The sequence below is a fragment of the Cricetulus griseus genome, chromosome X (assembly GCF_003668045.3).
Source record: "Cricetulus griseus strain 17A/GY chromosome X, alternate assembly CriGri-PICRH-1.0, whole genome shotgun sequence".
NCBI lineage: Eukaryota > Metazoa > Chordata > Mammalia > Rodentia > Cricetidae > Cricetulus > Cricetulus griseus.
This window is the reverse complement of record NC_048604.1, coordinates 17,056,941-17,129,029: the sequence shown is the minus strand read 5'-3', so window position 1 is coordinate 17,129,029 and position 72,089 is coordinate 17,056,941. Positions and strand designations below refer to the sequence as shown.

General features: G+C 40.2%; 1 protein-coding gene and 1 pseudogene across 1 annotated transcript; one reads left to right on the top strand and one right to left on the bottom strand.

Moving 5' to 3' along the window:
• Positions 1-18,946: 18,946 nt before the first annotated feature.
• LOC100769483 lies at positions 18,947-19,679 on the bottom strand (annotated as a pseudogene).
• Positions 19,680-27,175: 7,496 nt separating this feature from the next.
• Phf6 (PHD finger protein 6) lies at positions 27,176-65,092 on the top strand. Its single transcript, XM_027432073.2, has 11 exons — positions 27,176-27,357; positions 31,351-31,531; positions 31,754-31,855; positions 45,388-45,521; positions 45,783-45,826; positions 50,288-50,454; positions 50,597-50,740; positions 52,630-52,734; positions 55,636-55,769; positions 61,601-61,727; positions 62,057-65,092. The coding sequence occupies exons 2-10, from the start codon at positions 31,394-31,396 to the stop codon at positions 61,725-61,727; spliced, it is 1,095 nt and encodes a 364-aa protein (XP_027287874.1). The 5' UTR covers positions 27,176-27,357; positions 31,351-31,393; the 3' UTR covers positions 62,057-65,092.
• The last annotated feature ends 6,997 nt before the right edge of the window (positions 65,093-72,089 follow it).

Below are 72,089 nucleotides of genomic sequence, written 5' to 3'. Positions count from 1 at the left end.
AATGCAAATAGATTAAACATGCCAATCAAACCATCCAAACTGTCAGAATAAAAATAAAACCCAACTACTACACACTGCACACAAAAGATCTACCTTAAATATAATATTGAAAGGCAAAGAATGGAGAGGGGTGTTTTCTGGTTACACTAAGCCTGAAAAAGTTAATGAAGCTGTCATACTATGAAAGCATTACTAGAGATACAGAAGAATATTTCATAATGATAGATGACTCAATCAACCAGGGAAACATCAATTTCTGGTTTTAAGTTATACCATAGAGCCACTGTGAGAACCAAAACTTTGAAAATACTAATGGAAAACACAAGAGAAACACTTCAAGATGCTCTTGTAGGAGGAGCTCAGTTGGTAGAGTACTTGACAAGCATGTGTAAAACCCTGAGTTCCATTCCCAGAACCACATAACATTAGCATGCTGCTGCACAGCTGTATTGTCAGAGCTAAGGAGTTAGAGGAAAAGGGATCAGGAATTGAAGGTCAGCCTTAGCTAGATAATGAGTTTGAAGCAACCCTGGGCTACATAAGACTGTCTCAATTAAAAACAAATGACGACTGCCTGAATAGGACACAAATAACTCAAAAAATAATGGCAAGAAGCAACTAATGGAATTGCAGCAAATGAAAAAGCATCTTCTCTGAGCCACTAAGATACCTCATTGGGTAAAGGCACTTGCTACCAAACCTACCTGCTTCAAACCCAAAGCTCACACTGTAGAATGAGAGAATCAGTTCCTGCAAGTTGTCCTCTGACCTTCACATGCTTGTTGATGTGATATGTGCACTTCCTCCAAAATAAATGAGTATTAAAGAGACAACTTACATAGGAGAGAATCTTTGTCAGGTATTTGTTGAATAGGTAAACAAATTAAAAATTAGGCGGGACAGCCGGGCGTTGGTGGCCCACGCCTTTAATCCCAGCACTCGAGAGGCAGAGGCAGGAGAATCTCTGTGAGTTCGAGGCCAGCCTGGTCTCCAGAGCGAGTGCCAGGATAGGTTCCAAAGCTACACAGAGAAACCCTGTCTCGAAAAATAAAAAAAAATAAAAAAAAATAGGCAGGACTAGAGAGATGGCTCAATGACTAAGAGCACATACTGTCAAATCATGAGGACCAGAGTTTAGATTCCAGCATCCACATAACAAACTGGGCATCTGACACACACCTGTAACCACAGATACTACAAAAATAGAAGACAGAAGGACCTCTGGGACTTGTTGGCTTCTGGCCTAGTTTAGAAAAGCCAAGCTTCAAATTCCAAAAGAGACCTTGTCCTCAAGAAATTGGTGGTAAGTGATAGAGAACTCCAGTACCCTCTTCTGCCCTCTGCATGCGCAGAGATACATACCTAGTGCATACACTCACTTGCAGATACACACATTTGCATACTAAAATAATAAATAAATAAATAAATAAAATATTTTTAAGATTAGACCAAAGAGCAAGAAATCCAATCAATAAATGAACAAATGAACTGAACAGACAATTCTCAAAAGTACAAATGGGCAATTAAGTGCATGAAAAAAATATTCAACGTCGTTAGCCTTGGTGCCCATCAACAAATGAGTAGATAAAAAAATGTGTTATGTGGCCGGGCAATGGTGGCACACTCCTTTAATCCCAGCACTAGGGAGGCAGAGGCAGGAGAATCTCTGTGAGTTCGAGGCCAGCCTGGTCTACATAGTGAGTTCTAGAATTTCGAGGGCTACTACACAGAGAAACCCTTTCTAGAAAAACCAAAAGAAAATGTGTTATATGTACACAATGAAGAATTACTCAGCCACTAAAAAAACATATTGTTTGCAGGAAAGTAGATAGAACTAGAGATCATAATGTTAAGTTAAATATAACACACTTAGAAAGGCAAAAATCATATATTTATTCTCATGTGGCATCTTGAATTTAAAAAACGACATGAAACCAGAAAAGGGATTATTGGGAATGTCAAAGGAAGTCAAGGAGGGGGAAATAAGTAAGAACATAAACCAAGTATGTATATTTATATGTGAAACTATGAAACTGTCATGATGAATCTCATTATTTTATGTATATAGTTAATAAATGCTAATTTCTAAAAAGACTGGCACATTGACTCTAATATTAATACAAAAATGAAAATTGCCAACATGATGTCAAAAAAGAACAATATTGGCAAGTGGATTTGAATCAGAGAGGTTCTAGGCAAGGCTGTGCAGGAGGTGGATGACCTAAAGGCACAAGACCCCTAGGTACCAATGCGAGGGACCATGCATTGCAGTGCTACCCTGAGGCAATTAAACTAGGTTCCCAGTTCAGCACTCACCCTGCAATCTATTCCAAGAAAGAGGACTACCAAGAGCATCATGGGAGTGTCAGCAAACTCAATGATCAGAAGCCTAACTGGGGCAAATGCCGCTTGCCAAAAGCAACAACTCCTGAGTTCTTTCTATCTTTTCCTATGATGTATGTGTGTATGTCTTATGGGTGCATGCTTGCGTTCATGCATGTCATGGTGCATATGTGGAGATCAAAGGACAAAGATGAGGTGTTTCCCTCACCTTCCACTTTGTTTAAGACAGAGTCTCTTGTTCGTAGTTGTGTGAGCCAGCTAAGTTGACATGCAAGCTTCTCAAGTCTCCTATCTCAAACGCGTATCTTGCTCCATTCCTGCATGCCTCTAGGGAGTCTTCTATCTCACACACTCATCTTGCTCTGTCCCTGAAAGCCTCTAGGCAGTCTCGTATCTCAGACTCCCATCTTGCTTTAGGCATACTGCAATTACAGATGTACATACTGCATCCAGTTTTACTCTCTTCTTTTTCTTCTTTGACACAGGGTCTCATTATGTAGCCCTAGCTGGCCTGAAACTCGATATATAGACCAGATTAATCTTGAATTCATGACAATCCAGAGATCTGCCTGCATCTGCCTCCCCAGTGCTGAAATTAAACACACAAACACCACCACAAGCAGTTCAACTGTTGAGTTCCTAACCTAATGTGAAGAAGCTGAGTGAACCTACAAGGAGAGTTCAAAGCATGATACAACCTTCAGGCACCAGCCTCAGGCTAAAAAGACTCTTTAGAATATGGAGGCCCGGTTGGCAGAGGGAAAATTCTTGAACCCTTTCTACATGCCTGATTTATATGACTGGGTAGAAGGTGACCCTTGGGATCAGGATGCTTCTTGCTAATCTACCTACCTGGAAATAACAGAGCTGTTACAAAACAGGCCATTGAGGCCCCACTCCTCACCACGGGCATGGGAGAGCTGGCACTGCCCTTGCCTGGTGGGGGTCACGGTGGCCCAGAAGGACCAGCTCAGCTACCGCCCAGACCCACATCCTGTGCCTTTGACTGACCCACCCTAACATTTACCCCATCTATGACCTTCTGGACTTTGTGAAGGGACTGGTCCTGCAAGATGATAACTGCAGGGTCTCCATGATTTGGGGGCAACAGCAGTAAGTATATCCTAGAAGAGTTTTGGTCAGGGTCCAGTGATGATGGTGTGTCAGAGGCCTTGAACCAGGTCAATGACTCATTGCAATGGACATTTTGTGGGTGGGGGGTGATTGGACAAAAGGGTATACTGCATGACACACTGCAACCCCCAATGCCATAGGATGAATGAAGCAGTGCTGGAAAGACAGAGGAGCTAGATTGCTTTTGTGTGTGTGTGTGTTGTTTTGTTTTTAATTGATTTTAGGGCGTGTCTTTTGGAGGGATGCTGTAGGGGTGAGGGGAGGATATGGGGGGACTTGGAGGTGAATAGGATGGAGGTGAAATCCCCAAAGAATCAGCAAAGATTTATGTAACAAAACAAAACAGGCCATCGAACTCAGGCATGAGAATACAAGGTCCTGGACTCGTGAGCATTCTTGGTGGCTTCCTCCAGATTGATTTGGACAGTAGAGATGCGGAGAAAGAAGCTGGACTATCACTGCTGCTTTCTCCTCCTCCCCAAGAAAGGAGACCAAAGTAGGGCTAAGAGACAATGTTCTACCAGAGAACAAGAAGCAGACAGGTATTGAAAGAGATTCAGGCTGAGTGGTCGTGGAGCACACCTTTAATCCCAGCACTCTGGAGGCAGGGGCAGGCAGATCTCTGTGAATTTGAGGCCAGCCTTGTCTAGAGAGATAGTTCCAAGACAGCTAGGGCTGTTACACAGAGAAACCCTGTCATGAAAAACAAAACAAAAAACAAAAGAAAGAGATTTGAGAGCTGATGCCTACCTGATGAAAGACTTGATAGCCAAGCCCTCTAGTAACTTAATTATAACGAAGGCCACTCACTGCCTTGAAACATTAGAACAGAGTTGAGAACTAGACTCAACCAAGATGGCTTGCATTACCAATGAAGCAGCACTGTGCTTTAGGAACGAAGACTCTAGTAAATGCCTAGCACTGTATGAGAAGGTCATTGGTGTGCAGAGAAGACTGTGGATAGATTGTCAAGGCTTATGCTCAGACTGGCAGTTCCTAGATCAAAGAAATACAAGGATGCCATTCACTTCTACCACGAGTCTCTGGCTCCAAATGTTTTCAAGAAATGGCCACAGGAATCTAAAAGATGGTCCAGAGGTTAAGAGCATTATTAGCTGCTCTTCCAGAAGACCTGGAATTAATTCCTATCACCCACAAGGTGTCTCACAACATCTTGTAACTCCAGTTCCAGGGGACCTGAACCCTCTTCTAGCCTCTGCAGGCATTGTATACACATGATGCACATGGAGGCAAAACACTCCTAAGCATAAGATAAAGATAAGTAAATTTAGCTGGGCGTTGGTGGTACACGCCTTTAATCACAGCACTTGGGAGGCAGAGGCAAGCAGATCTCTGTAAGTTCGATGCAAAGCCTGGTCTCCAGAGTGAGTGCCAGGACAGGCTCCAAAGCAATGCAGAGAAACCCTGTCTCGAAAAACCAAAACAAAAAAATTAAGTAAATTTAAAGAAATGGCATCAGGCAGGGAAAAAACTGAAGAAGCAAGAACTGGTGGTCTACATAAACTCCCACTTGCATTGGAAAAGAGCAGTGGTGGCCAATACTTTCAGAAAAAAAGGTTAACCCCAAGCCACAAAGTACTATATGGAAACCAGAACCTTGAGATGCCAAACTGCACATGGAGGTGTCTTCTCCAGCAATGGTTGTTTCATTGCACTCTGAAGAATGGATCCATCTGGAGATGACCTTCTTCTCAAGTTACACGTGGAAAACAAGCTGCCTTAGAAGATGTGGAAGAGCAGTGGGCAGAGGTGACACACTCTTAATCTCAGGACTAGAGAGGCAGAAGCAGGTATATCTCTGAGTTTGAGGTCAGCCTAGTCTACATATTGAGTTCAGGACAGCCAGGGCTGTTACATAGAGAAAACCAAAAAAAAAAAAAAAGACATGTAGGAGTGTCCGCCAGCCATGGGTATGTACCAGAAGGCACTGGACCCGAACTGCAGCTGTAAAGAGGAGGCAGACGGCTACCAGCACTGCATGCTGATACAGCATAAACCGATACGACAGCCCTAGAGATGTGAAAACAATGGCCAGGGCCAACCTAAGTTGTGGCTAATAATGAATTACTAGGTCATGCAGCTCTCACTCAAGTAGCTCTAGAAAGATATCTTCAGACACAGAGGCATTCAGAAAAGACTTAAAGAATCCCATGTTAGGGCTGGCAAGATGGCTCAGCAGTAAGAGTGCTTGCTAAGCCTGATGACTTGAGTTCAAACCCTGGAACTTACATGGCCAAAGGAGAGAGAAAACCTATACCTTTAATGTGGCATGCAATACCCGCTCCCCCGCCTACACACACATACAACAAATAAGTAGATGTTAAAAGTTAAAGTTAAATTTAAAAGGAATCCCAGAACAGCACAGGGGATCCAGAATTTGATGCCCATAGGCCTGATTGCAATTCAGGAAAGTAACTATTCCTTTCTCCCCTAAGGTGAAAGAAAGCAGGGATGGATACAAATGCTCTGGAATGGAGGAGAAAGAATGGCTTCTATCCTGGACTATATCTCCAGGGAAGAATGGCTCATCTCTAGAATTCATCGAGGCCCACGGGGAAGGCAAACTCATTCAGCCACTGTCCTGGGCACTTGCCACACATTGTTTCTTCACTGTTGCTCTGACTCTATCTTCTTCCTCTGTCCGGTCACTGTCTTGGCTGCTCCCTCACAGTTGGCTATTGTTTATTTGGAGACTTAGGCAGAGAGAAAGTGTCTCTCCCAACCCAGAGCCTCAGCTGTCCTCAAACTGTTAACTCTTTCTTCTTCAATCAAACAAATCTGCGTGACATCACAAAGTCATATTGAAGAGATCGCATTGTAATCCATTGAGGTTAATTATAAATCTGGAGCAATTAAACCAGGTAGCACAGAAAGATGAACAGATTAAGAGCGCAGGCAAAAGACATGCGCTTGCACATGCTTGCCTCACACAGACACTCTGCACACACATATACAGCCATTTGGTTTAAAATAAAGGTGTTGATAAAGTGAAATGTGGGGAAATCAGTTCCATAGATGGTACTCTGATAATTTTAAATAAACGGATATTTATCTCTTACCTTACATCACACACAAATATCAATTTCAAATGTATTGTGGATCTAAACAAGAATGGTAAATCAATAAAGCTTTTATAAGAAAGCCAAAGAGAATATCTTCATGGCCTCGGCAAATGAGATGCATTCCTTTTCCAGACAGCAGTTTCTGTGGTTTCATTTAAGCACAAATAAAACACACACATGCACCGTCTATTTTTGCCTCTACTGCACAGCCTGGCATTGGGATTGGTTAACCTAGGGGCTGACTCACCTGCTCATTCCCTGATGGCTTTGTAGTTCTTGGAGGAAACATGAGTAATCTCAGCATGGTAAGATCTGCTGTACAGCAGCAGCCTTTCAGCTCCTTGACACAAAGGACTGAGAGCTCCCAGAAGCCACTGGCCTGCATTCTTGTTGCTCCAGGAACTGGTGTTTGACACCAGGATCTGGCTTTTGAATCATCAATGCATCTTACTGCCAGTGCCTTTGGGTTTTCATGAATTGCACTTCATTTTGACATACCACTCTAGCTGGTGACGGATGATCCTCTTGGTCGTCTTTTTTTATTGTCCTCAGCTTCACGAAAGGTCTGAGAGTAGTGATGATTCCAAGCTGATGATGGCCACCTTTGTGGGCAGCACGGACAAAGGCCAGTTGCTTAGAAAAAAAAAAAAAAAAACAGAGGCATCAGAAAAAGCTGATAAATGAAACTCCATTAAATTGAAAAATTCCATTTATTAAAAGAGTCTATGGAGAGAATACAAAACAGCTCAGAAAGTGAAAAACTATACTGTCCCTGTGGAGCTGGCAAAGGGCCTGCTTGTATCTGAAATATAGAAAGAATTCCCACAGATAATTAAGAACATTGTGGATAACCATTTAGAATATGGTGTGGGATTTGTGCACAGAAAGGCAAATAGATTAACAAATCAGAACAGGGCCAGAAATGGATTCACATAAGTATGGATGGGAAAAGATGCATCCTGTACCTGGCAGCCAGAAGAAAGCTGTCTTGGAGATGCTAACATCAGATGAATAAGACACCATGGGAAACACAAGGGCTGGTGCTTGTGGTGCCAGCTAGGGAGGCTAAGGCAGCACCATTGCTGAGTGCAGGTATTTAGGACCAGGTTGGACAACAAAAGAAGACCCCCTCATCATCTCAAACAACAATATCAAAAGCCAAGAATATTGCATATTTTTAACCAGGCTGGCAGGAAGGAGGATGTTCTAAAGAGACACTTATGTACCTCCCTTTGGGTATCAAACTATTGAAACAATGGACCTCAAGAAATTGGAATTTCCTTAGGAGTCTCAAGCAGAGAGAAGGAAGGGGTTGGGAGCCTGGTGCCAGGCAGAGGAGGAACTTGTCTTCCAGTAAAAGTTGTCACACAGTTCTGATAACTTGTCAGACCACCCTGCAAGAGAGAAAGAACCAAGACAATGACGATTAATGATGGGTAGAACTAAACTATGCCCAAGAATTCCTAGTTGTGCAAAGCCGTGGCTCTCTACAGAAACCTCATTTCAGGTCCCCAGACATGGAAATGAGGAATTACTGGGTTTTTTTATTCCCCTTCCCAGTGTAACCACATCGAATAAATCTCCTTTTATTGCTTTTCACTATTAATTTGTCTCCTTAATAGACTTATTGAGGATGAATGGCTGAGTCTGGCTTGTTAGGGCTGCCAGGACCCAGGATGTGACCTTGTTAATTTCAGTAACATGTTAATTAAAAAAGTTAATCCACCAAAAACCTCTACTGAATATAAACATGTATACATCCACTACAAGGTACCAAAATATGTGAAGTAAAACCCAACATACATGATGCATTAACAACTTCGATAAGTATAACCAATGTATGCTAATTTAAAAATAAGATGAACTAGGTGGTGGTGGCGTATACCTTTTCAAAAAAAAATCCCTGCATTAAGGAAGCAGAGGAAATTCTGAGTTCAAGGACAGCCTGGTCTATAGAGTGGGTTCCGGACAGCCAGGATTACACAGAGAAACCATGTCTTGATAAAACAAAACAAAACAAAACAAAAGAGACGAGATATGTGCTGCAGAGATGGCTGAGCAGTTCCGAGCACTTGTTCCTGCAGCTGACCAAGGTTCTATTCCCAGCACCCACATGGCAGCTTACAAACACCCAGAACTCCTGTCCCAGGGGATCCAATGCCTCCTCTGACCTCAGAGGGCTTCTGCATGAACTTGGTGCACATACGTACACTCAGTCACACACACACACATAGACATAAAATTAAATAAACACTTTTAAAAGATTAAATACTTTTAAGGGGGGAAAGGGTTTATTTGGTTTACAATTCAGCACTGCTGTTCATCACTGAAGGAAGTCAGGACAGGAACTCAAACAGGGCAGCATCCCAGTGGGAGAAGCTGATGCAGGGGCCATGGAGGGGAGCTGCTTACTGGCTTGCTTCCAATGGCTTGCTCAACCCACCTTCTTATAGAACCCAAAACCAACAGAAAAAGGATAGCACCACCCATCATGGAATGGGCCCTGCTCCACTGATCACTAAATAAGAAAATGCCTTACTGCTGGATCTCATCAAGGCATTTAAAACAAAAACAAAAACAAAAACAAAACTAACAACAGCAATGGTAGAGATGCAAAAATTCAAGAGTTGGAGATTTTGGTGCATAACTTTCAATGATGTCTCCAATTAGAGAAAGGGTCAAGGAAATAAAAATCTTATTTTTTTTCAGTGTCTGGGACCAAATACAAGACCTTACACATCCCAGGCATGTACTTTAATATTAAGCTACATCTCTGTTGTGTTTTTTAAAAAAGATTTATTTTAAGCCGGACATTGGTGGCACATGCCTTTAACCCCAGCACTCAGGGGAGGCAGAGGCAGGTGGATCTCTGTGAGTTCGAGGCCAGCCTAGTTTCCAGAGTGAGTACCAGGATAGGCTCCAAAGCTACACAGAGAAATCCTGTCTCGAAAAACCAAAAAAAAAAAGACTTATTTTATATGTATGAACACTTTGCCTGCATTATACAAGCATTTATGTGTACCTGGTGCCCTCAGAGGCTAGAAGACATTGTCAAATCCCCTGGAATTGGAGTGACAGATGGCTGTAAACGTCCTGATATAGGTGTTGGGAATCCAGGTCAGGAGCTCTGCAAAAACAGCAAGTGCTCTTAACTACTGGATCATCTCTCCAGCCTTTAGCCCTTAGTTTTTCAAAACAGAGTCTTTCTCTGTAGCTATATAGATCAGGCTGGCCTTGAACTCACAATATTCCTGTCTCTGATTTGTAAGTGCTAGAAATCATAATTGTGCGCCACTATACCCAGATGAAATAGAATCCTAAATAATGCCGGGCGTTGGTGGCGCACGCCTTTAACCCCAGCACTCGAGAGGCAGAGGCAGGCGGATCTCTGTGAGTTCAAGGCCAGCTTGGTCTCCAGAGCGAGTGCCAGGATAGGCTCCAAAGCTACACAGAGAAACCCTGTCTTGAAAAACAAAAAAACCCTAAATAATGTAACAAATAAACTAGCAGTTATTGCAAAGAAGCAAAATACACATTTTTGAAGTACAGATGGAGTGTTCTCCAAGACATACCATATGTTAAGTCTTGAAATAAGCTGCACTTTAAATATGTTAAAGAGTCTTGAAACCATTCGGAGTATGTTCTTTGATCACAAGGGAATGAAGTTAGAAATTAATAACATAAGGAAATTGGAAAAGACACAAATATGTAGACATTAAACAACATATTTTTAAGTAAACAATGGGACAAAGAAGAAGCCACAAAGGAAATTGTAAAATACTTTCAGATGAATGGAAATGCAGACACAACCTATTAAAATTTAAAGGGATGTGGCTAAAGGAAGATTTACAGGCAACTTTATAGGTATAAACATTTGCATTTAAAACAAAACAAGATTCAGGGCTGGAGAGATGGCTCAGTGGTTAAGAGCACTTGTTGCTCTTGTAGAGGACCTGGGTTCAGTTCCTAGAAGCCATGTGGTGATTCACAACCATCTGTAACTCCAGGTCCAGGGGCTCTGACACCAGTTCTGACCTCAGTGGGCATCAGGTGCACACACATACAAGTAAAAGCAAAACACTTATACATATAAAATAAGTACATCTAAAATAAATTTAAAAAGAAACAAGATTCAGGGGCCAGATGTCTACCTTTAATTCCAGCACTCTGGAAGCAGAGATAGGTTGATCTCTATGTGTTTGAGGCCAGCCTAATCTACACAGTGAGTTCCAGAACAACTAGGGATATACATTGAGACTGTCTGCAAACAAAATAAAAACACAACAACAGGTTCTGGATAGATGAGTCAGCAGTTAAGAGCACTGACTGCTCTCCCAGAGGACCTGGGTTCAATTTCCAGCACCCACAGGGCAGCTCACAACTGTCTGTAAATCCAGTTCCAAGTTGTCTGACATCCTCACACAGACATACTTGCAAGCAAAACACCAATGCAAATAAAAATAAATAAAAAACCATTACAACAAGAAACAAGATACAGGGCTGGTGAGATGGCTCAGGGGATAAAGGTATTCACCTCCAAATCTTATGCTCTGTGTTTGATTCCCAGAAACACATTGTATATGGAAACCACTAACTCCCAAATGCTGTCTTCTGACCTCCATACAGTACTGCCTTGGTATATGTGCACTCATGTATACACACTAAAATGAAAAAAAGGTTGTATTTTTAAAAAAAGTTTCAAGTGGTGATACAACTCAATAATAGAGTGTTTTAACTAGCATCTGTGATGCCCTTGGTTTGAACTACAGCAAAAACTAAAACTAGTAAAAATAAAAATGAAAATTCAAAATAAATAATCTAGCCTTCAACTATTAACTTCAAGCACATAGCAAGAAAAAATGAGTAATGTAGACTAGACATAATGAAATCAAGAAAAGAAAAAGAGTAGAAACAAAATTGAGAATAGAAAAAGAACTGAGAAAAATCAGTGGAGACAAAAATGGTTTGTTGTTGGTTTACTTTTTGCAAAGTTCCAAAACAAATGAAAAAAGTGAGAAAACTCAATATACCCAAACAAAAACAAGAGAGATAAAGTCAGTATAAATCTTGCAGATATACAAAGAAATCTAAGGATGTAATTTGGACAACCAAAATGCCAACAAATTCGATGACTTAGATGAAATGTAAAAATTATTAGCAAGTCATGAACCATAATTGGTGGAAGAGAGAATAGAAACAAATCTAAATACACACAGTGACTAGAGATCAAATTCGTTCAAAAGTTACTTCAAAGAAAGGTGCATAGGTAAGCATTATCAACCATTAAGAAGGAACTTCACACATTCCTATAAAATCAGACAATGACATGTCAGGAAGTGCAGACTAAAGGCCAAGAACCCTAAGAAAATAGAGAAAATAACCTTCAACAAGATAATCTTCAAACTGAACCCAGGAACCTGTTGAATGGAATAAACATAACCAAGTGGAATTTGTCCCAGGATTACCAGGTTGTTTGACATCCAAATATCAATGAATAGGGAAACTTATAAACTAAAAAGGATTTCTAGACAAGTTTTTGAGTCAGAGTCTCACTATGTAGCCTTGGTGGACCTATAAGTAACTAGCTGTGGGACCAGGCTGAGCTGGCACGTTAAAGACACTTCCCTGCAAACTAAGGTGGATCCCCCAGAACCCACGTGATGGAAGGAGAGAATGGATCTACACATAAATAAATAAATAAATAAATAAATAAATAAATAAAGACTGTAAAAGAATTATCCCATTTATCATAGCCTCTGAAGAATAAATCTAAAACGCAAGTGTGTATACATGTTTGTAACCCAGCCCTGTGGAGGTAGAGGCAGAAGAAGTTCAAGGTCATCCTGGGCTACATAATTAGCTGAAAGCCATCGTGTGCTACATGAAAGCCTGCCTCAAAAATATACGCATTATATTTAATCATACTGGCATAAGTTCCATACATGAATCAATATAATAGCACTGGACGTCCAAAAATCAACTTCACATTTATGAACAATTGATTTTTACAAATGTTGCCAAATCAATTCAGTGAATAAAAAAAATGGTCTTTCCATGAAGTGGTGCTGGGACAACTGGAAGTGGCCCCCTACCTTCCCGTGTGTTCAGAAATTCACCCACAATTCACCAGGATTGCAAAAGTATTTGAATACGGAATAAAAAGATTTTACAAGGTAAAGCCATCAGAGGCTAGGGTGCTTAGGTGTAACTCAGTGATAATACATGTGCCTAGTATGTTCAGGGTCCCTGGGTTTGATGTCCAGCACTAAAAGTGTTACTTTTCCCACTGCTGTGACATAATAACCAACAAGGCAACTTAAGGAAGAGTATATTTTGGTTGAGTTTAAGACTACTGTTTATCCTAGCAGGGAATGAAAGACCCCCAACTCAATCCAGCCTGATACCCACCAGCATGGATTTAAAAATCACTCTGGCCACACACAGCTCTGGGACAAAGAACACATGAAATGGTCGGTCATGATGACCAGTCTCTGGAAATTGTTATTATTACTAGTTTCTATTATCTTCAACAACTGTCTGGTTTCTAAAAATTGTTATGGGTTACCCTGCTCCAGAGCACCCAAGTTTTGAAAATAAGTATAAGTCACTCAGTTCCCAGAAAAACCACTAGCTGTCCCATGGCCTTGCAGGTGTAAAAACCAAAATAACATTCCAAACCCCTCGTGGGCAAAATTGTAAGTTCAGTTCCCAACCAATCAGTAAATGACTCATGTATGTTATAGTCAATCAATATGTTGTCATACTCCTGCCTAGTGACCAAAAAGACATAAAAACTGCCTGCTTTGGAAACTCGGGCTGTTCACTTCCCAGGGAACGACCCCAACTCGTTGGAATAAAATCCTTTTGCTTTTGCATCGAACTTGTGTCTTGTGAGTGACTCTGTGGGGTGCATCTCCTGGAGTTGGACTTCACTTTTGCGTCCAACAGGAAGGCATCATGTCAGGACGCTCATACTGCTCCACAGTCAATGAGTAAGAGGAGGAAGATAGATACATTCATTCCCCCCCTCTCTGTGGAACTCACTATTGCAGACCAGGTTTGTAGTCACAGAGATCTGCCTGCCCCTGCCCCTGCCTCCCCAGGACTGGAATTAAAAGCATGTGGCATCAAACCCTACTTGCTTTCTTCTTTTAATGCAGTCCAGGACCTCCGCACTTGGAATAGAGCTGCCCACAGTTATGGAGGCCTTCCCACCTCCATTTGGAAACATCCTCATAGCTGGCCAAGATGTTCATGTCCTCAGTGGTTCTAGATCCTGTCAAGCTGACGGTCAGTATTGACCATCACAACAAACAGGTTTTCAGACCTATAGGAATTATTTTTCAGATCTTGAAAAAAATCTGTGCTTATTCTTGGCGGTGGTGGCGCACACCTTTAATCCCAGCACTTGAGAGGCAGAGGCAGTTGGGTCTCTGTGAGTTCAAGGCCAGCCTCTTCTGCAAAGCTAGAAAAGTCTATGTTTATGTACCTTCACATTACTTTTGATAGATCAGTTATTTTTTCAATAGCTCCTCTGCATCTATAAATTCATCATATTGGTTTTGTTTTTTTTAGTCTTTATTTTTTGGTTCTGCCTTCTGCCATTTCTCTTACCTCCATTGTTCATTTTTATTAATTTATTTTTTACATTCCAATCCCAGTTCCCCCTCCCTCCTCAACTTCCGATCCCCCCACTCCCACCCCACCTCCCATCTGCTCCTCGGAGAGGGTGAGGCCTCCCCTAGGAAGTCTACTAAGTCTGTCCCATCATCTCATTGAGGCAGGACCCATCATACTGTTTTATTCATGTATTGAATCCCATCATCTTTAAAGATCACAAATTTCTTTGGATGGAAACATAAGTGAACTTTCTCTTTCAATTAGAAAAACCATGTTAAAGTACAGAACTAACATGAAATTGTAAAGTTAAAAGTAGATTTCAATTAATTTACAGTTGTAAAGAACTTTTGAAAGTCCTGTTTAACTTGACTGCCCTTTTCTGGTGACATTTTATCTTCAGTTCTAAAGCTGTCTGATTTCCAAAATTTACATTTTCACTGTCTGCTGAATATGCAAATAGAGGAGCAAAGTTTAGTTTGTACTTGGACAAGATGTCAACAATCTTTTTTGCATTATATATTTGGCAGGTTCTTTGTGATCTTCATAGAAATCAGGATGATTTGGAACTCAAGTTTTCAAATTTTAAAAGTACCTAAAAGGTCAGAGAAACAGTAATATGACACATAACTTTTCATACAGCTAAAAGCCTGAGCTTCACTAAGATTTCACAGAACCACCTCTACACTGGAATACACCAACACATCTAATATCCCCTGACTTCCCTTTATTCACCCACGAGAAATTTTGGTTGTGAAGATTAAATCAGGAAATGTAACCTTATTCCATTTCATAAGTAACCAAGGGAACAGTACAACAATGCATGTTTGTTCATGTGGTGTGCCTTGGTTGAATTAGTGGACACCAATTTCCATTGAACATTAGTGGTTTTTGAAAATAACAGATATTTAATTGATTTGCAAGTATTTATGAAGCATCATAGAATTTTTATATATGTCCTCTCATCTGCTATTAAAATGTTGTGGTCATTTCAGTTTTTGTTTTGTTTTGTTTTGTTTTTCCAGACAGGGTTTCTCTGTGTAGCTTTGGAGCCTATCCTGGCACTCGCTCTGGAGACCAAGCTGGCCTTGAACTCACAGAGATCCACCTGCCTCTGCCTCCCAAGTGCTGGGATTAAATGTGTGCGCCATCACCACACAACTGGTCATTTCCTTTTCTAAATGAGTTCTCTGAGAGTCTAGGGCTAATATGGCAATTATATTCTTTTTCTTTATCTGATCACATGGACCACATGGTCCGGATATTCATATTGTTAAAAAAGTAAAAGAGCTTGACACAGTAAAGCACACACCTTTGTAGCTTTGCAGACCAGGTTGGCCTTAAACTCACAAAGATTTGCCTGCCTCTGCCTCCTGAGGCTGGGATTAAAGGTATGCGCCACCAGCGCCCAGCTAATGTGGGCATACCTTTAATCTACTACTAGAGAGCAGGGGCAGGTGGATCTCTGTGAGTTTGAGGCCAGCCTGATCTATATAGAGAGCTCCAGGTCAGGCAGGAGTAAATAGAGAAACGCCTTCCAAAAAAAAAAAAAAAACAAAAAAATCAAAGGTCTGGAAGGAGTTGTAGTTAGTTGTTTTTCACTTTTTACTCTTTATTCTTTGGGGGGCCCACCACCCAGCTCCCAAATAATCACATGAAAATGTATTCTTACTTATGAATGCCAGTCCTTAGCTCGTCTTGTTTCTAGCCAGCTTTTCTTTTTCTTTTTTTTAAACTTTTTAAAATTAATGTTTTACATTGCAATCCCAGTTCCTCTCCTACTTCTCCCCCAATTCCCCACCATCACCTCCTATCCGCTCCTCAGAATGGGTAAGTCCTCTCCTAGGAAGTCTACTAAGTCTGTCCCATCATATAGTTGAGGCAGGACCAAGGCCCCTCTCCACACTCCACACCCCTGTGTCTAGGCTGGGCAAGGTATCTCTCCATATAGAATGGGCTCCACTAAGTCAGTTTGTGCATTAGAGTTAGATCTTGGACCCACTGCCAATGGCCTCATATATGGTCCAAGCTGCACCATTGTCACCTATATTAATGGATTTTAGTTTGGTCATACACAGGTTCCCCATTTGTCAGACCTGAGTCAGTGATCTCTCATTAGCTCCGGTCAGTTGATTCTTTGGATTTCTGCTTCATGGTCTTGACTCTTTTGTTCATATTATCGCTCCTCCCTCACTTTGCTTGTACTCCAGGAGCTTGGCCCTTTGGTTAGTTGTGGATTTCTGCATCTGCTTCCATCTGTTACTGGAAAAGGGTTCAAGCTTCTCTGGGGTTGTGGATTGTAGGCTGGGTATCTTTTGGTTTATGTCTGCTATCCACTTATGAGTGAGTACATACTATATTTATCTTTCTGGGTCTGGGTTACCTCACTCAGGATGTTTTTTTTCCAGTTTTGTCCATTTGCCTGCAAATTTTAGGATGCCATTGTTTCTTACATTTGAGTAGTACTCCATTGTGTAAATGTACCACATTTTCTTTATTCTTCAGTTGAAGGGCATCTAGGCTGTTTCCAGGATCTGGCTATTATAAATAATGTTGCTATGAACATAGTTGAGCAAATGTCCTTGTGGTGTGAATGTGCCTCCTTTGGGTATATACACCAAAGAGGTATTGCAGAGTAGCCAGATTTTCTTAAATTGTCCCATTTACCTTTTGCATCTGTGCTTTTACCTTTCTGTTTCTGTATAGCTTTTCTTTTCTTCCTATTCCATGTCTGGCTGTATGGCTGGGTGGCTGGCTCCTAGCATCCTCCTCTCCTTCTCCTTTTCTTGCTCCTCGATCTTCTCTGTTTCTCCCCCTATTTATTCTGTCTGGCAGTCCTGTCTATTCCTCTCCTGCCTAGCTGTTGACTGTTCCGCTCTTTATTAGACCAACCAGGTGATTTAGACAGGCAAAGTAACACAGCTTCACACAGTTAAACAAATGCAACATAAAAGAATGCAACACATCTTTGCATCATTAAACAAATATTTCACAGCATAAATGAATGTAACACATCTTCAACCAATATTCCATAACAGAGGGCAGGTCAGTGGTAGAGCCTTTGCCTAGCATGTATGAAGTCCTGGTTTTATTCCCAGTACCACAAAATAAAATAAAACAAAACACAATCAAATAGCACCATCTTGACACAAAGCACAGTAGTTCATCTATAGGCAAAGTCAAAACCAGAAAGTTCATGATTGAGAGACACTAACTGAACACTTATGTTGGAACTGTGGGAGTGATGCAACAATGGATGCCTTAGTATTACACTTAACAAACCCTGAATGCCAACATTAGTAGTCAAGTCTGGATGACCAAATCATGTCTCCATTGCCCAATTAAGATTCTATTTAGGTGGACACAGTATGGATTTTCTCCCTTTCCTTTAAAATTTAAACACTTTTCGAAAAATGAGAAATTTTTGCACCTGAAAAGGGGTTTCCTGGGACACAAGACTTTTAGTTCTCAAAGTGGAACAGTACTACATTAGTACTTTTCATTGCTCTGCTGACTAGTAGTAGCATTCACAATGCCCTGGGTATTCATTCAGTAGGCAGAGTTGATTGGCAGCTGGGTGTGGCTTACATGTGGATCATCTACTTTCCATCTATAATCATTTCTTCTTTTAAGGCCTGAAGGAAGACAATATAAATGGTGGATTAACATATGAAGCAATTAGAAAATAACATGCAGTATGCATGCTGTATACAATTAAGTGCTAAATTGCTTTGCATGACTGTAAGTACAATAAGGAGGTACAGGACGCAAACGCTTTTCAAACATAATGGCTGTTATATATTTATTTGAGAACACTAGACATTTATCAGGCCAGCCGTGTGCTAGGATATATATATATATATATATATATATATATATATATATATATATATGTGGTCCCTTTTGTCAAACAGCCCACTGTCTAGTGAAAGTGGTGTAAAGAAACACATGTAAGTTCAGTAGAACAACGACAATTGTAAGAAAGAGACCTGGGATGGGAACAAACTGGAAGGAAACCTCACTTAGCCAGGGGATAAGGAAAGGCTCCAGGGACACACAGGACTGACAATTAAAATGAATCTTGAAGACTTCTAGGTGTTAATTAGTGCAAGAAAATTGTAGAAAGGAACTTTTGAAGTAAGAAGTGACGAAACAAAGACTTGTCTCTATTTTGCTGCCCAGAAAAGCTAGGGACACTGAGTTACTTGTATATAGAATAACAAAATGACTCCATATCAGCAGCTACCAAACTAACTTTTAAAAAATTGATTTAGTGTGTGTGCCAGCATTGTATAGGCATGTTTTCCCACATGAAAATTAAAGAACAATTGTGGGAATTAGTACTTGCCAGGGAGGTCTAAAGGAAACTTCAATTCCCCAAATATCTAAGTATCTAAATTTAAATATCCAGAAATAAGCTCAACCTGGACTATAGGAGAATTTCTGGAGGTTAGATAAAAGCCAGTATTCCTCAGGAACTTTTGGTTCCCATCTGCCAAAAGGAATTATTTACCTTATTTCTAGCAGAAGGGACATATGGCTACCTGTGGCAACTATTAGCATATCAAAGCTCATGCTGATATCACAAGTACTGTTACACATTTCAAAATCCACAATAGCATCCTAGTCCTTCTCACCTCCACCTCTACCCTAAATTCCCTCCAGCACACGGGCTTTCCCCCCTCCAGCTACTCATTCTCCTTATAGTCCTGCTATTCTCTTTTTATGGTGAAAAAGTGTCTATTTGGAATTAGCCAGTTGGACTCAGTTTAAATGATCCCAATTTTGCTGGCAACATCCAGAGCATCATCATCAGGAGCCAACCAGACATACGCCTTCTTTTCTTCTTTGCCAGGCCTTGTGAGGGTGCTGACTTTGGTCACATCAATGTCCCAGAGCTTCTTCACAGCCTGTTTGATCTGGTGCTTGTTGGCCTTGAAGTCCACAATGAACACAAGTGTGTTGTTGTCTTCTATCTTCTTCATGGCTGACTCAGCGGTGAGGGGGAGTTTGATGCTGGCATACTGGTCAAGCTTGTTTCTTCTGGGCATGCTCTTTTGAGGGTGTTTGGGCTGCCTCCAGAGCTGCAGGGTCTTGGGCGGCTGGAAAGTGGGTGATGTGCGGATCTTCTTTTTTGTACCTGCGGACTCCTTTCAGCACTGCCTTCTTGGCTTTCAAGGCCTTTGCTTTGGCTTCGGCTTTGGGAGGGGCAGGAGCTTCCTTCTTTGCTTTGGGCGCAATATTGGCGAAAAGAAAAGCTAACCCCGTTATTCTTGCTGTGTTCTCTCTCCTTGCTCTGTTGTTGTTCCTCTCGTGTTTTGTCCTTTCTCTATACCCTGATATTCTCTCCTCTCTTGCAGATAGCCTTGGCCATGTCAGTCTGCTGGCCACGTTAAGTCAATTTCTTTTCTCTGCTCTGGACTCTTACAGAAGCCTCTGGCTGTTCTCTCTCTCATATCTGCAATAAAAACCTTCCCCTTATTCATACCATGGAGTGGTCATGCCCTCAGTTTATACAGTACCCTCCTTTTACTGGTTGAGTCCTAGAAATTGAACTCAGTTCAACAGGCCTGGAGATAAGTGCATTTAAGCCATCTTGTTGGCTCCTAATAGTAACTGTTGTAGCTAGCATTTATGGAGTTTTATGGGACAGAAAATATGTCAAAGGTGTTTGTTGTTGTTGTTGTTAAGACTTTTTAAAAAAATTTTTGACACAGGATTTCTCTGTGTAACAGTCCTGGTTGTCCTGGAACTAGCTCTGTAGACCAGGCTGGCCTCGAACTCACAGGGATCCACCTGCCTCTGTCTCCCAAGTGCTGGGATTAAAGGCGTGCACCACCACTGCCCAGCCACTTAAATTTTAAGTGTGTGTGCGTGAGTGCATGCTCGTGCATGTGTATGTGAAAGCAGTGCTCTCGGAGATGGTAGAAGGGCACCAGGTCTCCCAAAGCTGGATTTATAGGCAACTGGGAACCACCTACCATGAGTGCTGGGAACTGAACGCAGGGACTGTGCAAGAGAAATATGCACTATTAACTGTTGAAGCGTCTCTCCAACCCCAAAGCTTTGATGAATATAATCTCCCTATCCTTTTCTTTTTTTTTTCTTTCTTTCTTTCTTTTTTTTTTTTTTTTTTTTTTTTTTTTTTGGTTTTTCGAGACACGGGTTTCTGTGTAGCTTTGGAGATTATCCTGGCACTCACTCTGGAGACCAGGCTGGCCTCAAACTCACAGAGATCCACCTGCCTCTGGCTTCTGAGTGCTGGGATTAAAGGTGTGCGCCACCAATGCTGGGCCACTATGAATATAATCTCACAAGACTCTTATAAAATGTGTCAAGAAAGCAATTCCCATAATCCTTAATTTATAGAGAAATGATAATCACTGTGAAATTGACCAGAAATCATTACTTGTGTTCAGTTCATTCTGTTCTTTGCCTTCAAGTCTTGATTATGATTCATTGGGAATATCAGATCCCTAGTAAATGTTATCCACATGCAGATTCTCAATATTCTACTTTTATCATTATTCAAGTAGTGTAGATCTGTCAGCCTGGTCATGTTATATAACCAACAATCAAAATAGGGCCCAAGCCAGTGACAGAAACACTAATTAGTGCATATCCTCACTAAAATATGTGTTTAGGGATGATGTTAATACTATTAAATTAAGTTCCTTGGGTCTTCCAATGTTACAAACATGAGATATCTGAGATTTTATATGTAAATGACTCTCAAACTTTTATGTTCTTTCTATATCACAGCCTTACTAGATACATGCATAGCCCCAGGGGCTGTAGAAATGGCTCAGGAGTTAAGAACATTGGCTAGTCTTCCAGAAGACCCAGGGTTGAGTCTCAGCACACACATGGCAGCTCACAAACAGCTGTAACTCCAGTTCCAGAGGAACCATTACCCACTTCTGGCCTCTTTGGGTACCAGAAATGGTTGTGGTGCACAGATCTGATCTGTACACAAAACACTCATATATGTAAAACAAAGCAATAACATTTTAAAAGAAAATTGTAAGAAGGAGCTTTAGGAAGCAAGAAATGGTGCATGTTGAAACCAAAGCTTCTGTCTCTTTCATTTATCAGAAAACCTGGAGACGGTTATTTGTACTTAAATTAATAACAACAAAACTTGTCGTAAATTAGCAACTGCAAAGAAAACTCGTGTATGTGTGCGTGCGTGCGTGCGTGCGTGCGTGCGTGCGTGCGTGCGTGCGTGTGTGTGTGTGTGTGTGTGTGTGTTTGGGTACATTGCAGGAGTCAGAGAACAACTTGTAGGAGCTAGATCCCTTCTACTAGAAGCTTGACCCTGAAGATAAATTTTGTAGACTTTGAAGCAGCTTCTTCCTTCTGTTGTCTATGTAACCTTGAGCTGAGCTATTTAGTTGCTCAGCAATCTCTTCCTCAGTAAAATGGGACAAACAACAATCCCTCAATATCCCCTCAGGGCTGTGGGAAAGAAGAAAGTAGATATGGGCAGAAACTTAGACGGTATCTGTTACATTGTCACTGGCAGTTAACCCATGATTTTGCTGACATCAGTACTGTGCTTTTCAGTGACTTCTGCAGTATCATTGTCAATATATTATATTAATTTCAGCTTCTGTGTTTATTCAACAGCACTTCAAGGGTGTCCATGAGTCTCTCAATCATTCCTCTGGCCATAGTCACTAATCTTCTGGGCAGTGGCTTTACCACACTAAGCCTCAAATTGCCAAGCAAGGAATGTGTATCAATAACGAGGTCAGTTAGAAAACCTAGCTCCCAGTCAGGTACCTGAAGGGCCCCATAGACAGGCAAGACTTAGGAATGTTGCACAGCCTTGATGATAAACTTGATGGAAGATTAAAAATGAACAAGAGAAGCTAAGGGAATCACTGAGTGCCTGGCGCTAGCTAACGCTAGTGGGGAGATGAACTAGATGCTGTGCCAGGGAAGCACTCGAAACTGTCTGTGATATTTGTTGGAGAAGGAACACCATCGAAATCACTTTCTGCCTTTGTACCCCCCCCTAGAAACCTTGAAACTGATATTTCTTTTTTGACCGATGTCAAAATCAAGCTCAGAATGGTCAAAACTTGTCCAGGCTTTCTTTGGCAATTAGCTTCACAGGCTCTTTTTTCTCTTATACCATATCTCATACAGAGAAATTGCATGTTTGCTCATAGGCACATCAACAGTATTTAACCCAGGCACTTTAAAAAATGAGGGCCGGACGTTGGTGGCACACACCTTTAATCCCAGCACTCGGGAGGCAGAGAACTGTGAGTTCGAGGCCAGTCTGGTCTCCAGAGCGAGTGCCAGGATAGACTCCAAAGCTACACAGAGAAACCCTGTCCCAAAAAAACAAAAAATCAAAATGTTTGATATAAAACCACAACTAGGACCAGGGAGTGTAGCTTGGTGGGAGAACAAACAACGCCATAGTTTCAATCCTTGGCACTGAAAGAAATGCAAGTAGATGTTAGTTTTACCTCAATTTTCAGTTTTATTTCAAGTTCTATTTAAATGAAACGTAATAAGAGACGTGACACTTCTGTCATGGATGAAAGTTCACATTTGTTTATGTGCTTCCTCAAGGTTGCCTCCCCCACTGCAAGAATATACCTTGCCAGCCCCTTTATAATCTAGCAAGTAGGAGGCAATTGGTGTGTCTTTGGTGAACAAATGAGCGATCCACCAGTGTTGATTATAGCCAGAAGCTCATAGGTACATGGACAAATGTAGATTACAGTCAAAACATTATACTAATTCTCCACCCTCCAAAAATGAAAAGGTTTCTTAACTGTGAGTTTCTTCCTTGTGAGCCTCAGCGCATGTAAGGCAGAAGAGCTGAGAGATTTAAGGAGGCATGTATCTAGACCCAGACTTTCGGTACCTGGAGGAGATGGCACAAAACACGAAAACAAACAAACAAAACCCACTGCATTTCAAGCAGGCTCCCAAGGTCTCATTTCCATGTCTTAATAACTGCTGGGCATGGAAGAACACAGCAGACCAGCACAGGATATTACTGTGTCTCCGGAAAATTCTGCCTTATGTCATAAAGTGGAAACCTTAGAAGAAACCAACACAGCAGTCCGAGTGACAGACCTAGGGAAATGTTGTTTTGAGCCAAGGAAGATAGACGATGATTCAGGGATGAGGAGATGGCTCAGTGGTTATGAGCGAGTGCTGCTCTTGCAGAGACAAGTGTTCAGATCTCAGCACCCAAATGGCAGCTCACAACCATCTGTAAGTCCAATTTCAGGGGGTCCAATACCCTTGACTGGCCTCTGTAGGCATCAAGAACACATCATGTGGTGCACAAAACATATAAGTAGACAAAACACCTATACTCATATAATAAAAATAAATGAATCTTGAAAAAAAGATGCAAACTTCAAGTCATGTAGATGGCCCAAAGTGTACAACGTAACCAATATGGAAAGAAAAACGAGTCAAAAAACAGGGAAAAGATGCATCATGGACTTTGATCACATTTTTAGGAAAGGCACGACAGCAGAATGCAGACTTTCGGGGATGCTTGACCTGTCTGTAAAGATCCAGATCAAAGCAATGATCAGGGGCGTACTTCCCAGCTTTTCCAGGCAGAGTCATGTGTGATTATGTTAAAGAAGTTTGCCTATCACACTGAAAGCCAGTGAGTGCACTAACTCCTTCTCTTAGATAGAGAATTCCTTGAGGGTGGAACCTGTGTCTTTTCCTCTATTTTCAGCTCTATTATTCCCTCAGTTTTATCGAGATATACCTAAAAATATTTTATACAAATTTGAATTGTAAAACTTGATGGGCTTGTGGGGTTTTTCTTTCATTTATTTTTTAAATGTATTCATTTTTATTTTATGTATATGAGTATTTAGCATGCATGTTTGTCCGTGCACCGTGTGCATGCCTAGGACCCTTGGAGGTGAGAAGAAGGCGTGGGACCCCCTAGATCTGCAGCTACAGGTAGTTGTGAGCCACCGTGTGTGTGTGCTAGGAATTGAACCCATGTCCTCTGACAGAGCAGCAAGTTCTCTTAACCTCTGAGCCCTCTCTCCAGCTGCAAATTATTTATTTTTGAGTCAGGGTCTTGCTGTGAAACCAAGGCTAGCTTGGGAATCTCGTGGTCCTCCTGCCTCAATCTCCTGAGAGCAGGGGTTGCAGGTGAATACCATCACACCCGGCCTCAGCTTGCTGTTTTAATCAGGAACTATGTTGTGTTCCCTTTCAAATCTCTAGCATCTGCCATCGGACTTGCCATTCAGAAGCGATCTGTAATGCCTGTTGAATAAATGACTGGAGAGTAAACTGGAGGCAAAGGGCAGTGAAAGTAGAAGGATCTGTCTCTCTTTTTGGGGGGCGGTTTTGGGGGATTTCAAGACAGGGTTTCTCTGTGTAGCTTTGGAGCCTATCCTGGCACTCGCTCTGGAGACCAGGCTGGCCTCAAACTCACAGAGATCTATCTGCCTCTGCCTCCAGAAGTGCTGGGATTAAAGGCGTGGGCCACCACCATCTGGCTAGAAGGATCTCTTAAGAGTTAAGGCAAGCTAAAATAAAGCAACTGGTTCTCCAGAACAGATCGAGGAGATTGGAGTTCCAGAGCACGGGAGAGGTGACATCCAGGACAGACAGCTCTGTCTTCATGGAAGCAGAAGAGAACGGGTGTACCAGATCTTAGCTTAGACAGTCCTTTTTTAAGTAAGTCATGAAGCTGTGCCCTTTGCTGAGTAGGAAGTACAAAAAGAAGGAGTAACTGGAGCCTGAAGGAGAGGACCAGAGGAGTATTGGTGGGAGTGCACTGCAGAATCAATATGAGATCAGTAGGGCCTACACTATCCCCAGGCACTAATAATGAACTAACAGGGTCCATCTGTCAGTCATGCTAAGTAGGACTGGCTACCTGGGCCTGAAAATAACTGAAATCACTGATAACTGTCTTTGGAAGTCTGCATTATCTCCTCACTGTCTAAGGTACTCACTGCTAACATCTCCTGTTGTAGCCATTTGTCTTTTCCTTACTAGACTATAATGAGTTGGAAGGAAAAGCTGTGTCTTATTCATTATTGTGCTGTACCTTACCACAGTGCTTTGTACACATCAGACAGTGCATGAACGCCGCCTCAGGCATGCACCTTTATCACATTGTACTGTATTGGTTTACTTGATGGTCTCAATATTTTCACCTTGAACTCAATGGGCTTGTGTTGGATTCATCTTTGCTTCCTCTCGGTTTGGAACTTAGTTTTGCAAGCTTTTATTGAATTAAATTGTGATCAAATAAGTGCATGGATGAAAGAATGAACGAAGGCAGTAAAATAATGGGCTAGGGGTCAAATAAAGACTACACACTGTTTAGGCACTGCAATTTCTCTTACATATTCATCCATGTCATTGTGGCATCAATCAGCCAGTAAAACTTGGGAAATGATGGTGGAGTACCTATGATTTTACATACAGTTTAAATGGAATACGAATTGTGGATCTTCTTATGCAAATCTCTAGTCACTCCCTGGAGAGTAACCAGAGGCAAAGGGCAATGAAAGCATATGGATTTTTTTTAAGAATGAAGGCAAGCTAGAGCAAAGCAACTGATGTCTCAGTGAAGCAGAGTTCCAGAGCTCAGAAGGAATGTGATAAAAAGCACAGTTCTAGTTGCGGAAATCAGGACAGACCGCTCAGAGCTGGAGCAAGAGAAAGGTTCCTTGCTTAAATGATACATTTGTAGGTCCTCATTGGGTTCCATTTGAACGAATCAATTTTAGACCACTATGGTTACTGGTTTCTTGAGCATTGAAATTTAAGGTTGACCTTGAAAGAAAAGAATTAAAGATTGATTAAACACTATTTAAAAAGCATTGGATCCAGAATGTGAATCCACTCCCATTGCAGGAAAATTAGCTACACGAAAGACATCTTTAAAGGCTCACTAGTTTGTGATATTTTTTTTCCTTTTCTTTCTTTTTAAAAAATGGTTTACCCTCTTGGAGACCAGCAGAAAATAACGAAAGTTGACCCTCATATAAGATAGACTATGTCCCCAGGCATTATTCTCCTGTGATTTGTATATATTAACTCATTTCTCACAATCTTTTGAAAAGTCTACCATTGCGTTCTCCATTTTAAAATTGACAAGTCTGAGGGACCAGAGGTAATACAGTGTGATCAAGGTCATGGAGCTAGAAGTGAGGGAGCTGAGATTTAATCAAGAGTATGGCTCCATTATGCAAAACAAAAAACAAAAGAAACAAAAAAAAAAAAAAACAAAAGCCAACAACGCTGGTTTAGATATTTGGTTCATTTGTGTGAGTTATAAAGAAAATCACTCCTCATCTTTTTTTTTTTTATGACAACTCCGACACTTACAGAGAATCAGCTATACACCGGGGACGGTAATACATTCTTCAGTTGCATCCTTATTCTTCCTGACAATAAACTTGGGAGGTATTTCATCTCCATTTCCAAGACCAAAGATACAACAAAAATAAATTAAGGTTGAGTTGTTAAAACGATTGGCCCGAGGATTGATTGCCATGCAAACGGGCAAATTGCACTGAAAGCTCTGTCTTTGCTAGCAGTGAAATCAGGCGAAAGGAGGACCCCACAGGGATGCCAGGAGAGTACAATGAAATAATGGATGTAAAAAGGCCTCGAAGAACAAGTGCAAGGCTAAGGCCTGTGCATTTGAGTCACTCGAAAACCGGTTCCCCAAGACCTGGTCTCAAGCTTTCTGGCCCCAGCCCAGCGACTTCTCCTCCCAGTGCCCAGCTTTCTTTTCAAATCTCTTTCTCGGGCTCCTCTGATCCTGCCCCCAAAGCCTCAGCCGAGCGAGCGGCAGCACGGAGAATAGAAGGTACGCGCGCGCGAGCAGGAGGCGGGGCCAGCGCCCCGAGCTTTTCGAGGGGCTGGTCCGCGCGCTTGCGCTGTACCTCGGCGGCTTCAACCGCCCCGGCTCGGTAGCCAATCAGATTCCCCGGCGCGCTCGAGACGTCTTAACGTCCTGTGGGTCGTTTGCGTACGGAGGGAGGTAACGTAAGGGCGCTCGGCGAGCCCGTCTCTCCTCGAATGAAAGGAAACAACCCCTGGCGACGGAGCCCCGCTCTTCGGCAGTGCCGGAGAACCGACGCCCGCCTTCCTCTTCTCCCCTCGTGGGCGCTGTCCTCCCGTCGCCCGCCCGAGGGCCACGCTGGTGAGTTCCCCGCGGGAACTAAGGGCCCCCCATTCTCTGTCTGGCGGGAGAAGACGAGGAGGATGGCGGTGGCCAGGCCGCCGCCCCTGCCCGTTGTTAGGGGGGACTCGCGGTGGTCTCCTTCATTGTCACGGACCCCCAGAGGCGCCGCGCATTGTCGGTGTCCGCTGCCGACGCTGGCGACCTGGTGCCTCAGGGGCGCTGAGGGACACGCTGGGCGGCAGCCTGGACTTCGGGGAGGGGGCTTCACATCCGAGGAGGGAAAAACTGCGATGGGGGGACGTTAAAAAAAAAAAAAACAACTCTGCTGTGGCTTAGATTATTTTAGAGGTAAGGAGGGTGACTCCTAGTTTCGAAGTCTAAGAGAAAAAACTGGCTAGCATGGCATAAGGCTTAGCCGTACGGCATGAGGCGGAGAAAAAGAAAAACTCCCGGGCGAGGGGAATCTGCGGAAAGTGATGGATAAGGACTAAGGAGTGATGCTTTGGAGTAAGATCCTTAGAGGACGAACTCCTGGGGGAGGGAGGGGTGGGAGGAAAGTGGTATGGTGATATTTTCTTGAATTCCAGAGACTTGGCCGAGGACAATCGGTGGAGGGACCCCCGACTTTCTGGCTGAAAGGAACCTGCCGAAGTGTTGGAAAGGCGGATAGTTTTTCGAGTTTATCCAGCGCCGTGCTTAGAGGGAGATCTAGGAGTCTAGTGTGTGTTTGGGGAATAACGGAGAGACTCCGTTCTGTTTCGTGTCTGGTCCTTTATTACATGAGCGAACAGTAAGGCGTTCTCTCGCAATTTCTATTCGTTTCGATATTCTCCGTGAAAGTGAAAAACAAATCTTTTGATCTTTGAAAAAGCCTTTAATTTTCCTCTGGTTCCTACGTAATATCAGATCTTATTCATACAGTTCAAGTTTTTTCACTACCCTTTGGCTTGAAACAACTGGAAAATTCCTTTAGTTTCCTTTTGAATAACCGCAAAAAACAGAGCGAAGCATGTAATAATATCGGACAACCAAATTCAGGTGCCCTTCCGGTACATTTCTTATTCATTTTTTCTCTCCACTGTAACTTTCCTGATAGAAGGGTTGTGTTATCTTTGGAGGATCACGCTTCTATCTGTATATTTCAACTGGCTTGCATGCGGAAGGGTTTTCATCTTCCGGAACTGCAGTTTTTGTTTTGTTTTGTTTGTTTTTCCGTGGAAAAATATTCTTTTCAGATACCAGCCATTGAATGAGCTCTCGAGTTGGTTCTCAAATGCCCTCCTTGGTTTTCCAGGCGATTTTCTACTTCGGTGCTTCACAGCATCTTGAAAAATCAGAAATGCATTCATTGTTTCAGCTGTGTATGTTTTACAGACATTTAAACAACATTTCCTATAAAGATGTTATCGCTTTCTGCTTTAGGCATTGTCTTTCTTTATTAAAGGGAAAGGTCTCGTTGTTAGGGTAAAGTATTAAACTTTGAGCTTTGCCTGCTCTTGAAAATCTTTAAAATGAAAGTGCTAAATAACTGTGGATGATAATGGACCCTATAGTAATGGTGCTTCAATGTCCTTATTCTTCTTAGCCCCAGACCACAAATGTGACAGCAGTAGATAAAAATCTGTATTTTTATGATACACAGTTTTGCAAGGCGTCATTGTTTCCATGATGGTCTCTGCTGCTGCATGTTTTATAAGGCAGATGTAAAAAGAAATCAGCAAGCTATGCACATATGCATTATTTGAATTTTAGTGGAAAAATCCAATTAGTCATTGCATAGCAGGGCAAAAATGTAATCGTTTGTTGCACGTTTGTGTGTTTCTGCTCACTTTACAAATAAAATATGAACTACCAAGAAATACGTGAATATTTTAAAATACAAAATTAAGTATTTTTTGTTCTCTTAGATTTTGGAATCTTTAATATTTAGAAAAACAGGTTCTGAAAATTAAGATGAACAATGTACCTGTTTTATTAGTGAAAAGACACAATATTTATAAAGGATAGAATTTGAGGGGGAACCATTTCAGAATCATTTTGGGGGATGAAGAGTGATTTTTCCCTCTAGGAATTTTGATTATCTTAAGACAGTGCTAGGGTTGTATAGAGACAGCACATTAAAGATGTCTATGAAGATTAGATTTTTAATGTACCACCCTTTCAGCTGGCCTGGATGACCTGGAGAAATGCTGAATACATCATGGTGACTTTACAGTGCCTATTATTCATTACATGGTAGTAAAAAAAAAACTCATTTAGAACTCTGGTAGCATATCTGGGTGCTATTTATGAATCTTGGTGTTTTTACATAGCTCTAAAAACTGGAACAGCTATATTCTTCATAAAGCAACTGGACACATACTTGCCTGAGCAAATGCAAACACACTTCCCCTTTTGTTTCTTTTGTCCTTTTTTGATGCTAAAAGATTTGCTACCTATTTTCAATCAGTTTCACAGTTTCTAACCAGTGTTCTAAAATCAGCACTATTGAGAAGTACCCTGTGGCACTTGGGAGACTGAGGTATTTAAAATTATAGATAGCATTAAGAGTTTGTTAAACTATCAAAGCAAAGACGGCAAGACCTTTGAAGTCCTGTTCAAAAGAGAATTGTGGATGCAAATTAATGAGAAGAAATGTTTTCTTTGTGGCTTCCCATTATATTACATTGAGATGATCCACATTGAATAGCTCTGAGTGGTTGAAGATAGCCCATCACCTTGCTGCTGCTCCTGCTGCTGGTGGTGAACAGATGCTTCTCAGAGAGCTAACGACTGCCTTGTTAGTGAGCCAAGTCTCTAAACACGATGTCATGAAAATGTTCAAATCTATAGAAGTGGCAATTTAATAAGCTAATGTGAAGATAGAAGTTTGAGATTCTATTGATTGTGATGTATGTTATGGCAACCTGGGCCTGAGCTGCTTAATCCCATTAATTGGGTGAATTATACAAATCAAAACACTGATTTGAAATTTGTTGAGTGATGGCATTGAACAATCTGTGTTGAGAAGGATGATGCAAATCTGCAGACTTCTGGGTTACAGCTTTCTTCCCTTTTTTGGTTTGACTGTACAACCTATAATTATAATCTGATCAAATGCAAGCCTCATTCAGAAGAATTTTCCTTCCACTGTACGGTATTGCTAACTTATGTATAGAAGTGTGTGCATGTAGAAGACCACTGTCGGTTTGGCTTTTTTTTTTTTTTCAGTGAGCAGACTTAGGATAAATCTCAGTCAAATAAAATTATTTAGTAAGTATTAGGATCCTAATGACTGTGTTTTATGGTACAGTATTGAAACTTTATTATTTCATTACATGGAAAAGAAGCAGAATAGCAAGAATCTGAGGTCATAACCATGATTTTCTTAAATTTGTACTCTTTCAGGTTTTAAAAACAGTTGTTTCAAAGTTATACTTAATTGTACTTTTAATACTTTATTAGTATGTAAACTGGAAGGAATTAAACAATTAAAGAATTCAGTTCTATTTTGTAGTTTCCTTTGTAGTTTTAGATTGTTCTTAGATCTTTATCATTGTTTCCTTGGTGACCATTTACCTATATTTGAAAAATATTTTTTTAATTTAATCACTAGTGGATGATTTAATCTCGTGATTTTGGTTTTTTATGTGCTTTTTGAGATGGGCTGTCACTTTGTAACCCAGAGGGGCCTCAGACTCACCTTGTGGCCCAGACTGGCCTCATTCTCCTGATGTTTTGCATGAACCTATGTGCTGAGATTATAGGCGTATACCACTGTATGTGGTAGCTATGCTGTACATTCTTATTCAAACAAAGGTAGTTTTCTTCACGTGTCTCCTAATTTGAATTCATTTTGGTTTCTCTCACTCTAGACTTGATTTCATCCTCTCCTTCCCTCTCTTAGCATTTATCCATACTGATATTTAAGTAACTATATTAAAACCTAGGTCAGGCATTAAACTACTTGCATGGAAATGTATAATTTTTCATTGAAATTAACCATTTTGTTGCCATTCTTGTTCTCTGTAGCATTTCTTGAGGCTTAAAGTGGCATTTTATAAGCATTTGTAAAATGTCAAGCTCAATTGAACAGAAAAAAGGGTCTACAAGACAGCGCAAATGTGGCTTTTGTAAGTCCAATAGAGACAAGGAGTGCGGACAGCTACTCGTGTCTGAGAACCAGAAGGTGGCAGCACATCACAAGTGCATGGTGAGTCTGTTGGCATCACTCTAGAGCCCTCAAAACCATTCCCGAGAGAGAATCTGAATAACACAGTAGTATACTGAATAAGAATGCTGGGAACATTTTAAGAAATGCTTTAATGCTATGCAATGTCATTTTAGTAGAAAATTCATTTTTATGTTTATTATCTTATTCATTGCCTTGATGTAATTATATACAAACCCTAATGTTTTCAAATGTCATCCATAGCTTTTTTCATCTGCTTTGGTGTCATCACATTCTGATAATGAGAGTCTTGGTGGATTTTCTATTGAAGATGTCCAAAAGGAAATTAAAAGGGGCACAAAACTGGTAAGTTGGCATTTCTGCCTCTTGAGCATAAAAAATGATTTTAAACTCACAAAGAAGGAAATTACTTATTTTAAAGTGTATTACTTTGTAAATTACTTTACATAATTTTAAATCGTGGGTTCTTTTTATGTTCTAGTCAGTAAAATCTAAAACTTGATTTGTTTACAACTCAACAAAAGGAATGAGTCAATATCTATACTATTGAAATATTTCTTCTCAAAAGGAAATTATTCTTAAAGGCTGTGATCACTTACTAAACAAATTTGCTTATTTTGCATGTATCATGTTTAGAATCTTCATTCAAAGGTAGTTTTCATAATTCTGGTATGTCTTCCCTTTTCATCATAAAATTAGTGTGGCTCATCACAAATTAAGAAGACAGTGCCTCCTCGGCAGGAAAATGACAACCATTGCTGACAAAATACTGTTCTGGGTTTGGCTGTATGACACAGCATTTATGACTTTGGATAACTTTTGGTGAATTTTCCAGGAGTTTTTCTGAAGCTGCACTAGAGTTATGTTCCTGTAGTTATCTTCACCACCAGTAACCAGATTGGCAAGATGTTATATTGCTCCTTGGGAGAAGTAGCATCATCTCCATTGGTATTTACAACACATGACTTACCACGAAACATTTAATTGATTGAAAAAATTTTCATTTGGCTGTTTCTCTTGCTTGAGCTCTTTATTGACATTACATCCATTTTTTTGTAGTAAGATCTTAATTGTGAACATATCTTATCATTCCAGCTTTAAACTGTATGTAATAATAGAAAAGATTTTTTAAATGTGATTTTTCTTTGGTGGTTTTACATTACTTCATAACTGCAGTGTGCTGATTTTATAAGAAACAGAACACTGTGTTTTTAGTTCCTGGTCCTTAAAACAAATTCAGATGCAACAAGAGAATGCTATTTACTTGAAAGTAGTGTTGTCAACCTTATTGCTTCATTTATTCCTTGTCATTATAAGTAAAAATCCTTCCTCCTCTTGATGTATTAGATCTTGCAACACTTAACGTACCTCCTGTAGTCAGACCAGGTATGGTATTTGTCCTGATACTGAAATAGTAATAAGAAACTCAGTGCCTTCTTTTTTGCATGTTACATGAAGCAGAAGTACATATCTGTCAGTGTTGCTATAGTCAGTCAAAATTCAATGCGTTTGAACCTGTTTGTAAAGAAAATACTAGCACTTGATAAAAGTTTTATTCTTTGGTTTTGAATGTTATAAAGTTATTAATCCCCCCAGATATAGTGTGCTATAAATAAACTTATTCCTTGATCTAATGAGTGGAATAATATTGAGGGTTAAAAGCCCAGAAATAGTAATAGACTTGGACTTGGATCCCAGCTCTGTCACTAACTGGGTGACCCTGAATATGTTATTCACTTCCCTAGCCATGTATTCTTGGTCTTTTGATACAGCGTTTCTCTGTAACTTTGGAGCCTGTCCTGAAACTTGCTCTGTAGATCAGGCTGGCCTCAAACTCACAGAGATGTGCTGCCACCACCACCTGGAAAACCGTGTATTCTTGTTCAAGGGATAATGAGCACAGAGTTATTATTAGGATTAAAAGAGAATATACAAGACAAAGTGGTGTTTAGCACATAGTTAACACTTGATAAATGGTAGCCACCTCTGTAGTAGTCCTTATAGATGAAAGAACATCCTGCTAATGTCATTGAAGACTTCTGAAAGCATGCTGGGCAAGACAAGTCATAAGATCAAATATTTTTTGGTGCTTGAGATTGACCCTATGGCCTCAAAGATGCTAAGCATATGCTTTCCTAGTAAGTTACTCCTCCAGCCCTGCAGTCCTTTTTTTCTGGATAATTACCAGAGACACATTAATGTTACCTTAGACAAGCATGAACTTACTTGTCTTTTTGCCACCCATCAGTAGATACTGTCTTATCACATACTAAACATCAATGACAAAAATTGTTATAAACAGTAGAAAGATTTCCCATAGGCTGATAGGATGGCTCACTGATAGAACACTTCTCAAGCTTGCACACTGTTGCCAAGCACTAATTACTGAGAGCTATGACTTGTTTCAAAAGACACCCTGGGCATCTTGAATTGTGGAATAGTTACAAAAGAGGGGTTTATTAGAGCCTAGACTGTTTTCTTCTTCCTTCACCCAAAGTGTTAGAATTTAAATTACTTATATAGTGAATTGGAGAGCAGCATTTATGTTTCACTTTGAAATAACTTTTTAAAACTTAAAAAAAGGTTTTTATTTAATGTGCATGAGTGTTTGTATGTATGTATGTGTGTGCACTGTGTGCATGCCTGAGGCCCATGGAGTCCAGAAGAGGATGTCAGATTCCCCCAATATTGGAGTTGCCATGTAGGTACTGAGAACCTGGATCCTCTGAAAGAGCAACAAGTGCCCTTAACTACTGAGCCATCTTGATAACCCCTTAAAATTTCTCCCTAATACTTATTTTTATTTTTAAATATGTGTATGTTTGCATCTGTGTAGAGCTATGTGCATATGAGTGCAGTTGCCCATGGAAAGCCAGAAGACATTGGATTTCTTGGAGCAGGAATTATGAGTTGCCTGATATGCATGACAGGAACAGAACTTGGGTCTTACATATATACTCTTAACTGCTGAACTTTCTCTCCAGGCCCTGAAATAACTTTAGCTTTGAGTTTTCTTCTTTACCTACATTGTTTTCCGTTAAATGAGGTACTGCCAAGTAACCAAAATTCTTGATTTTAATTTTTTTTACTTTTCCTGGTATACATTTGTCTAAGCAATAAAAGGACCACAAATCAAATAAGAATAAAAATAAATAAAAATATGAAGAGTTCTATATAAACCAAGTAGTAAGCATCCCTGGTCAGCTTTTGAAGGCTGGGCCTTTTTGCCCTGGCTGCAGTTCATATGCATTCTGAGATGGAAAGGGTCAGGAATATGCACTGAAAACAACCAAATGCAGGAGCCCAGGTTCCTGAGTGTATTCACAGCAGGTTTCAGTCAGTACCTGGTGTTGCTTCCAAAGGGATTCATTTGCCCATGGACATGGGGCAGACTGAGGGCTTGAGATGAACGGGTGCAGGTGGCTGGATGGGAGTCTCACAAAGGTAGGAATGCTTGAGAGAGCAAGAAGTAGAGGTATATGATTCCTGCAGGCATGCGATCCTTGCAGCCATAGGCAGTTTTTCATGATTTCCATATCAGCTTCAAAGATCAGAAAGGAAAGCTATTTTGTATGAACATGTTCATCTCTTTTTCCGCTATCTTAAATATAAGGGCCCAAGATGAATGAAGAGAAAAAGAAAACTGTTTTTTGTAGTTTAGTTGTTTATTTTTCCATAATGACTTCCAGTTCCCTTTTTTTTGTTTGTTTGGTTTTTTTTGGGGGGGGGTTGGTTTTTTTGAGACAGGTTTTCTTTGTTTGGCTTTGGAGCCTGTCATGGAACTCACTCTGTAGACCAGGCTGGCTTCAAACTCACAAAGGTCTGCCTGCCTCTTGAGTGCTGTGATTAAAGGTGTGTGCCACCACTGCCCATCAACTTGCAGTTCTTATTGAAGATGTGTAAAGATACCACACCTGTACCCTGTGCTAGGTATGTTGTTTTTTGAGTCAGGATCTCCTGTGTCCTAGGTGGGTTTCAGGAGGATGACCTTGATTTGTAATCCTGATGATTCTTCCCAGGTTGTTGGAATATTATAGGTATATGTTACACCCACCTATAAAGTTTATCCTTAATTGTCCAGCCATATAGAATAAAAATGTAATTTCCAAGTAAAGTTCATAGTTACCATTGCTTTTTTGAATTTCTCTTGAGACAGTTGAGCGTGGTATTTGAAGAATGCATTCTTTCTGAAGCTACTTGTTGAGATCACTAAGATCTACACTGATCGTTACTTTTACTAATTGGTACCTGTGTTGGATAGATCCCAGATGTCAAAAGAATCCAGGAGGTCATGTAGTTCACCTTCCTTAGCCCTAGGCAAGATTACCTAAGTCACCCAAGATAACATGCTCCTCTGCTCTGTTCTGGTGTTAGGAAATAGTGATTCAACTCAAGTCACGAAATAATAATAGCAATCTATTTAGAAACTCATCCCTCTGTAATTCAAGTGTATCTCAATTTCTAATCTGTTTCCATTAAAGAAGTATTTAGGTGTTTTTCATCCCTTTACTTAAAAAGAAGCCTTCCTATACACAGTGGCCATCCTCACATGATTCCCAAACCTGCCTATTTTCAAATGGGAATTTTCTGCCACACCTTATGAACACCCCTGAATGTTTTACACTTTTGCTAGTAGTAGAACTAGCTGACATTTACTGAGTGCTCAGTATGTGCTGAGGACTAGGCTAAATCTTTAAATACACGATCCTAATTAATCCTCACAATCATACTGGGCGAAAGTATTCATTCTTGCCTTAGGCAAAAGGAAACAGGCTCCAAGAAGTAAAGTAACCTGAGTGTCTGTGGTCATATAGCTAGTAGGTGGCAGGCCTCAGATTTGAATGCAGGGCCAGTACTCCTAATCAGCAGGTGATACTAGCTGTCCTTTTAAGCTATTTCATCTCAAATCACATTTTAATAAAGTATGATGGTTTTCTAGTAAAGATTGCTGATTTTAAGACACACTCAGACTCCTATTGTGTAATGTATTCTATCAGTAGCATCATTTTGCTTACTGTTAGGACAGAACCTTATACACATCCTCGGTAAAAATCGTGTGTTCTTACATTGGAGATAGTTTTGTAGGCTCTGACTATAAGACAAGTCATTCTACATAGTCTACTCAGTAGCAAGTGAGTATGTGGCACTACAGAGGTAGGGTGTCTGTATTTATGATCTAAATAGATGATTCCTAGTGTGTGTGTTCCTTCTTTTGGGGGAGGGCTCTTCACTATTTAAAAGGTCAAGACTTCTTTCTAGAGATAGTGAAGTATAGGAATGAACGTAGGAAATGCTATACGCTTTTACCAGATTAGAGTTGAGTAAGAGTAGTTACAGGGTTTTTTAAATATCAGACAAGAATTTCAACTCAGAATGAGGAAAGGCAAACAGGATTTTTTTCTGGAGACAAGTTGTATACAATAGGCACTGTGGAGAATGAAGCATAATGATTGCAATTTACTTGCCTGCTCTATGTAGATGTCCTGCAGGCATCTTAAACTCAACCTGTCTAAACCAGTATTTATAACCTTCCGCCCTGAAATCTGATTCTCTTTCTGAATCCCTCTTCAAGCCTTCCTTCCACATTTGTTGTGTAGATTCTATTTCTGAGCAGACTTTGTCTTTTCTTTCTTAATGTTACCCTCTGTCAAGCTTTCATCGTCTTGTTTTTTAGTAAACATACCACTGGTACTTGCTTAACTGTTTGAACAGCTACTGCCAGGCTTGTGAGACGTTTCTGCTCTTGTAAAGGTGCTTGCCAAGCTTTCATCGTCTTGTTTTTTAGTAAACATACCACTGGTACTTGCTTAACTGTTTGAACAGCTACTGCCAGGCTTGTGAGACGTTTCTGCTCTTGTAAAGGTGCTTGCCACCGAGGCTGACAACCTGAGTTTGATCCCCAGGAACCACATGGTGGAAGATGAGAACCAATCAGTCCTGCAAGTTGTTCAGTGACATTGACCTATATATGTGTGCATATACCTGCATGCATGCATACACACACACACACACACACACACACACACACACACACACAGATTCATGTATTTATTTACTTATTTGTTTGTTTGCTTATTGTTGCTGGGAATTGAACTCAGGACCTCTGGAAGAAGAGTCAGTGCTCTTAACCGCTGAGCCATCTCTCCAGCCCACACTTATTTTGTTTTATTGAGACAGGGTTTCTTTGTGTAGCCTTGGCTGTCCTGGAACTCACTCTGTAGATCAGGCTGGCCTAGAACTCACAGAGATCTGCCTGCCTCTGCCTCCTGAGTGAGAGCTGGGATTAAAGGCCTATGCCACTACTGCCTGGCCCACATTTAATTTTTTAAAAAAGCTAACATTACTCTCAAGGCTATCCAGACATTAGCATGACATGGAGAAATCCTGTCTTAATGTACCTTTCCCAGCTTCTTCTCTCCTTTTTTTGGGTTTTCAGACATTTCTATGCTTTCCTTCACTGCTGCTTCCCAAAAGTTCTTTTTGTGTAGCTCAGCTCAAACTCATGCCTGTCTCTGCCATATAGTACAGCACCGCATGTTTTGTAGTCCCAACACATGGGCACACTTTTCTTCCATGGTGAACGGTGGCCTCCAAGAGAGTTGAGACTATGTTCTCTTTGTCTAGAGTAGCATCACATGGTCCTAGCACATGGAAACATTTGACATAGTGCTTTAAGTCTTTGTGCTCTCTACTATTCTAATAAGGAAGTGGGCACTGTTCAGTCCTTGCATCTCCGAGAGGAATAAATGGGTTTGGATGAGAGAAAGTGAGAACCCTTTAATATGGGGCTAGGTTTAAACTGGAAGTCCTGGCATAACATAAAAATTCCGATTTGGTTAATCAGTGTTACTCTGCTTGAGGCTTTGGCAGTTTGGAGGGGAGTAGAATGAACTAGGTGAAAAAAAATTAGCTTGCTTATTTCTTCACTATGGTGGAGAACTATGTATATAACTCAGATGTGATGATTTTCATACCTTTTTAACCTTTACTCACCCAGTGTGATGTTATTTTTGTTGTATTCTTGGGCATTATATTTGTCAGGGAATCCTTAGATTTTATCTTTGCATGTGTTTATCAAATAGTCAGGAGCCTACTAAAAGCTAGATACTTTGGATATAGACATGAAATAAATTACCCTTAGAAGTAAAGAAGGCACCCGGTGGTGGTGGCTCACACCTTTAATCCCAGCACTTGGGAGGCAGAGGCAGGCAGATCTCTGAGTTCGAGGCCAGCCTGGTCTACAGAGCAAGTTCCAGGACATCAGGACTGTACAGAGAAACTGCCTCAATAAACAAACAAAGCTGGGAAAGGTGACCATAGCTGAGAAGTCAGAAGGCTGCATGGAAAATGACTTCTGAGCCTGTATGGTGACCTGCATCTGTAATTTTAGCACTTGGGAAGCTGAGGCAGGAGGAGGATGTGAGTTCTAGGCAAGCTTAGGTACAGAGTAAAATCTTTTCCCACAAAAGGCGGTCTTTTGAAACGTGTCTGCCAGGAGAATGATACTGTGAAAGTCAAAGGTGGAAGGAAGGGGGGCTTCAGGGAAGAGGTGTTTGACACTATTAAATGAGCACAGCACGCCAGCGCTGCTGAAGTAGTGTGTGCCGCTTGTTCAGCATTTAGTAAGGCCTGAGTGCGGACAAGATGCGCCACTTGGGCTTTGCATAGAGAAGCAGCAGGCATTGGGGTGACTGTTAATGCTTCCTAAGTTCTCATAACATCGACCCTCACCAACTTCAGTAAATCAGAAAAGGGCTGGTTTTCAGACGGGCACACTTTGACTTAGTAGATAATAGGGTCTTCCTATGTAGTCTAGGCTGGCTTTCAACTTCCAGTTCTCGTGTCCCAACCTCCTGAGTGCTAGGAGCACAGGTGTCTCCCACAAGGCACACTTTTTCTATAAAAGACCAGATAATAAATTGTGAAGCTTCCCCGAGCTCTGTGGGCTTAATTGTGATCAAAGACAATACAAAAAATAGTTAATAGTACTCCAATTAAACAACATTTACAAAAACAAAAAGCAGGCCATGTTGGACTCCTGGGATAAGAAGAAAAGAGGTGAATTTTCAGCATGAAGATTTTCACTTCATCTTTGTAACTATGTGTACAAGCATTATGTATGTATCATACTAGTGAGGATGCTTTTACAAAGCCAATTATGGCGTGTAGGTTAATTTTAATGTCTGTAGATATTTTACCAGAAATTTATATTAAAGTGAACTTTACATTTGGGGTGATTAAGTGGAATAAGCAGTGATGGGGAAAACTGTGTCTTTGGCTATTATGGAAATGCATCTATTTAAATGCAGTCTTTCTTTGCCTTCATTTATCTATTTTTTATAATTGGGAACACTGTAACTTTGTGTCATTTAATTCTCATTTGTGTTTGCTAATGGAGGAGAACCAAAACCAACACTCTAACACCAGACTAGAGGAGGTATGGCTCCGTGGTAGATTGTTTGTACAGCGTGTTCAAGGCCCTGGGTTCTATCCTTAGAACCGCAAAAACAAATAAGCAGTAATGTCAACTAATTTCTCTGGGCTTAGGGGACTGTCTTGGTGGTTACTTGAGTGTGGCTATGTTTTTGGCATTCTTCACAGATTAAATATAGCAAGCGGCCTGGCAGTTCACAGTATTCTCGGCTGCAAAGACCCATAGCTGAGAAGAATCAAAACAAAAAGGTCTGCACTTACAAAATATCTGAACTTTTCAGTTGACAGAGGGAGAAAAGAAACTTTAAATTCTCCAATCAGAAAATCTGGAGGGTGCAGCCTGAACTCAAACTGTTCCCGTGTAATCCCTGATGGTAGCATTCTTATTTTTTTTAACTTTTTTTTCTTTAAAAAAAATTTTAACAAGTAATTTGGTCACTGTCAACCAGCTAGGTAAGACAGGCTTATATTCTAAACTATGACCCTGGAGATTTATGAGATTATTGAGACATTTCTGACTATTTGCCCCAGCTGTACTGTCCTGCGTCCTGTTTTTTATAGGAGTTAGTGTTATTACAGTATAAGGGAGCCAGGCCACTGTAAGGTGAGCTGGTCTCTCGTGAAATATCCTACATACAGTGTCCCTTTCTTTAGGTGCTTTTGACAATTTTTGTCTTTGCCTTACAGGCTCAGGACCATGGCTTCTTTTCACATCTTTTTTTGCATTTTCTGTGTTCCAAGCAGTTTTCTGAAGCAAGTGTCCCCAACGCTGTTAACCTTATTGCTCTACTGTGAATGTGTGTCTGAGCTGGGAGTTCTTCTGCTACAGTTGAGCTGTATGGAACTGTGCTACAAGGGTTTCTGTGTAGCCACTGGATTCTAGCTTTTCCACAAACACTTTATTCTTCTGCCTATGCATGAAGTTGGCAACTTCATTTTTATTTCCCTCTACACAGCTACTGAGAAAACAGTAGTTTTCCTTTTGACCCTTAAGACTTTGTGGAGACTCAGTTTCATTCTTGGCCTTGTTCAGTTGACTAAAGTGCAGGTATGCTACGCTGTCTGCTTCCTATGGTAGTCCGGCTAAGTGTTAGTCTTTGAGTTCTTTGTGTGTCCTCTCATGCATGACTTGGTTCCTCTTTCATCTCTGGGTCAGCTCCTTGAGACTTGTTTCTGTGATACAGCTTAACCCTTGTTAGCATAGCAAAACTTCTGGCTGTTACCATGGCTTCTGACCATACTGTGGAAAGGGTATGCAATTACCTGTGATAGGACAGGGCCTCCTTTCCCAAACTCGGCAACTTTGAATCTGGAGAGTCATAGTTGAGGTTTATCAGGTCTTCCAGGAGCAAGCTGAAGAGGGGGGTAAAAGACAAGCAATGTCATTTACAATGTGTTTGCCTTTTTAAACAAGAACATAGAATATGATACAAGCAGAGTAAGGTGAGCATTAACATTTATACCTACATTGGGGGAAAGAAAATTAGCTCTCAAGAGAATATTTGGTAGGTAGGTCAGCCCCCTTATTTTTTGAGCAGGGAAAGGACACCATTGTTCTTGAAAAACATGTTCATGTTACATTAGTTTTCATTTTCCACTTTTGAAGGTGCCAGGGATACAGTGAAAGTTTGATGAATATGACAGCTGACAGTCTTTTTCTGGAGGACAAATAGTGGGAAAGACTATGGCAAATTGTAGAGCAAATGTTTTCTGTAATAAGGCAGGTACTGAGTACCAGTGCTCTGGTCCATCTGGCATACATTGCTGTGATGGTGATGCTAATGGTGATGATGGTGGGGTCTTGTTTGTTTGTTGAGACAGGGTCTCATTTTGTAGCCCTAGCTGGCTTGGAACTCACAGACACCTGCCTGCCCCTGCTTCTACCACCCTGGTTCTGAGATTAAAGGCATGTACCACCATGCCCATCCTCTTTTAAATTATTTTTTCTTCGGTCTTTGAATATTTCATAGATTTATGAGATTTATTTTCTATCATATTCCATTGACTGTTACCTCCCTCCATCTCCTTATAAGGCCCCTCACCTTGTTACCCTGCTGACGTCGTGTCCTTTTTCTTTTATTACTAGCCCCCTGCAGTCCAGTTATTGCAGCCTGTATGTATATGAGTTTGAGGATAGCCACTGAGCTGTGGGGAAACCTATCACCAGCCAAATCCCCCCAAAAGGACAGCAACTCTCTCTTCCTTCCTAATTCTTTTTCTTAAAAGAAAATGCCTCTCTTGTTTCTATTTACCATAGCCTTTCAGAAATGGTTCTACCCTAGCTTCTTTAATTATATTTGTCTCTGAGCTCTCAATCTTGTTTCTCCCTACATTCTGTGTTCTTTCAACTGAATTGTCCTCAATTTCACTTTTTCCAGTCCTGGCTCATACAGTTTGTAAGTTATTTTCTGTGTGTTTTGTTTGTTTTAATGTGTATGAGTGTTCTACATGTGTTGTGCAGTGCCCTCATAGGTCAGAAGACAGTGTTGGATCTCCTAGAAGTGGAGTTACAGATTGTTGTGACCCACTGTGTAGGTCCAGAGAACTGAACCTCGGTCCTCTGCAAGAGCAACAAGTGCTCTTACCCAGGAAACAATCCCTCTAGCTACTGTTTCTGAGGAAGGGTCTCAACTAATGTAGCCCAGACAAACACTGAGCTCAAGTTGTCATCAAACTTGACATTGCCTCAGTTTCCAGAGGTCTGCTATTATGGTATATGCCTACCTCTGGTTCATTATTATTTTTAGGAGAACCTGAAGGTAAATAGGTAAAATCTTCAATTTTTAAGGTGTGTGTGTGTTAAGATGTTCAAATCTTCAATAACAGAATTAACAAAATAACAAATTTATTGAGCACTCTTAGTTTTCGGTGGGAGAGTGCTTGCCTACCACACACAAAGGCCTAGGGTCCTTCTCTAGAGTTACAAAAAATAATATAGAAAAACAATATAGAAGGGATGGTTAGGTAAAAATCTATCCATTTATAAAAAATCGCCAAATAGAGAACAAAATTGTAAGAACTAAGATGAAGCCGGCATGTATCCTGTACCGTAGGAGTTCAGGGAAAAGAATTGTTGCAGGTGTTGGACTCTAGCATAGATGATTAGGACAACACAGTGACAGGCATAAGAGTGCATACCTAAGATCTGGCATTGGGGAGGCTGACACAGGAGCCAGTTAGAAACTAGACTGGACCACATAGTGGGACCTTATCTCAAAACGTAAAACAAGTATACTTTTTGTATAACAGAATACTTTGAATATTGTAGAAAATGAGAAAATACGGAGAATGAAAACCATTCAAAGATAGCAACCAGGCATTTTGCTATATTTACTTCTAACCTCCCCTTACCTCATTTCTTTCCTTTCTTCCTTTTCTTTCTGTATTTTTGAGACAGGGTTTCTCTGTGTAGCTCTGGCTGTCGTGGAACTCCCTCTATAGACCAAGCTGGCCACAAATTCAGAAATCTACCTGCCTCTGCCTGCCAATTACCATTGCTGCCTGGCTTCTACCCATTTTCAAAGTCTATATACTAGAAATATAATTGAGATTGAAATTAACATAGTTTCATATCCTGTACTGATTTTTCACTTCACATATATAAAGCCGTTACTTTGAAGCTGGGTATGCTAGGCATGCCTATCATTCCAGCACTTGGTAGTTTGAGGCTGCAGATGACAAATCTGAGTCCAACTTAGGCTACAACATGAGATGTTCTCTGAAAGAAAAGGGAGCAGCAGTAGAATATCCCTTGATACGAATGTATTGTGATTTATTTAAATGTGTTTCAATTGTTTTAGAATTGGGACTATTCAAAACAATTCTGCAATGAATCTGCTTGAACAGAAATTGTTTATGCCTGATAATATTTTCAATAAATATATAGATGTGCAATTACTAAAACAAGGGATCTAAACTTTGTAAAGGTGGTATTTGTAATCTTACTTCATTTGGGTGGTGCTGGAGGTTGAATCTAGGGCCTCGCACATGCCGGGCAATTGCTCCGTGATACTGCTATACCCCAGCAGCACCCTGTTCTTTTATGGTAATTACTTGGAGTTTCGGTACTCATTTGAAGCAGTGGGCTATTTCTTGTGTATTCATAGTGGGTAGCGGCCCTTGTGTTTTCTGGAAAGTACCTACATTGAGAGTATTTATTTTGTACTTACGTAAATATTTTTAAAAAATGATGACATGAATGAGTTTCAGTGTTTGATTTCCTTAGAGAAATGTGAGAGATTTTATTGAAATTTATATTAGCCTCTTAGTACATCAGTATTGCTTAGGGACTAAGTCCAAATGTTAGAATTGTCTGTGTTTTTTGTTTGCTTGCTTGTTTGATTTTGGGTTTGGTTTTTGGAGAAAGAGTCTCAGTAAATGTAGCTCAGGCTGGCCTGAAACTCCAGCCTTGTTCTCCTGAGTACTGAGATCAGAGTTTAGAGCAAGGTATCTGGCAACCAGGAAACCAAGAGAAGGTTTTGTTTTTACCTTACTGTGATTCACTTTGATGTGGCATTTATAGCTTAGGAGATGGCACATTAAAAGTCCACTGGGTACAGTACACAGTGTTTTGTGAACTGAAAACAGTAATAACGATTGTTATGTACTCAAAAAAAGAATTGTTTCTAAATATAGCACATGATCTGGTTAATTACTATCTAATAAGTAAGAATGTAAGATATATTGAGTTGAACAAATCTTTTCTTCTTTCTGTTGGCTTGAATTCATAATGCAGAAGGTAAGTAAGAGTAAATTGAAGCAGGCAGGCCTATTTTCACAGTATAATCAATTAAATATCACAGAATATCCTCTGCTCAAGGTCTTAAAACTACTTTATAATTCTTTTATCCTATACTGGGTTAATTTCCAGTTGATTTTACCAGGTTTCCAAGGAGTATAGGGGAGTTTTTCTCAAAGATTTTCATTTACATTTTTCTTCATCTTCATTAAATCTGATTTAAAAATTGTTTTTGGTGGTGGTACTAGGGTCTGTTGGTAGGTTTGTGACTGGGGAAGCCATGTATCACTGAGCTGTGTCATCAGCTCTCTCGGTGATTTAAGTGGAAGTTTTAAGGAAAAAATTCTCAAGAGATATTTTTCCTAACTAATTGTATCCATCAAGTTCTGGATTGCAAAAGAGGTCTATCTTTTTTATACTGGTATTTATCTGTACCTCAGACTCATGATTTACAGTATTTCAGGTGTTCTCTTGACCGTAGAGAAATAAGATTTATAACATCCTATATTTTTTATCGGTGGAAAAATTACCACCAGAACAATTTTATTCAAATTATTTTAGGAGACCAAATAAGAAAAATAACATAAATTAGAATTTTTTTCAGTAACCAGTTTGTTTTTCCTGACAGAAGTTGGAATTCCCCTAACCTGTTTGTGACAGTATTCGCAGACTCACATTTGAATATTGTTTTGTCGTTTTTCTTTAGATGTGTTCTTTGTGCCATTGTCCCGGAGCAACAATTGGCTGTGATGTGAAAACGTGCCACAGGACTTACCACTACCACTGTGCGCTGCATGATAAAGCTCAGATCCGAGAGAAGCCTTCGCAAGGCATTTACATGTAACTGCTTCCCTTTGCTTTGTTTTAGAGCAGCCATGCTTTCCTTCAGGCTGTTGTTGGTTTTTTCCTCATTCAGAGCAGTTCATTGTCACTGTAAAGGTTATTTTGATATGTAATAGTGAAAGAAACGATTTAGGAAGTGTAACATGAGATTTAAAGAAAAATAAACTCAGTTTATGCATGGGGTGGCCTGTGCTGCTCATTTTTGTAATTTGCAAAATAAATGTAATGAGTTCATAATTTTGTATTTTCCTCCCTCAGGGTTTATTGTCGAAAACACAAGAAAACCGCACATAATTCTGAAGGTATGTCTCATTGGTTTCAAGAAGAAATTCAAATAAAATATGAGTGAATAGTCTTGGTTTTCCTTAAGATAGGTCTTATTATTAAATATCTTTATAATTGGGGACATGACTAGAACAAACCAATGTAAATAAGAGCTAATTTGTAAAGAAAAATGTTACCCCAGAGATCTTAAAAAGTATACATTGGAAACTTTTGTCCCATTAGGAAAAACAATGGTAGGGATGACATGTTTCTGTAAGGGTGATAATTGGAATTCTTGCTTTCATTAGCTATTATAGACTATTAGGAATATTAATGTACTTTGGATCAGCATACATTCTGAGAAGATTTCAGCACATTGTGGTAGCCTTATTTATGATTTTGCTTTCCATGATTACAGTGACTTCTGGGCTGTCGTAATCCAGAAATATTAAGTAGAAATTTCCAAAAATAAACAAGTTTTAAATTACTTTTGATTACAGTATTTATGTTTTATTAGTAGTTATTGTTAATGCCTTACTGTGTTCAATTTATAAGTCAGACTGTATCATAAGTAGGTCTTTGTAAAGAAAAAACACATTTAGAATTATTCATGATTTTGTGCATCGCCTGGGAATTTAAAAACACATCCCTTACTGAGAAATAAGTAGAGATGTACTATGCTTCTTTCCAGGAAAAAAATCGACATTTTTTTAATAAGTAACTAAATTTAAAAATAGAAGCTTATCGTTTTGTTTCCACTTAAATTTATAAAACTTGTTTAGTCATGTTTATATATTGTTAGCCAATTTGCACTTGGTCTTTAAAAACATGGGAAAGTTAGTTCTTAAGTTGGATTCTGACTTGGGTCAACCTTTCTTCTTCTTCTTCTTCTTCTTCTTCTTCTTCTTCTTCTTCTTCTTCTTCTTCTTCTTCTTCTTCTTCTTCTTTCTTCTTTCTTCTTTCTTCTTTCTTCTTTCTTCTTCTTCTTCTTCTTTTTTTGAAGTGTATAGGTGTTTTGCCTGCAGGTATGTCTGTATACCATGAGCACATCTGATGCCCATGGAGGCTAGAAGAGAGTGTCAGATATCCTGGAACTGGAGTTACAGACTCTTGTGAGCTGCCATATGGGTTCTAGGAATCGAACCTAGGTCCTCTGGAAGAGCAGCTAGTGCTTTTAATTATTGAGCCACCTCTCTAGCTCTGGGTCTAGCCCATGCTTTTTCAAACAGATAGTTTTGATATATTTACTAGCAGTATTAAATGGATTAGATCCAATCTCAAATTAACTCATATTTTCATTTAGCTTGGACTCAATCTTTCAATTTTTTGTTAGCACCTTAGACTACTGTTCTGTTCAAATTTAAATTGGATCAAATACAGGAACTCTAGGAATGTGACCCTTTTGAGACACGGTCTCTATTCCAGATCTGTCTGCCCCTGGGACCCTAAAGTGCTGGGATTCAGGGTATGTGCCACCATGCTGGGCTTTGGAAGTTGATTTTTTTTTTTTTTTTTTGGTTTTTGGAGACAGGGTTTCTCTGTGTAGCTTTGGAGCCTATCCTGGCACTCACTCTGGAGACCAGGCTGGCCTCGAACTCACAGAGATCCGCCTGCTTCTACCTCGCTTCTACCTCCCGAGTGCTGGGATTAAAGGCGTGTACCGCCAACGCCCAGCAGTTGATCTTTTTAAAGATTTAGCTGGGGTTGGAGAGATATAAAGCCTTCTTGAAAAGGATCTGAGATGGACTCCAAACTGCCATGCAGGGCAGCTCCTAGGATCTGATGCCTCTGGCCTCCATGTGCACCTGCACTCAGTGTGCACCTAAACACACACACACACACACACACACACACACACACACACACACACACACACACACACACACACCGAAAATAAATCTTTAGAAAATTGACTTACCTAATTACTGGTATAAATATTAAAGCCAGTTGCCACTCTTATACTTTGTTTTTATAATAGAAAACCATACTGTTCTCTCTCTCTCTCTCTCTCTCTCTCTCTCTCTCTCTCTCTCTCTCTCTCTCTCTTTCTTTCTTTCTTTGATTTTTTGAGACAGGATTTCTCTGTAGGAACTATCTTTGAAGACCAGGCTGGCCTCGAACTCACAGAGATCCTCCTGCCTCTGCCTCCTGAGTGCTGGGATTAAATGTGTGCACCACCATCACCCAGCAAACCATACTGTTTTCGCATCTAACATCCACGTTAATAGAAATACTTTAGATTGCCGGTTAAAAATAAAGTCATCAGATACATGCTTTGACAAATGCATCATAGTTAATGTTAATTAAAATTTTGGAACAAATGATTTAATAGATACACATGCTAACTATGATTTGGTCATCACACATTGTATCCATATATTGAGTTATTATGCTGTATTCCACGAATACATACAATTAAAATAGTAGCTACATATAAATTCTACATTGAAGGTAGATAAGCAGGCACGTACATATACATAATAATAAATGAATTTTTAAAAAACTGATTTGTGCTTTTTAGAAAAGGAGAGAGTAGAGCTGGAGAGTAAGAGGATTTGATGCTATCCTAGAGGACTAAAGTTTGGTTTCTAGCACCCACATTAGGCACCTCACATCTGCCTGTGACTCCAACACCAGGGTTCCAGTGCCCTCTTCTGGCCTCACTGGAAATAGACTGGGCAAACAATAAGAATAATTGAAAATCCCATACAACTATTTTTCTGTTTTTCTTCACTCAATTTTAGAAGTGAATCAAAAATATTTTGAGAAGGGTTATGAGTAGGGACTGGCAGTATATCTCAGTGGTAGGTGGCTTGCTTCACATGCATGATGCTCTGGGTTCTATCTCAAACACTATATGAAAAAGGAAGAACCATTGTAAGGAAGCTTTCCTCTTATTCTGTTCCTTCAAATTTTAACCAGTGTAGTTATGCAGTGCCCTTTTATGATGAGAGTAGTCATCTATGTTTAGAGCTGAGGATTAAGATTCATGATCTGATTAATACAAGTATATGAATATACTGGGATAGGATACTTGAGATACTTAAAGATGATTAATATATACTGATTAACAGCTGGCTCCCATTTTATCTTCCGGTCTTCTGAAGCCAATAGTGCCATCTAGTGGTAGAGAACAGCCACTGAAGTACAGACTATAATAAGGGTGATTAAAAGTTGTTTTTATTTTACATATATTTACTTAGTACAAGCCTTTGTGTGTGTGTGTGTGTGTGTGTGTGTGTGTGTGTGTGTGTGTGTATGAATGAGAGAGAGAGAGAGAGAGAGAGAGAGAGAGAGAGAGAGAGAGAGAGAGAGAGAAACCAACTTGTAGGAGTCGGTTTTCTCCTTTTTTCATGTGTAACCCAGGATTGAACTCTTATGTCTTTAGCCTTAGCAATAAGTACCCTTACTGCCTGAATTCTCTCAAAGACCCAACTAAAGTGATTTTGAGTTCCTTTTGCTGAATGAAAGAGTTCTAATTCTATTTCATACTTTACAAACAGCTTCAAATTGGCTTGAATTTTTGGGTTCATGGTATATGTCTACAGAATATCAGGCCCTTTTGTTTCCTTGGCATATAGTGTATGTTTATACTTATATTCTAGAACTTGAGGCATAATCTCATATACAGTGTTTTATACATGTATTTTTATTTCATGTGCCTGCATGTATGTCTATACTGCATGCAGGCCTAGTGTCCATGGAGAAGGCCAGAAGGCAGCTCTGGATTCCCTTGAATTGGAGTTCTGGATAGTTGCAAGGCACCATATGGGTGCAGGGAAAGCAAATGTGTATTTCCCAAAGTTACATCAAGGGATTTCAGATGTAGAAGCATTTTAGGTGATAATGAGGTATCTGGGTGTGACTTGGAGAATTGGGTGCTTGATGGAGGACATCAATGAAGGTAAGGGGACTAAGTGACTCGGTATTCGTTGAATTGTCCATATGGTCAATTGAAATTTGCCAGAATGAATACAGGTTGAAATAGAGAAGAGCTGTGTGCTAAAGAAAGCCTGCTGTGTGAGCTAATATAGATCCTTTCTACACAGGTTAGTCTATAGATCAGCAGGATGAGCAACATCTAATCTTAAGCCTTATAGTGACTTTCTAAAAAGGACTGTCTTTTAACAAGATCAAACTGGAGAAGATATGGTTTAACTAAGTGGTGTGGATACCTGGCTTTTTACAGAGGCCATGACTTGATTACACTGGTAGAATTGTCCTTGATGTTCCTTCTTTGCATCATCTAGTGTGGTAGCTATGTATGGTATTGACTAGTGTTCTTAAATTCATATCATACGTTTCTGTTCTTAGTGGGAAATTTATACATTAAGCATGGGCAGCATTGGATTGTGCTTTTTTTAATATACCACAGACCAGGCCTCCTTGTTTCTAGGGGCCATTTCATGCAAATGAGAAGCACAGCTCCCAGAGACTCATGGAAGTAGTACTGATTGTTAAGGTTAATGCATGTAAAACTTTTGTTTCTTTTTGAGCAGCTGATTTAGAAGAAACTTTTAATGAGCATGAACTGGAGCCCTCATCTCCAAAGACTAAGAAGAAAAGTCGCAAAGGAAGACCAAGAAAGACTAATTTTAAAGGGCTGACCGAAGACAGCAGATCTACATCCTCCCATGGAACCGATGAAATGGAAAGTAGTTCCTACGTAAGTAGAAAACTAGTGGATTCCTCCCGTTTGTTGGAACACGAAAAGTTTCATTTATACTGTGTTTATAGGTAAGTTTTATTTGAAGTGTTAAATGAACTTTGAATCCATTTTAAGTGTTTTTTCCCTTTTATATCCACAGCGAGATAGGTCTCCACACAGGAGCAGTCCTAATGACACCAGGCCTAAATGTGGATTTTGCCATGTAGGGGAGGAAGAAACCGAAGCGAGAGGGAAGTTGCATATATTTAATGCCAAGAAGGCAGCCGCACATTATAAGTGCATGGTAGGCATGGTTCTTAATGTATTTTTAAAAAATCATTTAGCTGGTAATCTAATATAGTACTTTTCTTTTCAGCATTGCTTTAGAGTTTTGCATAATGAAGTATTAGTTACTTTCCTCATTGTTTTGACAAAATACCTGAGCAAAACAATTTAAGACAGGAAGGGTTTAGGCTGAATGTGGTGGCACAGGCCTTTAATTCCAGTACTGGGGAGGCAGAGGTAGGCAGTTATCTGAGTTCCAGACCAGAGAGCTATATAGTAAGACCCTGCCTCAAAAGATGAAAAACAAGAAAGAAGGTAAGAAGAAAAAGAGGAAGGGTTTGTTCAGTTTGGATTTGACTTCAAGGGAAAAGGTCCATTGTGACAGAGAAGTGGTGGTATGGCAGGAGCATGAGGCAACTGGACACATTATGTCCACTGTCAAGAAGCAGAGGACAGTAAATGTTTGCTTCTCATTTATTCAGTTTGGAACCCTAGCCCATGAAATGATGCTACTCACACTTAGGGTATGGCTCTCCACCTCAGCCTAATCTAGAAATTGCCTCACAGACATTCCCAGAGATTTGTAATTATAGATTGTGTCAAGTTGACAATTAATATAAACCATCACAAGTAATATGTTATGCTCCCAAATCTTTTGGTTTTTTGAGATAGAGTTTCTCTGTGTAGCGCTGGATTTCTTGGAACTTGCTCTGTAGACCAGGTTGGCCTCAAACTCAGAGATCCATCTGACTCTGCCTCCTAAGTGCTGCGATTAAAAATGTATACCACCACCACCTAGCCCCAAATCTTCATATACTTCAGATTTTTTATAAAACAGAATTTGAAGTAATCATAGCTAACATATTGAAATACTCTATAAGAATTTCATCTTTATAATCATAAGAACATTTAGGATTATAAATGGGCTTCAACTTATAACCTAATAAATATCACTGTTATGGTACTTAGCACACTGAATTGCAGTTGTGTATGAATGAATCTTTCCTCTAATAGACTCTAAAATTCCTTGGAGAGATTCTAACTTTACATCATTTTATCCTGGCCTGTTTAATTTTTTGAGCTAGATTTTACTGAATTACTCATCTCACTTACAATTAATTTTGAAAAGTTATTTATATAAGAAGTTGTTACTAGACATGAAGTCACAAGCCTGTTAACCCAGCACTTGAGAAGCTGAAAAAAGAGCATCTCAGGTTTTAGTTCAAGGCCAGCCTAGAATACATAGTGAGACATTGTCTCAAAATCCAAATAATTGGGCCTGTGAAATGGCTCAGCAGGTAAAGGCACTTGCTGCTCCCAGAACTTGTATGGCAAAAAGAGAAAACCGATTCCTGCAAATTCTTGAACCACATGTGGTGTCACATACACAAATATATAGTATAATAAAAAAATTTAAGACAACACTGCCCCAAATAAACAGAAATCTGGACTAGAGTGCATACTATATTTACCCAGAATCTTGTTTTTCAAAATGTGTATCCTCCAAGAACTCACCATGGAATGGCTTTTAGATATATCTGTTTTGAAAATAAAAGATCAGAAAGGATCCTAATCTGTTTGTTGTTAGTTCAAGTTTGCCAGTTGAAGCTATTTTAAAATTTTTTCTTGGAATATTAAATAGTTGGGCAAACAGGGTGATGGTGTTATGGACACCTTTGGTATGTAAAGCAGGCTATTTAATCTTAGCTCCAATTGGCACTCTTAGTTGGGTTTTTAATTATTTCCATTTTGGTTTATATTGTAATGAGACATGAAAATATTTAAAATACTTGAATTGATATTGATTATTTGGGAGAAGTCTTGCTCTGGGAGTTACAGAACTGTAACAATTTGTTACTGCACTGTTTAAACTTGTAAGTGGTTATGTTCTGCGTTTTTCTTTTGTAGTTGTTTTCTTCTGGTACTGTCCAGCTCACAACAACATCAAGAGCAGAATTTGGAGATTTTGATATTAAAACTGTACTTCAGGAGATTAAGCGAGGAAAAAGGATGGTCTGTGATTTTTATGTGTATATATATGTTTGCGTTATGCCATGATACTCTTGATTCTGCTTTAAATTTAGGGCACATTCCATATTTATCCAGTTATACAGAAATGTAATATAAAGTACTTCATAGGTTTAAATATGACCTATCACTGGTCAGTAGCTTTAAGAAGCGCAGCCTTAGAGCTGATGAATGTGGAGGGCCAGTGAAATGCAAACCTGTACCGGATACCTGTCTTCTATGCTAGTTCATCACTCGCTCAAAGTTTGTAGCACCTATTCCCCTGTGCTTTTCGTCTTTACTGCTTGAAGTCTTTTCATTTATTTGTGAGTGGGTGAGTGGGATATGTGTGTGGGGGGGGGTTTCTGCATGTTCCGAGAGAGAGAGAGAGAGAGAGAGAGAGAGAGAGAGAGAGAGAGAGAGAGAGAGAGAGAGAGAGATGTTTATATATGTGGTTCTGCATGTTCCTGCAGAGGCCAGAAAAGGGCATTAGATTCCCTGCAGCTGGAGTTACAGGAGGTTGTGAGCCACAGTTGTGTATGCTAGAATCAAACACACATTCCCTGCCAAGAGTAATACACATATTTTGAGCCATCCCTCTGGCCCAGGTGTGGTGTGGTGTGGTGTGGTGTGTGTGGGTGGGTGGGTGGGTGGTGGTGGTGTGTGTGTGTGTGTGTGTGTGTGTGTGTGTGTGTGTGTGTGTGTGTGTGTGTGTGTGTGTACGCATGCATCCACATACACATGTACACACACATATATGCCTGTGCCTCATCTTCCCAATCTCTGTCTCTCTTGTCTTTTAATTTTATGTGTGTGGCTATTTTGTGTATATGTACTCATGTGCATCCTTGTCCATGGAGGTCAGAACATGGTGTTGGAACTAAAGACAGTTGTGAACACCATGTAGTTGCTGGGAATTGAACCTGGTTCATCTGGAAGAACAAGTAGTGCTCTTAACTGCATAGGTATCTCTCCAGCCTACTCTGTCCCACTCTTCCAAAGAAACTGGGTTCAATTCTTCTCAACCACATGATGTTTCACAGCCAGCTCTAAGTACCAGTGCAGGAGCCCTTCATCCTCTTCTGGCCTCCACAGGCATTGCAAGCATGTGGTGCATAGAAAGACATGCAGACAAAAACACCCATACACATAAAGTAAAATAAGGCTGGGCCAGGGTGACACACCCCTTTAACCCCAGAATTCCAGAGACAGAGGTAGGCGGATCTCTGATTTTGAGGCCTGGCTTTACAAACTGAATTCCAGGACAGCCAAAGCTACACAGAGAAACCCTGTCTCAAAATAAATAAATAAATAAATATTTAAAATATTTAAAGAAAATAAGGTAAAGCTTTTGAAAAATTAAGGGACTAGAGCATTGGGTCAGCATAGTAGTGGCTGCTCTTACAGAGGACGGAGGTTAAGTCCCCAGCTCCCACAAATTGTCTACCTCCAGTTCCAAGGGATCTAGACATGCGTGTGGTCCAATGCATATACACACATAGGCCAAACACTCATAACACAAATCATTTTAAAAAGAAATAAACTGGGAATTACGCTCAAGGGCACGAATAGATTCAGTTTCATCTCTTGGAGCCATAATACTATCATACAAGAAGGTGTATATCATCCCATGGTTTACGTCTCAGATCCGTCCTGGCCGCGGTAGGCAGTCTGTTGTGAGGTCCTCCAGTCTTTCATGGCGTAGCTTTGGATATTTATGGTTCTTGGCCAACTCGTCTAGCACTGACCTTTTCTTTGTGGACCTTCCTGTTTTAAAATGTGACAATTATCTGTTCTTTAGATTCAGCTCATTGGGTTGTTAAATTTGATTACTTTCAAGCTGAAATCTTTAGTGGTAAACTTGTAAGAAAATCCCCTCATCCTCTTATGCAGCAGTGCTGTGTTTCACAAGTCGACATGAGTGAGTGGGACAAACATTCAGTTCTCTTGATGAATTTATTGCATGGCTCTGTTAAAGGTTCCGGTAAATGCTAACCTAGCAATCTCCTGGATAAACTCTAACAGAAATTAGTCCATCATCATCCTCCCCCACCACCCCAGAAATAAAAGGCCAGCTGCAGTGGAGTAAACTTCTGTTTACTATGCCCCCTTCCTGGAGAAGGGCCATGAAACAGTCTGGAAAAAGGCAATATGCCTACCTCCTGTTTGTCAGACTTACTGCACTGTAAAACCTCTTTTGCAGTGGGCATCTGTTAATCTCACTATTATTTAGGAGAAGCTGAGAAGTTTTGAAAAGTTTTCAGCCCTATCAGTCTCTCTTTGTCATTCTGGAAACTTAGTAGTGAGCCTCCTAATGAAGGGCTTCTTTTCCTGTTTTTCTCCTTTTTTTCCAATCATGATAGGAAAGGATCTGATTTCAGGAAGGAAAAGGAGTCAAACCACTAAAATACACAGTATTAATCTTTCTGTGCTTGGCAAAATTAAGTCATGTCAACTGTATTTACAGTCCAACCATATATGGTGTCACAATTTTGATTATATGCTATATATTTTGTTTTGTTGGTGTATTTTAGTAGAAAATAGCTGCTGTTTTCTTAATTTTTTAAATTAATTTTGTTTATGTGTATGTGTGCCGGCCTATATGCACACATGTATGTGGGTGCCCATGGAGGCCAGAAGAAGGCATTGGGTACCTGGAGGTAACATGTGAGTACCAGGGAGCTGGAGTTACAGGCATGTATGAGCCGTGCAACACAGTTGCTGGGAACTAGACTCTAGTCCTCTGCTAAAGTAGCAAGTACTTATAACCACTAAATCATTTCACCAGCTCCTGGCTGCTATTTTCACATAAACTGAAGTACTTGGCTAAAATATGCTTACAATAGAGTAAATAAAATTGTCTGACCCTTGAAGTACTGCTGCTAATGATACTTTCTTTCTTAACAGAAATGTACACTTTGCAGTCAGCCTGGTGCTACTATTGGATGTGAAATAAAAGCCTGTGTTAAAACCTACCATTACCACTGTGGTGTACAAGACAAAGCAAAATACATTGAAAATATGTCCCGAGGAATTTACAAGTAAGATAACAATTGTCTATTTTCTTTAACATCTGAGAAAGATAACACTAGTTTTCTTAATCTCTATTTTTTAATGATGATTCGGGCAATTTTAGAATACTGTCAGTATTGTATCAGGAATGAGAACTACAGTTAGCATTTTTCTGTGACTGTATATGCTGGTCATTCTCTGGTAATCAGTCAGGCTCAAGACTTTCCTCAGGAAACTTACAGTTTGTTGGGCTCTCCCAACGACTCTACCTACCATTTAATTAAATGACCAGACGAGCCAATATTCAAGTATCCAGATGAAAGAGCTAACCAACCTGTGGTAAGAAGTGTTTAAGAGTTTGCTAAAGACAGAAAACAAAACTGCTGGAGTGGAGGTGTAAAAGACAGAGGTAAGCATGGCACAGGTGGCCCAGTGTACACACACCATGTAAGTATTCTATCGATGAGACAAATTCTAGGGGTTTTGGTTTGTTTTAGACAAAGTAGTCCTTGCTGACCTTGAACTCGCCTATTTGCTTCATTAGTGCTGGGATTAAAGGTGTGTACGCCTTCTCTAGCCTTCCAGTCCTATACTTCATCATCTTGCCAAGACATCTTTTGACTTCTATCTTCACAACTACACTCTAGTCTAAATAATCAACAGTTTCTCCTGGATCATCAGCAATAGCATGTTCATTTTCTTGTCTCCTTTTTGCTTCTGCTCCACCTGTTGTATTCAGATTGAAGTACTTGTTTGGTGTATAAAGTTCTGCCTCAGTTTCACAGAAGAGAAGGAGACAGAATATATTTTGAATTTTGGGGTTGCACATCACTTTTTGTAAAGGGTCTCCACTTGCCTGTGTATTTATAGTAGTTCCATTCCTTTCATCAGCTGGAGAATAAATTTGATAGGAATCCCTGAAACTTGACTTGCCTTTTAGAGATATGAAACACTTCCACAGACTTAATATGCAGAAAAAATAACTAGGATAGAGATCTAACACATAGCAAGAAATGGAAGGCTTCTATTTTATTGTGTAAGGCTTAACCGTCAAGCAAACCATTCAAATCAACAAGCTGCAGCTGTCTCATCATTTTGTGTGTGTGTGTGTGTGTGTGTGTGTGTGTGTGTGTGTGTGTGTGTGTGTTTGTATAAAGTCAACATAAAGTATAAACACAAACCCAGCTCTGTAATCTGATGTTTAAAGTTAGAAAATAAGTGTTCATATGATCTATTGTAAATTAGTAAAGAAAAATCATGTTGCCACCTTCCAGGTAAAAGATGAAAGGTGACTTTATACCTTTGAGTGTCAATTTCTGAATCTTAGAGTATCACCTCAATGGCACCTTTGCTAAGTTAAGAATCAGAAAAGGGTGCCCAGGAGAAAACAGCAAATAGTTTATGTAGTGTTGAAGTGGCCCTGATATAGGGTTAGACCTCAGGATCATCAGACTTAGACTGGGTCTGGTTGGAAATGTTGTCTGTCACTTACCAGAGATGTTTCAGTTCAGTAGATCTGCAATGAACATCAAACTTGAGGTGATTCTCATGCTCATCCCTAACGGAACAATTAGACTGAACACACATATTCATTCAGATTAGGAACAAGACAAAGGTACCAGCTACCAACTTTACTTGCCTTCAATTGCTCTTGTTAGCTCTTGCAACAAGAGAAGAAAGAGAGCCAGGAGCATAGCTCAGTGGTGGCACCGTTGACTAGAATATTCAAGAGGCCCCAAGTTTCATTGCCATCACCACAAGAAAAATGTATAATAAATAACAATGATGAGTTCTTGTTACTGATAATTGTCTACCAAGACAATGCAAAGGAATCAAGTCTAAACTCAGGAAAATTAATGAAAGCACAGTAAAATTGCACAATGAGATGCCTTCTAAAAGGCAATTCCACTAATAATTGGTTTTGAAAATGTGAAGGGAAAAATGCCCCCCCACCCTCAACTTTAGCCAATTTTAAAAAGAATTGCATTTTGCTAAGCACTCAGGTGAAGCATATTACATTTCTCAATAGAAGGATTTAGCATTAAAGATACATAGTCACCAAATTAATCTAGAAACCAATATAATGTGAAGTAAATGCAAAAATGTTAACAACTTTTATCTTAGTAATCACAGCATAATTTCTGTCTATAGTAAATTGGTGTGCCCTATGTAACAGGAAAAAAGTCTCAGCTATAACAAGAATAAGTTGTTCTTCACATACAAGGCACACAGAGGAAAGATGTCAGATATGGGAGGCAGTTGGTTAAAATCTGTATTCTATTTGTTGTATGTGATACATTAAGAATTCTACAGCAGTTTTAATGGTTGTGTTGTTTTCCATTGTATGGGTTTATCAGGGGTTTTTTTTGGTCCCTGTTTTAGACATTTAGATTAACTTTTTAGTCATCAGAAAATTCGTATTTCAATGCTGGGTTGGCTTAGCTGGTGGAGACCTTGCCTAGCATGCATGAAGCAGAATTTAGTCCCTATAATAGCATAAATACAGGTGTGTATATGTGGGATGTGGAGGCAGGAGGTCAGCAGTTCAAGGTCATGCATGCTTCTGCCACATAGCAAATTCAAAGTCATATGAGGCTACATAAGAGCCTATTGTCTCAGAAAAGCAAAGGAAGAAAATCATGTTTCAGTGGCCACCTCTAAAAAAATATTTGGCTATGATAATTTAAATTGTTCTTTGTTCATTTCACAGTGAAATATACTTAAATCCCTGCAATGTCATTGCAGATAGACTGTTGCATTCAAGTGTCTCTGTGCACGTAGCTTACAGAGAGAAATAGCCAAACAGGTGCAAAGCAAAGGAGTATTTCTGAATGAAGTGGCATCTGTCTGTACCACTTAAATATGGCTTTCCTTCCTTAACAGCCATTTTGAGCCCTGACTTTATAGTTTAAAAGACAAGGGAACCTGGGCATAGGGGCGGGGGTGAAAGGGAGAGAGAGGAAGGTACGGAGAGCACCTCATCCAAATGAAAGGAAATTTTGGTTCTTATTTAGAACAATAAACAGAAAGGGCAATCCTCACCTGGCTTCATTTTCACCTCCTCTTCAGGACCTCCCTAAGCTGTCTTGTAAAAACCCCTAATTCTTATACCTGACTGTTTACTGTCCTGACTCTCTGTAAACTTGAAGTTGGTTAGATTGAGGCTGTTTAGGGGGTGATGTTTACTGGGTGGTCGAACTGCCTAGAGTCCTCACTCTTGATATCTGAACTCATGCTTGGAAAATACTTAGAATACATGGTGCAGTTCCCATTCACAGTATGTGAAAAGGACAAAGTCTTCATAAAGTTGTTAAATGTTTTACAAGAAGGGAAATAAGAACAAAACTAGATTGAAAAGCTTTGCAGGAGTGGTGCATGTTTCTAATTCCAGCACTCAGGAGTTCTAGGGTAGCTGCAGCTACAGTGAGTGTGAGACCTGCTTGGGTTATATATCCCTTAATTGAGCTAGGCGTTGGTGGTGCATGCCTTTAATCCCGGCACTTGGGAGGCAGAGGCAGGCGGATCTCTGAGTTTGAGGCCAACCTGGTCTACAGAGCGAGTTCCAGGACAGCTAGGGTTGTTACACAGAGAAACCCTGTCTTGAAAAACCAAAAAACCAAAAGCCTAAATTGGTGTCATTGTACTGTAAGTTTGAGGCTACCTATGAGTTCTCAGTCTGCCTCTAGGAGTAATTGTTGTCATTGACTACACAATGAGAACCTGTCTCAGAAAAAAAAAAAAAACATGTATTCAATTCCAGTACTACAAGACCCTGCTGTTCTATTCAAATGTTATTTTAAACCTTGTGAGAAATAACCATTTTTAAAACATTTTATTGATTCTTCGTGGATTTCACATCATGCAACCTGATCCCATTCATCTCCCTGTTCCTTCGTATCCTGTCCTTGCAACTCTCGCCCCCCCCCCCCCGCAACAAAATTTAAAGGAAAGGGGGTGTTCTCATCATAGAAGCCACAATATGACATAGTGAGTCACACAGTGGACCCTTTAGTCCCTACATTTTACTTAGAAGTATTAACTGCAATGAGTCATTGTGCTGGGCCCTGTATCCACTAATGACCACAAGAGGGCACTGTTCCATCTTTGTCTGGTATGAAAATGACCTAAAACTGGATTTGATTCAGCCCACCGCTGCCATCATCTTCTCCTGCTTTTTTTCTTTTCTTTTCTCTTCTTTTCTTTTCCTTTTTGTTTACCAAATACTAACTATATAAAAGGTTTTGTTTGTTAAGCATGCGTGTGGTTCAGTCACACTCAGCCCTGTTACTTTCTTCTGCCCCTCTCCAATCCCTATCCTTAATAGTCTCCCTTTTAGTTTTATGATCTTTCTATCCCTAGCTTCCACACACTTGTCTTTGTGAACAGAATGATCTCCACTTCCATCCATTTTCCTGCACCAATACCAATGCATTCTTTGTAGCTAAGCAGAAGATTATTGAGTGCATATGCCATATTTTCTTTAGAACACCTTTTCTATGTGTGTGTGCGCGCACACGTTTTTCTGGGGATTGAACATATACATTCTTGAGCTATGTTCCTAACTTTCAATATTTGCTGGAACAGTACAATGTTAAGGAAAAAAATCACTCCAGCAAGCACTTGCTTGTTTTGAAGGGGAACTTACATATATAAGGACTACCTCTGCCTTGGTCACTGTTGCCTTAATCATATGATTAAGTATACCATCATTGATGGGGGACAGTTGGAAATGACATGCCTCTAGAAGTGGACAGGATCAGTTAAAGAGGAGCTATATCCTGACTTATGATAGACTATAGCTGGACCAGAAGCTGACGACATGCAGATTTTATTCCTGCTTTGTAGGATACCGGGTGGAACCAAATAAAACAGTACTAGACAAATCCAGTTTGGCGCAGCCAATAAGCTGTCTGTTCCAACCCTGTCTTAAACAGGTCAGTATTATGAAATGAAAAGATGTTGAAAAGGCCAATGTAGATGAAGAGACACGGCCAAGTACAATGCAGGGGAAACAGCTGATTCATACAGCTATTCTAGGGAAGGCAAGAAGTTCACGATGCAAAGTCGCTGGATGAGTTTGAAGGAGACTGTCATGAAATACAAGCAGAAAGTAACGGTGTATAGAGAGTAGATGTGTGTGTGTGTGTGTGTGTGTGTGTGTGTGTGTGTGTGTGTGTGTGTGTGTGTCATTTGTATTCTTTCACCAAGTGGATCCTGAAATTAAGTACAGGCCATTGGAATTGGTGGCAAGCACCTTTAATACATTTTTTGACCAGAGAGATGACTCAGTGGTTAAGAGCATTTTGCTCTTTGAGGGAGGAAATCCATTGTCATCTTCTGGCTTCTGGGTGCACATACACACAAAGACAAATACAAAGTGAATATTTTTAAAACTATTTCTTAAAATGTGATTGTAAACTATGTACCTGAAATAAACTTGTAGTATTTGGTTAGTTCATTTGTTTACCCAAAAGTTAATTTTTGGATTTTGTTTTGGATTGTTTTAAGACAGGGTGTCACTCTGGAGCCCAGGCTGGCCTTGAACTCAAATAGCCCTCCTGTCTATAAAAGTGGTTTTTAAAAGAAATTTGTTACATTTATTTTATTTCTTTGTTGGGGGACACATTGTGGCCTGGTGTACTCATGCAGATCGAGTACAACTTTTGGGAGGCCATTGTCTCTTTCCACCATGTGGGCTTATCTTCAGGTGCCTTTACCTGGTGACTTATCTCATGGTACTAAGTGTGAATGAGGAAACCCATATTTTATAAGGGAACCAGCCTCTGCCAGTGATGATTTAATTATGTTCTCATCAACATTTGACCAAGAATTTTGAGATGTTTGTCTTTCTTCATTGTAGGCTGTATTGTAAAAATCATAGCGGAAATGACGAGCGAGATGAAGAAGATGAGGAACGAGAAAGTAAAAGCCGGGGAAGACTAGCAATTGATCAGCAACTAACCCAGCAGCAGCTTAATGGAAACTAGGTATGGAAGTCTATTGATGAGCCCTGTTGTCGGAATGCAATGCACACTGAAACAGAAAGATGGTGTGCAGTGTGAATTTTAATTTTATTGTATTGAGTTATGAATGTGGTGCCAGTATGAGGAGGATTGTATAGGCCTGCACAGACGTGTGTTTTTTTTTTTTCTTTAGCTGGTCAGTTTCAGGACTGTAAAAACAAGCTGTCTGCTTTATCAGTAAATATAGTCAGAGTGTAGAGCCAGTAAGATATTCCCTACTCCTCAATAATGTTATGTTGATTATATCACCTCAAACAACATCTTATTTACATGTTTTATCATTTTTTAAACAGGTTCCTGGGACAGAGAGAGTTAGAAACCGAGAATAAGACAACTGCAACTTCTATGCTTTTTTTCACTCTTTTCTAAAATAAAAAAGGGTTTGTAACTTTTTACTGCCCGACTCTTAGATCTTTCATTGAACTGCCTAAAAAACACCGTGTTTGTTTTCTGAGCCTTCACTAGATGGCCGAATTTGACATATTGATATTACGTAGCTGTAGTTTGCAGTTTCTGGGAAGCAATCGAAACACTATTAACCCTGTGTATACTGTCAGTTAAAGCAGACCTTGAGTGAAGTAAACTGTATTTCTGGACTGAGCAAAGTTCTACTATTTAGAGTGTTTAAGTTTGTAGAGGATCCATGCTCAAAGGAAACCAGAAGCAAATTGTACTTCAAGATGCAAACACACCTCCGGTGGCAGCACCTGGTAACATGGACTTTTTTTTTTCAAGCTCAAGCAATGGAAAACTACAAATGGAAAGAACCTTATTTTTGTCTTGGCTTTGACAGCACATGTTAAACGTTTCTTCCGGGAAGCGTGCAGAAGCCTTCCTACAGTCTTTTTTAGAGTTGTTCTCACTGGCCAGTGTGGGCAACTGGTGATGAGAAGCCTTAGCGCATGTGCCCCAAATTCTCTTGACAGTACACCTTTCTGTGCTGTCCAGAGAGCTTCTGGCAAAATAATGGAATCCTATCAAGATCAAAATAAAGCCTGACAGAAGCAGATTACATTTTTGAGTACCCAAAGTACATTTTTGAGGTTAAAGAGGTAACCAATGCGCTAAGGACTTTGAACACCATATCTAAAGCCAGTTCCTCTCAAGTGCCCTATTGTGTGGAATGCTGCACATATTGGCCCAAAGTATATCAGGAGATATTATGTGCTAACAGAGTAAAGAAAAATCCATCTTTGAGTAAAACAGTATTTATTTTTGATTTTGTGACCACTATTACAGAAACCTTATTTAATGCTTTCAGTCATTGGTTTGCTTACATATTGAATAGGCGTTTGTGCCCTGCTTTCCTCTAGGGCTTGGAAGGGTTTTCTTAATCACCAGATTTCTAGAAAGGATCTCCACTGGAGTCTCTTGCTAGTGGCACTCTTCCACTTACCTGCTGAAGCACATTTATATATTTCTTTATGGCAAAACCAAAAAACTTAGTTGGGGTCTGCCTAATATTACCATAGCACCTCAGTATGAAAGGTAGGGATTCTGAGTTCTGAATTATTAGTTAACCTACCACAATGAATGAGATTTGCAAATAAGAAACAACATGCTAACTTGACTGTACATTGATCTATTCTGCAGCTGGTTGAACAGCATTTTTAAATGTAACAGGTGGAAAATTACACTGTGCTTATTGACTGAATTTTTAAACTGCTAGTCCCTTAAGATCACATTTTGTTAAAGTGTGTATTTACACATTTACTTAAATCAAGGGACTCAATGCTTGCTTTATTTTAACCATCTTTTGTTGTTACTTTAGAAGGAAACTAGCTTTAGTAGTGGATTGCCTTGTACGTCTTCTCCTTTTGCTCTTAATATGCCATGATGTGTATGTGATAATTTTCAAGGTTCATCATGACTTGAAGTGCAAGGACAGATCTCAGTTTGTTTACCAAGCGATGTGACTTTTTCCAAAGGATCTGTACTTTATTTCCTTACAACAGCTTGAAAACATTATTTTTTAAATCTTTAAATCACTGTGTCTAGGTAATTTTTACATTGTGTGCCATAGAACTTACCCATGGAGAAATAGAGCTCCTTCATTTTTGGACAACTACTGTAATGTTTTTTTAAAGACAAATGGAAGGTGCCAGGGGTAATTATGGCCTGTCAATAATTATATAAAGAACTTCAAATACTATAGCTGTCAGTTGATGGATTTGATATGTAGTAAATGTTTGACTTTGTATGGGTTTCTTCAGCCCTTTCTCTGCCACTAGCAACCAGAAAAGCACTTTACCTTTTGGTTGGTTAGGTAAGTGGCTGACTACCTGTTTTTCTCACTGTGGTGTGATTGGCTAAATAACCTTCATTTAAAACTGAAGTCACATTAGAAACTCATGTTTGGGTGTCAACTTCCAATATTTTGATTCTTTGTTCCTGTTTTCATTCTATGCTGAGTAAAAGTGCCTTACAATGTAAAAATTGTACAGTACTTATGTTCCCAAGTAGCATCTTCATCAGCTGGCTAGTAATTACATTGTGGTATTCCTATTTAGAGAAATGGACCTCAGCAGTGTATTTACTGTACATCTCTTAAGTCCTTAACTGTAGTTTTACTAAGCATGACATTATTTGGGAAATAGATGGCATTTACATCAATTCCAAAAACACTGCCATGGCTGTCTAATGCGTATTTTAGCCTGAAATTTTGATGAGTCTTTTTTCTTGTTTTTCTTTATTTGTTTTATTCTTTTTTGTCATTATTAATATTCAAATGTGTAATCTTTGCAAGCGTATATTGAAGATTATTCTGGAGCATTTATTGCCTTACCAGAAATGTTAGTAGGAAATGTTCTTTAGAGTAGAAGGGTAGACTTGCGTTTCTATACTTTAATAAGTTCCTGGGGGGAGGGGGGAGTTTTACTTTCATCTCATTGTTTAAAAACCCACACCTGAGTAAATTTCATTTCAAGGATCAGCAGTCTCAAACTTGAGGTGGTACTTGTTCAGTGTACACTACTCAAGATACTAACAGAGTAACATGATCTAGAGATCTGCTATTGACTCGAATCTATGTACTTGAACAAATGTGTGAATCTCAAATATCTCAAAGCAGAAGTGTTGTAGAATGTTGTTGCTTTTTGAAAAAGCACTGAAGTTAGACCAAGGCACAGTTTTGTTTTAACAGACATTTAAGTTAATTGTAAAGATAAGGAATGCGTCATGGGTCAAAAATCAAACATTCCTCACATGTTATGTATATTTTGTTCCTGTTATATTGGCTTTATTTTCAAAATTGTAGTTTGTAGTATTAGTTTCCTTTTATTGGTATTCTTGCATATACTATTCGTTCAATAAATGAGTTTTGAATTTCAGATCTGTGTGTCTTTTTGTAAAAGCGTGTATCCAGGGTTGCTTGGTAACAGCAGTAGCGCTCTGTTCTTTTCACTCTTGCTTTACTTCAAGGTGAAATACAAATATCCAGTATGTCTAATAGCTTGAAGATAAACAAAGGAGGAGGGCTAGAGAGGCAGTTCATTGGTAGGGACTGACTAGCATATGCTTGGCCCTGAGTTCAGTTCTGTGATATGACAAAACAAAGTACATACTTCAAAAGGCAGTTGGACCGGAGGAGTGTGGTTAAACAAAAAAACGAGTGTGATCAGTTCAGAGTTTCACAATATAAAGATGTCATCACGGAGAGGGGCAGCACCTGAGGACAATTGAGTTGCATTATGTCTTGGTCCTTCTAATTCGTGGTTCAGATCCCCAGTGTTTAAATCAAGTCCACTGCCACCAAGTCAGTATGTAACAATTGTGTGCTTTCCTACAAATGCTGGTGTCTGACACATACTGGTGTCTGACACATATGTGTATGCATGTGTTTAAAACCCATGATTAAGTCTCATCTAAATGACTATAACAAAATATGGAAATGAAGTTATATGGTTTTCTTTGCTAATTACAACTATTGACAGCTTGCTTATTGTTTCCATCTGCAGTCCCTAGCAATTGCTAAAGGTCATAGAAAATCCCTGCTACTATTTATCTGGCTGTTTTTCTTTTATGATGCTATGGGGAGATAGCATGGCAGAAATAAATCTTCTGTAGGGCTGGAGAGATATCTCAGGAGTTAATGCTTGCTGCCCTTACAGAGGACCCAGGTTCAGGTCCCAGAACCCATGTTGGGCAGCTGACAACCACCTGTTAAGTCCATCTCCTAGGAATTCCACCCCTCTTCTGGAGTCCTCAACACATGCACATACCAACAGAGAGATACATAATTTTTAAAAAGTTATCTAGGGTCCAGAGAGATGGCTTGCAGAGGGACTGGGATCCGATGTGGAAATCTACATCATATAGCTCACAACCTTGTGTAAATCCAGCTCTGGTGGACTCTTCTGGCATCTGCAGGCCCCCCACAAACACATGCATCATGCACGCATGCACACACACAAATAAAAACAGAAAGTAATCTATAGCCTCAAAATGGAGCAAATTCTCGATACATGCATTGTGGTGATGAACCATGAAAACATGCTTTTAAAAAAGGCCAGACGAATTGGGGCAGTGGTGGGGCACACCTTTAATCCCAGAACTCGGGAGGCAGAGACAGGCAGGACCACCACCAGGAGCAAGTTCCAAGACAGCCAGAGCTGTTACACAGAGAAACCCTGTCTCAAAAAGTAAAAAAAAGGGGGGTGCTAAAATTAGTGGGGGGAAATACAGTTCTTTTTTCAAAATGACATTTTGGGGTTTTGGATTTTGCCATGAAGCCCAATGAGACTATATTTTGGTGATAAATGAATTGTCTTTGGGAAACCGGGCACTGTGTTTTATTTACCAAAGAATTAAAAGCTTTTATTCTGGCTGTGAATGGTGACTCATCCCAGAAATTCCAGCATTTGGGAGACTGAACCAAGAAGAATCAGGAGTTGAAGTTCACCCTCAGTTAGATAGCTTGTTCAAAACCAGCCTGGGCTACTGTGAGACTGTCCCCACTCTTCCTGCCCAACCCTAACACACACTGTTTCATTCTATATGTTTTGCTAACTGTGGTGGTCGGTCATTTCCCTTTTGCTTGATGTCTGAAGAGTAACAGATTTTGCATCACTGTCTAGTGTTTCCGGTTAGGCCTGCTTCTCCACTCAGAATCAGATTGCTTCAATTTCATGGACTTGAAAAGGCCATATCATTTATTAAAGAACTCCCATAGCCTTTTTCCTGTTGTTTGATGGCTCTTATTATCCCCACAGTTATGACTGTGTAACAGCTGGTCCATTTTGTGGAAAAGGAAAGCAAAATTTGAACTTCTAACTTTTCAGCTGCTTGTTTTGGCTTTGCATAAATACAGTCTAAGACTAACCAGAAAATGAGCTTTTGTTTCATTTGCTGAAAATGATTTTTCATGTAGCAGTTTCAAGGAATTTCAATTTAGCAATGTCTACATGTCTGGAAAGAAATTATTAGTTAAAAAATCCAAACAAACAGGGACTCATTATGCTGGCTAGGCAGCATGAAAGTATCTAAATGAATACAGTCAAGGGTGAATCAACACAGAATTTTTTTAATTTTCCAAATTATATTTTATGCTGTTTGGTACTATAACATTAGTAAAACATTTAAATTTTTTTCAAATGTTAAAGTATTGCAAAACTAAGGCTTGATGTTTTACTAGAAACCCAGCCTTTGATCATTTTTCTATTTAGTTGATCTTTATCAGTTTACTAAATAATTAAGTAGGGAGCAACAAAATAAGGTGAATTAATGAGAGCACATTTTGTAACTTAGAACTTCAGTAGTTGGGCCTGCAGCCATTTACCTTTCAGACGTAAGCTAGACAACTGAATACAAGGGCTTATTTTGCAATGTTCCTGATCCTTAAGCCCAATAGGCTTATGTTCTATATTTAATACCGATTTAGTAGCACCTGCAAGGAATGTTCCATTGAAATCTGTTTTCATGGGGTTTTGGTTACAGAGCAAGCACAGAAGGAAGATGCATGATTTAGAAAATTACTAATCAGAGAGTTGGAGTGTGTGTGTGTGTGTGTGTGTGTGTGTGTGTGTGTGTGTGTGTCTGTGTAAACGAGTGTGTTCATGTGTGCTTGCCTGCATGTGGGTACATGCTTTCAAGGACAACATATATGGAGGTCAGGGGACAACCTTGGGTGTCAGTCCTCGCCTTGTACCTTGTTTGCTGCTGAATACACCAGGATAGCTGGCATGTGAGCTTCCACAGATTCTCTTGTTTCTACTTCATATCCCATCTTTGGAACACTGGAATTACAGGCATGTATTCCTGGCTTTATGTAGGTTCCTGGGATTTGCACTTTGGTTCTTCTTGTTTGTTTGTTTTTCGAGACAGAGCTTCTCTGTTGCTTTGGAGCCCGTCGTGGAACTCACTCTGTAGACCAGGTTGGCCTCAAACTCACAGGGATCTGCTTGCTTCTGCCTCCCGAGTGCTGAGATTAAAGGTGTGTGTGTTATTTTTAAGTACAATATTTTTTGTAGGCTTGTATTAAAATAATTGTTCTTAAGCATTTCAACCAATTCTATATACTCTGATGACATAGGAGAGCTAGCCAGAATGTTGGGGGTGTAAGGATAAAATGCTAAACAAAACAGTCAGTGCTTAAAGCTAGATCATAATCCAGCTCAGTGGGTAGGGAGCATGCATAATCTCTCAGGTTTCCTTCTTAGCACTTAGTAAAGCAGGCCTGGTACTTCTTGCCTCTAATCCCAGCACTGAGGAGGTATATGCAGGAGGATCAGAAGTTCAAGATTATCCTCTGCTACAATTCTGAGACTGTGATGGAGATGGCAAGCTGACACAAAGTGGTTTATTATTTATTATTCTTTTGAGAGAGGGTTACTCAGTTTGTCCCTGACTGTCCAGGGACTAAAATATTAAAAAAAAAAAAACCTGGGCTATATAACCCTTTATCTAAAGAAAAAAAAAAAAAACGAGGTGGTGGTGGGAGTCTGTGGAGATAAGTGGGTATAGTGCCTGATGTGTAAGAATAAGGACTTAAGTTCGGGTCCCCAGCATGCTTGTAAAAGACAGCCATAAAAGTACATGCATATAACACTAATGCTGGGAAATGGAGACAGGATCCCTGGGGTTTACTGGCCAGCCAATGTAGCTGAAACACAGAGCTACAGACTCAGTCAGTAACCCTGGCTCAAATAAGGTAGAGCATTGAGTAAAGATGCTGGGCATGCCGGTTGTTGGTGGCGCACGCCTTTAGTTCTAGCACTCGGGAGGCAGAGGCAAGTGGATCTCTGTGAGCTCGAGACCAGCCTGGTCTACAAGAGCTAGTTCCAGGACAGCCTCCAAAGCCACAGGGAAACCCTGTCTCAAAAAACTCAAAAAAAAAAAAAAAAGAGCTAGGTACGCTTGACTTGCGCTTACAATCTCAGCTCTAGGGAAGCAAGACAGGAGCATCTCTAGGGCTCACTGGCCAGGCAGTCTGGTTGAATTAAGAAGCTTCAGATTCAGTGAGAGACCCTGTTTCAAGAAACAAGGTGGAAAATGATAGAGGAAGACACTCAACCTTGACCCCCGGACTCCATGTGCACATGCACACACGTGAATATATATGCATGTATGTACTCCCCCTAACACACAAAGAAAAAGGAGTTATTTGTGCTCTCAGATTTGGAAGATCCAGGGCAAGATAAGTGGCGCATTCCTTTGGGTCTCTAATGAGGCCTTCCTTGACAGGAGCACATAAGACTGCTCCATAGAACTGCTTCTCTCGTCCAGGAAGCAATACCGACAAGACCAGCACCACAATCTCATCCACCGACATGCTCCAATAACCTCTAGGCCACACCTCCTAAAGGTTCCACAGCCTCCTAATTGCATTACCCGGTGAACAAGCTCCAACAAGACTACTAGGCCACCGAGCCCTAGAGATTCTCCTCCCTTGCTTCCCTGGAGCTGAGGTGACAAACGAATGCCAACTATACCTAGTTTTTATGTGTGCCTCTGAGAGACTCTGGCTCAGACTATAGCATTGGGGTTCCAATCTTTGCCATATCATATTCTCACCATCACCTATGTATTCCACATGGAAATCCATTACTCACTGAAGCTCCATGCTCTCAGCTCCTCTCATGGACATTTCTAGCTAAGGTGACATCTACTCAAGCATGAATCCCAAACTAAATGTTCTCAACCTGAGTTCTAGCTGTCTGCTAGCTGTTTGCTTCCATCTCCACCTCCACCTACTCCTAAGTTTCTCAGAATCTGTCACTCTGTCTTTTAAATCCATCCTTGCTTCTTCTTTTATATCCATCCATTCATCATCCATCCATCTAATCTAATCTATTTATTTATTACATGTGTGTTAATGTGTAGGCATGTATGTACCATGGCATATGTACAGAGGTCAAAGTACAACTTACAGGAGTCAGTTCTCTTCTTCTTCAAACATGAGGTCCTGGGAGTAGAATTCAGTTCATCAGCTTAGTGGCAAACACCTTGACTGGCTGGGCCATTTCACCAGTCGAATCCTCTCTGTTCTTACTGCTGACACCTACCGTCCATTCCATTTTTTCTTTTTCGAAACAGGGTTTCTCTGTGAAGGCCTCCCTACCTGTCCTGGAAATTCCTCTGTAGACCAGGCTGGCCTGGAACTCACAGAGATCCGCCTGTCTCTGCCATCTGTCTGATGGGATTAAAGGTGTGCCCCACCACCTCCTGGTCCACTTTTCTTTTAACCATTTGCAGAATTTCCTCCCATCTACTTTGACCATGTTGATTAGATGTTAGTCCTTTGCAGGGGTGGGGGTTCTTGGCCTTCCTCCATGAACTCGAGTGAAGGTTATTACTTTGTGATGGTGCTGGCATCACTTCCACGTCCCCTAATTTTCTTTTATTCATACATACCACGTGGCTATTTGTGCCTTTTACTCCATCTCTGACCATGTAGTTCTGATCTGAAGTTCACTCACAGATCACTTGTTCACATTCATTTTACTCTTACCCACTCCAACAGTTTGCAGTGCCTGTTGCAAAAGCCAGCGACCCTTTCTAATTCACTACTTGGCTCTAAATTATATTCCCAATAGCTCAAGTACTGTCACTGGGTCCTCAGCTAATGTTCTTTTGCTAATAGAAGTCTATTTTAGATGATAGGACCAAGATTGACAAGCCTGGGACTCTACACAGACTGTTGCTTGCTGGCAGATATGATAGAGACCCACCCAAAAGCCAGTGCTTCGTTGGCCAAGAAAAGGCAGTCCTGACCAGATAAAGGGTGGGCAAACTGTTGTAGGCAGTGAGGACACCAGAGAAATGAGAGTAATAGAAGCTGAAGCAAGGCATGTCAGGAGAAATGGAGGTTTGTTTATTTGTTTTTTTAACTGATTTGCTTATAAAAATGCTGCATGCTAAAGACAGCTCAGAACTTGAAGCACATGCCAGGTGAGGTGGCCTCTACCCATAACCTCAGCACTAAAGAGGATTGCCCTGATTCTGAGGCCGGCCTGGGTTATATAGTGCGTTCCAGCCCATTCTGGAACCCTGACTCAAAAGCAAGCAAACACCAAACTTGATACCTTTGTGAGATAGGCAAGCATAGGGTTAGCTTATCGACCCGAGGCTCCACTTGGCTCAGCCTATATATGCACCCCTCCTTTAACAATGTGCCTGGCGCCAGGCGTTGGTGGCGCACGCCTTTAATCCCAGCACTCGGGAGGCAGAGGCAGGTAGATCTCTGTGAGTTCAAGACCAGCCTGGTCTACAAGAGCTAGTTCCAGGATGGTCTCCAAAGCCACAGAGAAACCCTGTCTCAAACCAAAAAAAAAAGAAAAAGAAAAAAAAAAAGAAAAACATTGTGCCTGGCAACCTAAGATGCCCACCTTCATCAAGCTGCAGGTACACCATACTCCAAACAATGGAATACGTTTGTCTTCCCCTATCTTCTAAAGCAGCCCTCTTGTGGTCAGTTTCTACTAAAGATTGATAGGCAGGGGGCTGATATGAGCTATTTTTGAGACACATGCACAATTAGGTAAACTGTCCAAGAGTGAACGTTTAGGGAATACTCTTTTTGGCCAGTCTGTACCTGTGCATAATTGGGTGTGCATACGATTAAAATCAAGTGCATCATGGGAACAGACATGTACTGGGATCAAAGGATTCTATAATCTAAGCCTGTCAATCAAAACAGGGAACCGCCCATGGTATACCCTTAGCAACCAAACACCACCTCCTCTTCTTCCTCCATCCCATAAAGGAAAGACCCAGACAATAGCCTGCTAAAGAAACAATAATTGGAAGCTTAAACAAAATAAAGGCTTTATGGTTCAAAAGGCCTGGGACCAAATTTAAATGTTGCCAGTTAGAATTTGGGCAGTATTA

Coding starts and splice junctions, on each gene's coding strand:
- Phf6 (XM_027432073.2), top strand. CDS start 31,394: ATGTCAAGCTCAATTGAACAGAAAAAAGGGTCTACAAGACAGCGCAAA. Junction 45,827..50,287: donor AACCGCACATAATTCTGAAG/GTATGTCTCATT, acceptor CTTTTTGAGCAG/CTGATTTAGAAGAAACTTTT. Junction 50,455..50,596: donor AAATGGAAAGTAGTTCCTAC/GTAAGTAGAAAA, acceptor TTATATCCACAG/CGAGATAGGTCTCCACACAG.